Source organism: Paralichthys olivaceus, chromosome 5 (genome assembly GCF_024713975.1).
Source record: "Paralichthys olivaceus isolate ysfri-2021 chromosome 5, ASM2471397v2, whole genome shotgun sequence".
In the NCBI taxonomy this organism is placed as follows: domain Eukaryota; kingdom Metazoa; phylum Chordata; class Actinopteri; order Pleuronectiformes; family Paralichthyidae; genus Paralichthys; species Paralichthys olivaceus.
In genome coordinates, this window is record NC_091097.1 from 12991512 (window position 1) to 13063600 (window position 72089).

Consider the following 72089-nt stretch of genomic DNA (forward strand, 5'->3'; position numbering starts at 1 on the left):
CCACAGCTACTATCGCCCCTATTACCCAAAATCCCATTCGAGTCATTATCTCACCTGGCTTTGGGCCTGTGAGTTGTTGCCTGTTCCTCATGCCACCCCACCCCCCACCCCCATTAAAATACACAAGCACGTATGTGCACACTCACATCGCCACCTCTAGCCCTGAGTGTGAGCAAAAGTCTGCAGCAGGCAGCTCTGTAAAAACATGTCCCCACACATCCACTTTTTTGGAGGCCATGTTGGCTCGTTGAACTTGTCAAAGCCTGAGCAGAGGAAACAGTTCAAAGCTGTTCTGCATTTGTCTTCCAACAGGAATCCGTTTGATCTCACTTTACATCAGCGACACCATGCAATGAAATGCACAAGGAATGGTATACATGTGTATGACCTAAGATTTAAGACAAAAATTATGTCACTGTGCCAAGTTGATCCCACCCCACAGCTGCAGCTTTTGGCCTGTGTTGGAGGCAGAGACACATCAGCAGTGGAAGCTCCAAAGATGAGCAGAGGTTTGCCCCCACATCCCCTGAAAACGAATATAAACGTTTCAATGCAAGCGTCTCATTGTTAGTGGACTGCATTTGCATACTGCTTCTCCAATCTGATGATCAGCACAGTGTATCCTTCACCCATTCACACAAACTCACACAATGACACGGCACTGGGAGCAGTTCGAGGTTAAATGTTTTGCTCAAGGAAATTTCAACAGATACTCTGTAGGAGCTGAGGATCGAACCAGAAAACCAATGACTGTTACCCCCTGAGCCATAATCTCATCAAATCTCTACAAGTATCTCTACTCCAACTGATTTGTTGGAGATACCCTCCCCTCACTCTGTCTGTATCACTTCATCTTAAATGTCTTGTTTTTTTATCCCGTCAGGTTTTTGTTGCTACACAGCAGGGTCAGCCACAGGCTAACTGATGTCATCTGATTGTGAAGGTTGATTATTTTATTTTATTTTGTAGTGTCCTTATCAGCAGTCATCCTATTCAGCTACTGTCTGCTTCTCAACCCCACACAGAGACCAGATTCTTGTCAGCACTCATGCACAACAACTTGATTGAGAGGCAGTTCATGAAGGTGTGAGATGTCGAAGAGGTGGGAATGTGTTATCTGTGTCTAAGTAAGACAGTTAAAGGAGCAAAGCTATGGAGTGAAAGAATCAGGAATAGTAGGACATGAGTTATGGGGAAATGAAACAAGATCTGTTTAAAGCCACATCCTGTGGAGAGGAGCCCTACAGCGAGCTGGGTAGAATCTTTGTGAACCTCTGTCATCTCTTTGACAAAGGATCCATCCTTCCTCCTTAACAAACACAAGGATCTGTATAATCATGCAAACCACAATAAAAGGCTGCACTGCTAATTTCAAAATAAATTGGAGGGATATTAAGATAGCACCAACATGGAAGCAACATTCAGGTGTTTTCAGGCACATAGAGAACTTCACAAGGCAACTTTCATATGTTGGTAAGGTTGGTAAGCGTTTGTTTGTTAGTTAGTAGATCATACAAAAACTACTCAGGTGATATCCATGGAACTGGGGTTGGGATATGACTGAGAACCCTTTGGAGCAGACCTGGATCAGAGAACAGATACAGGATTTTTACAAACACAGTCTGAGTTGATTAGCAAGTGATGAAAGACTGTGGATGAGTAACCAAGGAAGAATAAGACCAAACGGGAAAAACTAGTATTGTACAAGTATTAGAAAAAGAACTATCAACACTTCCTGTCATGCACCTTTAGCAAACATCCATTCATGTGTTTGACTATGGAGGCTGCTTGGTAATCAGGTGATGTGTGTGTGCATGTGTGTGTGTGTGTGTGTGTGTGTGTTTGTGTGTGTGTGTGAAAGAAAGACAAACATTGCCCTCAATTTGCACTGGATCTAAAATGCTGCAAAAGCATTGATTGACCCACACACAATATGTTGATACATTTCAAGAAAATTGTCATTCCTGTGGATTAATGTGTGTGTGTGCTTGTGTGTGTGGGTGTGTGTGTTGTCCTGTGTTATGCAGGTGCAGGGTTGGAGGGAGGGAGAGAGGAGGTGAAGCACTACTTCATGGCATTGCATTACGAGGAGGCAGTGGGTGGTAGGGGTGGAAGTGCAGTGGAGATAATCCCCGGCTTTTGCCCTAAGCCCTGTGCATGCTGGGCAGATCAGGGACTGAGGGCGGAGTGGTACTACCCCGTGGCAGTCACCCAGCCCCGAGCCTTCCACCTGACCAGCCTGGCAGCCCTGCAGCCAGCAGGCCTGAAGACTCAGCGTTCAACTTTGATCAGGAGCTGCTGAACAGTTATGACCAAGTCTGGCTAAATAGACTTTGAGCCTGCCGCTGGTCTGATTGTGTCCTAAACTGCCCCCGTCCACTCAGCATTAAAATGCTTTTGATTTTCTATAACATGCATCACCTCAAACGCTTCTCTACCCCATAATTTTACGTTTCAAACTATTGTTAAGCGTCTCGGGCATATGATAAAAGCCTTTACTACTGAGTGAGGATGAAGTGTTCTGTGTATCAATAAGTAGGACAGAGGGGGTCAGTGGGTTAATGTGTTCAGTATGGCTATGTGTCTGACCCTGGGGAGACATGAAGTCAACCCAGGGGTGAAAGGGTCAGGTAACCCCAGAGCACATCTCCAGGCCAAGCCCCGATTCAGCTGGAGACCCTGAGGAGAGTCTCCTCCAACCCACACACCACCCTGCATGCAGTTGGGAGCACAAACTGCTCAGAGGAGAAACTTAGGGAAGGAAAGAGGGAGAGATAGATAGAAAGCTCAGCTGACAGGATGTGCTCCCCTCCCAAGACACTCTTTCACTCCCATCCACCATCCATCCACCCCACACTCTGTGTTTGTTAAAAATCATACTAGACTTTCCATGTTCATTCAAAGTTGTTTCCCCCAACAGCAAAGTTTGAACACTTTATAAAACAGCTGTAAATAACGCCTGCACTAGATGGTTTTTAATCACACCAATTTCTGAGGAGGTTCTGGATGCGAAACGGAAAAAAACATTGTGGTGTCACAGTTAATTGCCCCCCACTCCCCGTCAGTGGCAATAAACTGTGGCACTTTCTCAGCTGGTCATAACCTCTCAGTAACCCCGCCACTGCCGCCACCGCTGTCATTATGGCCATCACAAGAGCTCCAATCATGTGATATGCGAAGCTCGGCTCCAGCTGTGAAACCGCAGCTTCACACCCATGTCCACTGGCTCGCTGAGTGACTCCATCACGCCCGGATTGTAAACACGTAAACAAGAGAACACATCGCTACGCTGGAGGGATTCTTAGAATAGCTGAGATGACTGTTTCCCCAGTGCACACAAAAAAGTCACTGTCATGTCCTACTTACCATTATTGTGAATAATTAAATTTTACTCTTCTTCTCTCGAGGGAGTTCCCAGGTGCTATGAATGAAAACAGGAAGCAGGCGGCCTGACTTTGACTAATTTGACTAATGCAATTTAATGGTTTGATTATGTCAAACAAGAATAACATGTGAAACAACAATTGGAATCCTAGTTGATAGTGATAGGTGTAATCTGAACAAAGGTTGTGCAGCTGTGGGTGGAAAAAAACAGTGGTTTAAATTTTAAGGGTGCTGCATCCTCACAGGAAAAACTGAAAAATAAATGACCCCAGCTCGAGTTTCCTCATGCAACAATTGTGATTTGTAATTAGACCAGAAGATATTTGCATTATATCCCATGAGAAATGAGAAATGGGCTTGATCCCAACAGGTGCTGCATTACAATCACCTGCAAACATGACAATGTCATTCAAACCGCCTCAGGTGGAGATGGGACTACTCGCCGATGGCTGTTCTCAGGAAGTTTCAACATGGGAACGCTTTTCATCCACCAGTGAGCACAATGAAACTTCACATTTCATGGAAAAGAGCTGTATCCCATCATGCAGGCATTTGCTAGGAAATTGCGCTGAAACACACCTGACAGAAGCACACAAACAAAGCAACAAAGGCCCAATTAGACGGTCCTGCATTTTCTCAGGCTGAACAATACACAGAATCGACAGCCAGCGCGCCGGGCGGCATTCTGTGTCACGACCAAGATTTTTTTTTTAGAGGCGGCCGGGAAGCACACAGCCCCTGATCCTGCTCTCCAAAACACAAATACGTCCCCAGAGGGAGGACACATGGAGCCAACCGCTGGAAAATCTTGCACAGTCTTGACTTAGTCACATCATGCATCCACCCTAAAAACACCACTCATGGTCAGTGATTGATGTGTGTTAATGCAGGCCCCACAAAATCTAAACGTGCCTCAGCATACGAACATGTCACACAAAACATCCATATTCATCATGTCTGGCCTTTTGGACTGGAAAGGGGGGTTTTGCTCGATCAGGTTGTGTTATGTGACGTATGTTCGCCACAAACAGACGTTGCTTCTGCACTTAACTCCACAATTCTCACTGACTGGACACAGGCCACTGCAATTTTTTTTACATCCAAATAAAGTTTGCTCAAATGAGTGAATTAGTGTTTGTTTCTGAGCACAGTGAAAGGAAACTCTGGGGAGAAGCTCAGTTCTGTGTTGTTTTAGCGAATGTACTTGCTGACTCATGTCCAGATACCTCTATGCTGCTAAAATGTTCAAAGCTTTAAGTCTCGAAACACTGTACAGATCATTTCAAATTAACCACAACATGATACGTGATTTGAAAGAAGTTGGAATAAGCACCATCATAAGACTCCATTTACATCTGATGTTTCATATCCAGAGATATATCTAGATTTTAACATGATTCCATTTACACCAGGGGTTAACATGCCTCCTCTGTGTCTACACTGATATTTGATTTTGATCTCATCCAACATGTGAACAACAACAAACAAAAAAAGAGAGGAAGAAGAAGAGAACTAGCTGGTTTCTGAGGACTGCTTGTTTTTTTACTGACTAATTGCTGCAAACCGCCTCACTGCTGCTATTTCATTGGTTTGAAAAAGTCATGCATGTGTTACCATTTCTACTCACATAGCCATCGTAACATTAAGGCTGTAACACATTTGGGTTCAATGCGGTCAGGGTGCATTCCTGACCACCTCTGGGGGTGGTTTGGCCAATCTGATCACAATACAGCCTCAATACACATTTGGTGCATTTACAAGCACAATCAGATTGTGTTATCTGCACCATTTACTCATTAATTTCTGGAATGTATTGATATAAACTTCACATTTGGAAAGATTGTCTCTTTCTCAATAGCAGTGCAATAAAGATGCACATGTTTAAAGATTAAAAGAGAGACAGATGTCATTCTTCCCTACTTATCGTTAGATGTAATTTAATATCATTTTTTTTAAATATCTTGGCTGCAGATTGCATGACGATGTGCATGAATAGAAATGAAAATTTAGAAAAATTAACATTAATATACAAAAAAAAGAATATATCATTTATAAAATAATCTGCTCATCTTAAAATGGATCAATAACAGTTCATCAAAAACCCTAAGTAAAATGGCCTCAAGATTAATTTAGCATGAAAATAGTAATGAATGGTGTCCCCGGTACTTTCAAAAAAAGTACGAAGCGTTTTTAAATTTCTGGCGAGGACAAGAGCATTCTGGGGCTCTCTGATAAGATCGCACACCGTCAACTTTCTGGGCTACATTTCAAGTGGGATGAACAGGAAGACAAAGCCGCCTTTGAAATGCAAACACGAGTGAAGAAGAAGAAGGCTGAGTGTGCAGTGTTTTGATCATCCTCTGTTTCAAGATAAAAAGGACTAATTTTGTCTCGGATTCCTCAGATTTTGGCCTGTAGGATTCAGGGTGGATTTAGCCTTTATCCTGTTTAGTGTTATTATTAGCTTATATGTAAAATCATCAAAATCTCACTGCAGTATTATTATTTTACCGTCAAATTAAATATTTTGCCCTTACTTTTCATTTCACTGCACAAACTCTGGTTGATAAAAGCATGGTCGGTGAGAGAAGGTGGGAAAGGAGTGCATGGTGTTGATTTTCTCTGTGTGTTGTGCCCTTGGCTGTGTGCAAATCACATGTGTGTGTTGGTGCCGAGGGCCTCACTGTGTGTGTAAACAGGGCCCAACTGCGCTGCAAGCAGATCGCTATCGACCGGCCAAGCCCAGGAATGACAGGTCTTATCTGGGTTTGAGTATGTGAGATACACGTCTGTGTGTGTGAAGAATAACTAGAGTGTGTTCCAGGCTCCTCTCTGTTCAAACGAGTTAAGGCTTTGAGCAGGAGGACGTGGGAGAAAGGTCCATGTTGCGCACAATGCTGCGACATCAGTGACACACCAGCCCCATCTTGTTTGTGCGATCATTGTGATAGATGGTTGTGTGAGTTCTCGTTGTTCCTCACCCCTCTGCCAGCTCTACACATCAGTAAACGAAATTCAAGTGCTGCATGTAAAAAGGAACTTTGTGTGTGTGTGTGGGTCAAGGGTCAGTGCTTTCCCTGACCAGAGGATTCTTGCAGTGTGGGACGATGTGCACTCATCAGATTTGCTGGGATTAAATAATGAGATTATGATACTGAATACACTGTAATTACAAGGAATAGCACAGTCACCAGAGCCTTGGTTCACCAGTAATCATAATTTACCTGCTTCAACCGGTGAAAGCAAACAGACTTTAAATACCAGTGACTGGAGGCAGCATTGACACGCAGCTTTTTATCAGCAATTGTTGTAATAGAGATTTCTTGGGATGTGCATACAGAACGGTGCCAAAAACAGAAAAGGTACTTTGAAGTTTTTACTCATGTTTTTTTCTGCAGTTTATTGAGGAAAACATGATTACAGAGAAAAATATATTCATATTTAAAAAAATCAATTAAATCAGCGAAAATATACAGGTTATATATATTTAGCAAATGTGAAACAGGCTTTTCTTTAAGATGTTAAAATATGTGGACAGTATGTTGCTTTTAGATGTTTCACACATATCTTCGACTTCTGCTTTTTAGGGTGTTATTGACTGAAATATATATTTTTTTTCAAGATATTTATTTTGATATTTTACTCAGTAGATGTTTGGCCATATCCTTATTTCCAGAGCGTTTACAGCCTTATGCTTGATGCACAAATAACGTGACCAACTCACTATGACAGTTCTTTGTGACAGCTCCACATGAAGACATTTATCCGTGCGGTTGACAGGCTGACACCCTCTGTCTAAATTCACCAGAGGCATAATGAGACATCTCTATCTGACTGTTTCCCAAGGTAAACTCCAGAATATCAATAGGATTTCTAACGAAGAGGACAAGTACCGACCCGACCTTTGACTTGACCTTTCTTTCACAGAGAGAAGAAATGAGAAACACTGATGGGGAAAAATGCGCTTCTAAAAATTTTGTTTGTGTCTTGAATTTAAAACTGATCCTTCCTCTTTGCTAGTCAGTAAAGGTCAGGCCTCTGATGCTGCTGGAAAATCATCAGATTTCAAGTGAAAAGAGAGAGAGAGAAAAAAAAAAAGGCATTTGTCACAATTTCCCCCATTGGACAGATCTGGCTCAGCAGCCAGTCGGCAGAAGTTCAAACGTGGTGTTCAGCGGTCTGAGAGTGACGTTCTCACCGAGCGGGGACTACCAAGAGTGTTTGAGGTGGTCGCTCGGCAGGAATTCTGAATCAAGGAGCGAAATGGCCTGTCAGAGTGATGTATGGTGCAGAGAGGACAGCGGGCTGGCATCCTGGGTTTGTGAATGTCCGTCATGCTCCTTCATTTCACGCAGATAGGCAGGAAGCGTATTTGAATTATTTTTGCTTTCATTGAAAAAAAAAAAGGGTTTACTTCCCTATAAATGAACTTCAGCTAAAATCTAACACTATGCAAATGTGAACTTGTGCTAATCTGCTCTGACTCATTAAAAAACCTTGTGTGTGTGTGTGTGTGTGACCTAAAACATATTAATCCAAATGACAAAATCAAATATACAATGTTCAAGATTACTGGCCGTACTTTTGATGATGTATCATACAGTTCCTCTCTCTATAAAAAGATCTTTTCTTGTATTCACTTCTCCAGAGACCAGACACGTAAGAAGGGGAAATGCAGCTCTGAATCAAAATTACCCATAAGGTCAAACTCACATCATCTTTAGCCTGATTGAAAGTAAACTCGCACAGCTCTCCACCTCACAACCTCTCGCCTCATCCTGTACGCCATGGTTTCTGTCTTGGCCTAACCCATCCGACCACCCTCCTCCTCCATCCCGCCCAACCCCACCCCCCAAAAACTCTCCCACACCCCCTTGCCCCCGCCCCTCGCCTTGCCACTGCCTCTCTGCATTGATGCTGATAATTACCACTGAATGGATCCGCAGATTCCCATGGATGTCAGTGAAGCCTTTGGCCTGTTCTGCTGCTCCCCTCCTCCTCATCGTCCTCTCCTGCTTCCTGAGTCTCCCCGTCTCCTTCTCAATGGGGATTAAGAGAGAGGGAGCGCGGCGAGGGATGGAGAGGGTGACAGAGGGTGCTTGCCCAGACTGAGGGATGCTTTGCCATGCAACTGCCTCATCTATGTCACCTTGCCAATCAAGGTTGTCACACCGAATAAACCAGAAACCCTGCTTCAGGTTTTATGATTTTTGGGCAGCACCTAACCCGAATGTCACTATCAATTTGCTGTTGATGCATTGATAAAGTTCTTATATGGAGAAATACAGTCATAATAAACTCAAGGTAAATCCCATGACACATTAGAAAGTGAAAACCTATTGGAAAATAGGTTACCTCTATGAAGAACAATTGTGGAAAATAGAGAGAAAAGGGAACGGAGTGGATTCCCACAATTTCTCCAGTGCAGGCAGAGCTGAGTGGATCGACGTCATGGTCACTGGGAGCCCACGCACCCTCAGCATGCCAGAGGTAACCGATACCCCGTCAGCACTCATCCAAGCTCGAAAACCCACTAAAGCAATGCTTTCTTCCATCGAAGTCCAAGGTGGGGCCAGCCCAGCACACCACAGTTAATCATATCTCACCAAAGGGAAAGCATGGAGCCTGCAGAGAGGGGCACTTTAAAGTGGGTAGGGGACCTGGCATGATGCACAAGATAAAGATAGAAAGCTGTACGGGAAGAGCAGAAGAAGCAAGTTATCTTATTTTGTCCATTAAAACCAGTATGCACCAGTACGAGCACTACCATGTGTCATGCATTACTCTTTCGGTAACGTTTTACATGAGGCGTGGACTTTGTCCAAGACCAAGTGGTAATTGTGTCATTTTTTCTTCGGATGCAGCCCCAATTTGAGGAAATGGTTTGGAGTGTGCTTAAAGGCGTCTGTGCTGCAGGAGTGTTTGGAACCAACAAGGTTTGGCTCCGGGCTGCATGTCAACCTCACTTCAAATTATCCTCATTAACGACGATTCCAAGGGGAAACAGCTATTTGTATGTGTGTGATACTCTGGTGTACAGGGCCTATAATAGTCCTGAATGTGCACCAGCATGAAAAGTGGCATTTATTACTCAGGGTCACAGATTGTACCGAACTGAGCAAGGCAGCCAATGGCAGCTTTTCTGGCTCTGATACTGTGGGAGAACCCAGTATTTGTTACTTGACGTCATGTACTGGTGAATGGAGAAACACCCCAACTACTGCCCTAAAATGTGGGGTTGAAAGATTTATCTCTGAAATCATATCAAGGGTCTAGTTTTAGGAAAGATAAAATAAAACCTACATTTCAAAAATCAAACTGGGTTTAATAAAAAAAACTTACTTAACTAGTAGATGCAGAGAAATCTCAATTGAGGGAAGATTAAACAAGCCACACTGCCTTTAGAAAATGAATCAGGCTTGTGAGCTGTGCATGAGCCCACGTCCCTCTTCATATGCCCCCACATCTTCCATCCCATAAACACAATCACACACGAAACTTGGGTGAGAGAAAGTGAAACACAATGAAACTTGCACCAAAACTTGGCAGCGCTTCAAGTGAGGGGTAGGCAGTCGACACAAAGCTTGACATTAAAAGTTTGTGGCTTGACACCATTTGCTGAAGTACTTTTCCAATTACAGTTAGAGTTACATCAACACTCTTAATAGAGAAAAAGAAAGAAAAAAAAAAAAGAGGCCATTGTATCCAAGACAGTGTCCCTCCCCCCTCCCCTCCTTCCATCTCCCACTATCATTTCCCAAGACTGTTTACTGCAAACACAAGAGCAACGCAGCCTGAGCTCATTATGGACAGCCAAGCCACAATATACTGCCAAGTCCTGTCCCACAGCCTAGGCCTAACTCTGTCGTCTTGGCAACCCAGCATCCAAGAACACGGAGCAGTGGGGTGGGGTGGGGGGGTTGGTTGATGTGCTGGATGTGATGTGTTGGGGGGGGGGTTGCTGCATGATGTCATCCTGTAGCATGGAGTGGGCCCAATCAAACCCTGAGAAAATTATGTCACCTTTTGTTGAGCCGGTCCATTCAGCGCTATAGAAGTGCAGTGAATTGAGAGCTGCAGAGAGGTCATTTTTCCCCTGAGCTGTGTATGTGTGAAAAAAAAAGTGAGGAGGGGGTTAGGAAGGCGGGGGAGGCAAGCAAGCAGGGAAAGTGCATTGTCGACATGCTAATGTTGTTGACCGTAAGCAGGGCTATAAGGATGTCATGAAGCTCCACTTCCAAAAAACCAGCTCCGGGGCATTCACACCCCCTTTCTTTTTCAGATGGCACTGACCTCGCCCCCCCACCACAAATTTGATTCTTAATATGATCCCTATGATGCTTTGAACAACTCGTCAGGACATTGTTAAGCCTGTGCACACTGCAATGGAGACGAGACCGGCCGTCTTTATGCTATCACGGAGAAAAAGACGACAATAAGCAAACCCCTTGAGGAATAATTACCTCCTTAGCAACGCTGCTACCTCGCACTCTCACACCAGAGTCCCATCCCCCTGCAGCTTCTACCCCGCAGAGCTCAGCCAAACTTTATTGAATCCCAGCTGAATTTGACAGTGAAAGACAGTTGAATGGGAAGTCGTTGCTGAATTGTTGAACTCACAATAACAAATTGAAAACGATAATGCATTTGTAGCGTACACTGGAAAGTCTTTCTGTTGAAAACAAGGGGTTGCAGGGAATTCTTTTCATCCACTAAATGGTGAAAACTCCCTGCAGTTTGACCCAGAGACTGCCATTAAACACTTCTCCATCAACATCATACATGCAACATTTACAAAAAGAAAAGTCAGCAGACTTAATTTTCATGATGTCATTTGCTTTGTGGCAAATTTTAAATGTGTTGTTATGCTGCATCACTTTATTTGATCCTTCAATTGATCCATTATTGACTAGGCATGGATCTAGATGCTCAGATTGGGGGGGGCAATTCGAAATTTGGGGTGGGCATTTTTTCACACATGTGGACTGTACTGCATTTAAACACAGAAAGAAATTCAGAAATCAGGAAATTCTGACAGGGCGAAATAAAGCTGATTGGCAGATACAAATGACACAGAATGAAGTTGACCAACCGGGTGGGCAGAGAAGAATTTTGGGTGGGCATTGCCCATCCCTGCCCACTTCTAGATCCGGGCCCGTTATTAAAACTATTAAGTAAAAACCTCTGATTTTCATTCAACATTTCATTTTATCAACATTTAAACCACATTTGTCCATTGCCACTTTAAACATTCATTTCATTCATAGTCTTATTTACTGAGCAGAAAAGGGAAAAAAAAATAAAGAGATACGATAACAGACAGTAATTGAGACGGTAACAGATCAGCAAATACTGGCCAAACTAGTAATGAAACCAACATGACAAACAGTAAGCAGACACGCATTTCCAGGCGCATAACGAACACCATGAAATCATCTTATTAGTTGATAATAATCTTAGATCTGCAGCTGCAATAACAAAATAAACAAAAGATTGGATAAAGTTTTTTATTTCTGCAAATAACACAACACAAGAACACAATTAAAGGTTTGGTGCAATAAATCATCATGGAAATAAGCAGCCCAACAGGAATATTAACCACACACAGAGCCATTGTGTGACTGAGTGATCCTTCCGAGGAATCTCAATTACATGTGTATTAATTAGTTTTTACACCACAGGAGAAATTTATTGAGTTCTTCACTCCACAAACTTCACGTGTGCCTGCACTGGTAAAAGCATTGCCATCGGTTTGCAAAAAAAATTTCTTAAAAAATGAAAATAACATCTGATTATATTCCATTTACAGTTCCAGCGCCTGTTGATACTTGTCCCAGAATAACACAGTAAATGTCACAACTACGGTACAGCGTATGAACAACAGCATGAATAAGCGCTGGATATCAAAAGCAGATGCATATACAGGAAAATATTAATCCAGGTTCAATTTAGAAAAAGTCAAATAATATGTAGATGCATTGTGGTAACTACGGCAAATACACATTCATTGATTTGGCTTTCCTACTTGAGCATCTCTCCAGACAGGGTTGACTGATCTGTTCCATAATGTCTGAGCGGCGGAATACACGCCGCTGTCCTGCTGAGTGTATGTCAGAGCTCCTCCAAGTCCAAGCGGCTGGCGCGGATCCTGAGCAGCAAGATTGTCAGTGACGAAGCTCATGCTGTCAGCAGTCATGCCAAGAGCAAGCATCTGCTGCAGGGGATGCTGGTCCGCAGTCCAAGCTGGGATTTAGTATGATCCTAGAAACATAATACAGAAACTAATGACTGTCGGAGGCCAACAACCACTTGAAGCTTTAACATTGACACATGTTTCTCATACCCACTCGCAAGAAATTAGAGGCTTTGCTGTTTTTTTTTTTTTTTTTTTCAGAAAAGTGTCACCTCAAGTAACCAGAGATTCATAAAACATGTAAAACTGATTGACACAAGCTTCTCCTCAGCTGATTCCTTTGGTAGAACTGATTTGGCTGCTATCACAAACTTTCCGCTTTCAAACTGGCATGAAGAAGCTGCAGATGAACGACCCAGAGCCTCATCCACAGCTCAAATCATCACATTAAATGTGGTGGCAAATTCCCACGTGTTTTGCCTCCAGCAGTGAGGGTTTTTCAATCCAACAGAAGAATAAAGATGTCACTCTGGTACTGTTCCGGCCCACAGAACAGTTAAAACAAACAAACACCCTGATTGCAAAGATACATCTGATTCCAGTGTTTAAAGACATGACATATAATGTCTGTCTAGAGCATGGGTGTGTGAACAGATCAGTTGGAAGCTGGGAAAACTGATTTATATCCAGAGCAACAGCTGGATGCACATAGTGTATCAGTGCGTAACATCAGCTTCTTCACAACAATGTGAGAACAGCCCGAGGTGAGGTAATGCATGCAGGTGGCCTCTTGTCAACCTCTGCTCTGCTTTACCTGTGCTTGCGTGTAGAGCCTTCCACACAATGACATAATGTTGTCTGCCCCCACACACCATCCACTCAGCCATGGTTGTCATGGCAGCGAAGTGGCAGGACCGGCCCGTCCTGCCCGTCCTTTGCCCGGGGAAGGAACAACATGTCAAAGGATAAGTAGTCATCCATCAGTGTTTCTCATCTTCTTTCTGCCTGTCTGCACCTCTGAGCTGGTTTCCCTGCTAGAAGTCACGTTCCACCAGTGTACAGGATATGGCCTCATTCTCTTTCTTCATAGCCCTCCTCCTGCACTTGTCCCTCCTTCCCTCGGGCCTCACACATCACCGTCTATTTCCGGCTTTCTTCCCCTGGCCTAAGCTACAACCAAACACTTTCATTTATTTGATTAATGTTGTCTAAACTTATTTTTAGTTTCATTCTTCTTCAGCTTCACCTCTCAACAACCTTCATTTTACCTGATCTCTCCATTCTGGTTTTACCCTTCCCACGTTTCTCACCTATGCCTCACTGTGAAGCAGAGCCAATGGAAAAGGATCAACATAGAGAACCACGTCCCAACCTGCCTCTGAGCGTCAGCCTGCCCGTGTACGCCTGTCTGCGCCTGGGGCTGCCACCGTGGCCGTCCCCTATCTCCCTCCCTCATCAGAACATCTACTGTACCTGTCTGCTGGCTCCCTGCCATCCACACACACAGCCCCGCTTCATTTACTGAGGGAACCAGGTAGTGGAAATAAAAGAAGATAATGCAAGCATGTCTACAAAAAAAAAGACTACTCATGTTGAGGTCAAGCATGTTTGACCTCCACTGAGAACACCCACAGCTACCCCGAAAGGTGCACGTATACAGTACCACTCATTCAGCTTGCTGGCTGCTGTGCAAAATCCCGTCAACGGGTTTCTTTGAAGGCCACCGACTCTGTGGTGGGCCATCAAAGCATATCTTCATTCAGTTCCACTGAAAGGATCTGAGGCTCCTGAGAAAAGCAGTGTTTGAAGTGATATCTCTGTGCAACTGCATTCTTTTCCGTGCTGTCATGACTGGAGTTACACAATAAAAACAAGAACATGGGCATGAAGCCAGTGCCACCACCCTGATCATGTCTTTTAAACATGTGAACTACCACTGCTATCTCCGTTTGATCAGTCGACGTACCAAACTCTGGCTGCAACTGTCAGTGTCCATTAATAAAAAAGCATCATATATTCCTGAATATCAAACAAAAAGCAGAGTCATCCCTACCTGTTGAATCACTGGAGATCATGTTTCCATTACTCAGCCTCTTCTTGATGCTCATCTGAGATCATCTGTAACAGATAAAAGACCAGGAAATGAAATGATTCAGAGAGGGGCTCATTCAAGTGTAAACATAAACGTCAACCAAAAAATCAGATTTAATTTAGTCCAGCTCTGCCTAAGCTTGCATTAACACTCCAACAAATATTTATTTCTCTACAGCACAACGAGAGAAAATACCTCCGTTCTCTGTTTTCATAGGGAAGTTTACAGTTAAAAGTTTAAAACCTCCATTACTTAACAAATAACAGGAGTAAATTCTATTTTGGTGCACGAAATTGTATTTATTTATTTTTACATTCCTGTATTTTTGGTTCTTGTAAACTACTAGATGGTCACATCTTTAAACAATATTCAAATAAAACAAGGGAACAAAAACTGGCTGTGGTTGTATGCCTCCACCAACCAGGCCAGTTTCAGTCAACACTTTTTTCCAGACTCATATGAGGTCACTGTGAGCTTTACCTTAGACAACTGAACCTTAATCGGTTCATCTTTGAGTCCAAGTAAAAACGGGTCAAAATTCAAAGAAACGCACAAAAAGCAGATTTGAGATAAGAGGCAGATATAAGATATCATGTTCATGAGGCCAAAAACATGTTTTGTGAGACCACCGTGACCTTGACTGTGCCCACCTAACTGTAATAAATTAATCTGCGAGTCCAGGTGAACATTTCTGCCAAATTTGCAAGGATTCTCTCAAGGCGTTCTTAAGATAATATTTTCACAAGGCAAAAGAGTTTTGTGAGGTTGCAGTGACTTTGACCTTGAAACTTTAATGTTTGTGTTTTCAACCACCAAGATCCTCATTTTCACATATGTCCCAAATTTGAAGAAATTTCCTCAAGGCTTTCTAGAGATTTTGTGTTCAGAATGGGAAGGACAGACAACCCAGACACATAAGGTCTATGCTCTGTCTGCCTGTCGTCTGTACAGAGGCATAAACATATCCAACCCTTAAGCATAGGTCATATGTTAAACACACATTTATCGAATCATCAATTATAATTCAGTGGTTCAACATTACAATCTAGAAAAATCTCCTTTCTCTCAGGCTTAAAGGTTCAGTGTGTAGAATTTAGTGACATCTAGTGGTGAAGTTGCATGTTGCAGCTAAATAGCCGTCACCTCACCCTCCCCTTCCAAACATGAAAGAGAACCTGTTAGTATTCAGATATAAAGGGCACAGGGTAAGGGTAAAAACACAATAATTTGTACCATTTAGATGAAACACAAGTATTAATATTCAATTTCTACCGATAGATCCTTTCACCTAAATCTTACACACTGAACCTTTAAGTGACGATCAGCTGCCCTACGGTCTTGATGCATTCTTTTTCAGGCACCAGTTTCATAAGGACCACATGACTCAGACCTTCTCCAGTATCTTCACAGACCATTTAAAGAGTCAAACCAGGAGTAGCAACATAGATCAGCGGGACTCTGTTTTATGTCAATCTAAGGTTTCAGTTGAGTTCTGTAGCACCTGGCAGTTCAGAAAAACGGAAGCATTCAAACTGGCTTTTTCATTGTACCATTTTAAATGTACTTGGTGTGTTGGTTTTATTTCTTAAGGTCAACAAGTTCAGTTAGATATTGCACCAAGAAACTTGCAGGTTACTTCATTCAAGCATGTGAATGAAGCTGTGCCGTCTTCATCCAATCACAGACAAAGGTGCCCTCAGCTCCTGAGTTTCACTGTCCCAGACCTGTTACCATGGAAACAAATGCACTGTTTCCGAGTGACACAAAGCCTGAACTTAAGAACCTCCTTTCAGGTTGAAGGCTCCAAGAGTTGAGGGGAAAACAGCAATAACAGGACGGCGGGGAGAGAAACTGAATACTGGCAAATAGCTTCCCAGAGTTTCTGGAGGACATGGTAAAATAATTCTTCCTTTTAAAATACCTTTCCCTGGCACCAGGCACCATAGGTAGTTTTGTGCTGGTCCCATTTCTTTTATATCCCCTCTCATATTTCCGTTTCTTTTAGCTATCGTACTGAGCTAAGTGAGTTATCATGTACACCAGCAGGCTGTAGCTGCATGTGGCTAGGCTAAGCCTCCAGATGAGGTAATGTTTACAGGATTGGCGAGCCAGGAGAAAGGTTGGTCAGGTCTTGATTAGCTCAGGGGTAGGGGCTCTCTCTAATATTGGACACCCCTTTGTGTGGTGAGATTACTACCTTATGAAAAACTGCCCCTGCTGACACGCCTGATGGGATCAGAGCTTCCTGCCTGCTGCATCGTCCTGCTTATGAGCTCTCCACACATGGGAGAGAAAACACACAGCCAAACACCACAAACACACATCTGTACCTCTCACAGACATGTGCAGTGAGAGATCATGTGCACAACTCACAAGTACTGTGCATGCCTACTTGTAAACAAGCATGTACACACACATACACAGACACACACACACCCAACAAGCACACACATGGCTGCAAACTGTAAGTCAGGACCATAACTGATGACCCCCAGATGGAAAACAACCTGCATTTATTAGCAAGGCCAGATGCGACACAAACACACGCTCATGCACGCTCACTTGCTTTTACTGAGGTTGTCTCCTCCGGCCACTCCTCAATGAAAATCACATGATGGACCACATCCAGCTCTGAAAAAACAACTGAGAATCTCCACCCTGAAAAAACATCAACAAACAATGTTAAAAATCACAGAGGACTCGGAGGCAAAGCTTCCAGGGGATTTGATCCTTGTAGTCCTCTAAAGAAGGCTGAGGCTATAGGATGATTTCAATTATTCGATATAATTTCTGATGGTCCATTAGTTCAAAATAAAGCTCTGATTATATGTGATGTGTAAACAGAAGGTTGCAAACAAAACCTGCATCTGATGCAGGGCTGTACTTTTTTCCAGATGCGTAATCGACTCTTAATTAGCAGTGGCCTCACTTTCATGTAACCTTTCCCAAATAAATCTCATTTAAAACCAAGAACAACTGAATCATGGCAGCATTTTGGTTCCTTCAACCATACAGCAAACATCAACACCTTCCTATTTCTACTGTTTAAGGGCCTGCACTAGAAAATGATCCTCTCTCTCTCTCGGCACTGGCACAACCTTGCGCCAGTGGTCCTTTAAACCAGTCATGTGAAATGACCCGTTCCTTTCTGCAAATCAGATTACATCTCCAACCTGAGGTCTGCAAGTACACACACACATTTAAAGCTCAGGGCTCAGGTCCACGCAACTCAACACACACATTAACACACACACATCAAGACACGGCTTAATCAGATATTGCCCCACAAACCTTATCGTCTTTGTAAATGTACACAAGACCCAGAGAAAAACTGCATCTATATGGCCGATATCATGAACAGTAAATGTAAAAAAATGAGAGCCGCTCAGGCCACAGATTCCCTCAAATAAGATCAAAACAAAGCAAGGTCTTTGTTAAAGAAAATCATAGGGGGCTGTGATAAGCATCCTTTCAGCAGTGCACGACTGCTGTTTGGCAGCTCTGCTATGGAATGAGCACATGTGCTAACACGTTTATAATGCGTTTGGCAGAAATGCAAATGATAGTTGATTCGCAAATGATTCGAGTCCTTTTCATGTTACCAAGCTGCACAAAAGCAGGGATCTCTAGTAAACTAGTTGCTTCAATTATAACATTTTCCAGGGGTTCTGTTACTTAACTTAACAAGTAAGGAAATAAGTGCATGAATATTTGAATAAAACAGTATGAAGTACTGTTTGCTTCTATGGTGCTTTTGACGTCTTTTAGATTTAGTGATCAGATGTGCAGCCATCCAGTTTATTTTTTTCAGTTTTTATCTCCAACTCTTTCATTCTAACTCATAGTGCGAAAGCAGCTTGCTGGCTGGCTGATGGTGGACTGGTCCGCTTAATCATACCCAGACAGTTGGAGGAAGTACAAGTCTCTGTCCCTACAGGATCTACATTAAGTCTCCACTCTGCTAATCAGAAAGCCCTTTAAATACATCAGCATGTCCCTCTGGCCCAACCAACAAGCAAATCGCATTTGTCTTTGCAACTTTTTTAAGGAAATGTCAATTACTTCTCCATCGAGTCTGGAAAAACGACCACTGCTGTCTCAGTGTTCATTGTAATAAATAAATAAACAAAGTAGCTCATTATCTATGGTCCTTTTTTGCCCTTGATCCCCTGGAAGTCAGAGGGTGGGAAGTCGTGGGTGGCAGGAAGCTGAGATAGTTGTGGCTACAATGGGGTGTCAGGACTCTGTCAGTCATCCCAACTCAAGTTCAACTCGAGCGGGTCATTTTCTCTTCACCATGATATCTGAGAGGACCAGCGATGGACACCAGCAGTGAGGGGTACGGAGGAGTGGAGGGACTGTGCCCTGGGTTAGATTGCACTGGATGCTCAGATAAGATGACAGCAAAGGGCAGATTTAGGCAGGTCAACAGTGGAAGCTGGCTGAGGCTACTGTTACCTGCAGGAAGAGCTCACTCATCCTTCAGATCACCTCCCACACCTGTGGAGGCCAGCATCTGAAACGCGGTGCCACCAGCCAGGAGCTGGGAAGTGGTCGCCAAAGCCTCCCAATGGTTACTCTTACAGCAACTGGACAATAAATCATTGTGCTGGTAGTTTTACAAGCTCTGGCCCTCACTAACATAACTGGCAATAATTTCCTAAAGCACATCAAGGTCTTAGATTTGGAACTTTCCGGGTAGCCACTGGTTTTCAGTTAATTTAAGTACACAACCAAAATTTGGAAAGATATTTTGGCATTTTGTTGTTTTGTTGAAGTTATATTGATGTGTGGTAATTTCTTTTTTCTGCCTTCAGGGACCTCCAAATATCTGAAATTTAGTGGACAACAAGTTCTTAATCCAACAAATTTTCAATATGGTTTTTTGGATGTCCTTGATTTGATGCTGTGTGCCAAATTTTGTGACAGCTTAGTAAGTAAATGCAATTTTTGCAGCTTCTATGCGGACAGGCAAGCAACTCTCCAATCGCTGCAGGTTGAGTTTTATATAACAGTAACAGTGAATGTCAGTGCATACCCTTTACCCTTTACAGCCTTTCAAATTTGACAATTTACAGTTGATCTTTAACATTGTTAAATAAACATATTATGGACTGACAAAATGAGTGATGAGGGCTCTTGTAACTTATTTTGGTATTTGTCATAATTTTGACATTTACTGATGATGAGCAAAGCTGATTATCAAGCCACAGATCAATAAATCAATCAAAAGCCTTGCAAGGCTAAAAGGTTGGCGAAAATGGAATAAAATAACTCACAACACATAGATCAATGTTATAGCACACATTCCTGACAACGCACATACACATAACCATAAAATAAAGATAGTGTTGTCTTTTTGAGTGCATTTCCTTTCGACTGGGTTGGCATATGGCTGCTGGTTCCCCTTTTACACCCTGCCTACACAGAATAACCGTCTTATAGCTTTCTAAGGACTGTGACCTTAGACTTTTGTTTTGGGTGTTGAACATCTACAGCCACACAAATGAAGAATCCCAACATGGAGGATTATTCGGGTTTATCATTTTGACAAGTTACCGCCCCCAGGATTGCTTTTCAAGTCATCAGTGTCATATGCTGACCCAAACTTCAACTTTAAAACGGAAATTTAAGAGGATAATAAAGTTACATCAAGCAACTCCTTAATAACACAAATTAAACAGCATAACCCTCCTCCCCTACTGTGGAAAAAAACTAATTTGTGTTTTACAAGGTGAGAAGTGAGGAAACAGTTCTATTCATATGCAATAGTGGCAATGAATTATCTTGTCTTAAATGAAAATGCCACCATGTTATCTCCTATCATCTGTTTAACTCAGTAGAGGTTGTGACCAGGAGTGGTCACAGGAGCTGTGAAATGTTAGTTTTAGAGTGAAGGTAAACAGCCTCTCCCATGGTGGGCCTGTACCCTACACAGAGTAAGCACATGTTTCCCATTGTGGTTAAAAGGAAAGGGGATTAAAGTGTAGAGCAGCCGAAGTCATACCCATACACCCCACGGTGGGATCACAGTACTTTCAGGTCTTTCAGTACTGCTGATGCAGCCCAGTTGGAGATGGGTAGTGTGTATAGGGAGAGGGCATGGCCTGATTTATCAGATGGGCAAGTCAGGGTCCTCTAGAACCTGAATTTTGTCCCGTTCATACCTACATTAACATGCAATCTGGGTGATCCAATCACAAGTGGACAGCATCAGTTCACACCTGGCACAGCATGTCCACACATGCATCTCAAGTTACCACATCTCCTTTCCCTTCACTCTATACGCAAACAAACACATAGCTCATTAACAGCTGTTTGTAAAGGCACAATTCATTATTTTCCTACACAGTCTGACCGTAATGGAAGTCTGCTGTTGGCTGTACAGTGAAATAGGACTTTATCCTTTTGAAACTGCAGAAAAATAGAAAATCAATATGAGGTGGTCAATGTTAATTGCAGTGTTGGCCACAAATAAATCAATGTATGGTAAAAAGTTAAAATATTTTCAGTTCATTTTGAAACTGTGGCAAGCCAGAGGACGCCAGCAGGTCAGGCAGTCCATCACAGGCCACATTTGCATTCACGCTGCTAAAAGAATGCGGCCACATGCTTCCCAGACGCTCTATAATGTGGTTTCATATGTGTCCTCAATGTTTCTTCACACCTGCACTTAGAGCTGTCCACTTGCAATCAGATCACCTAAGATGGATGTGAATGCCACGTCTGAAGAGAGCCTTTGAGACCTCTCTCTGGTGCTGAGGAGTCAGGCCTGTTACCAAAGAACTGACTGACATTCACACAAACACAGGGCAGGTTGGGAGTATGACAAGATGTTGAAACAGAGCAGATTTTACATTTCAGAGGCCCAACGTTGTCCCTGCAAAAAGAGATGAGCTTCACAACTAATATGAACAGAAACAGAGAAAGGGGGTTAGACTAAGAACATTGTTACTGATGACTGGTTTTGGCAGCCAGATATGAGGGTTTCACCCCAGGGCTTTGGGGTCAAATAGGCCACAATCAGGTACCACAGGGGACAGTTGAAGCAGGAGACTGTGACTGTGCAGCCAATTAAAGAAAACTTTAAAGAGGCGAATCACGCAAGGGACATTGAGGAAGATATGCATAGTGGAGCATATCTGCACGTACCAAAAACTGCCAATTAACCAACACCCCATGAAGCTCAGCTGTGACTGATTCCGCAGGAGGGCTTCCATGTGCAGTGAGTAAAACTTGGGTAGGAAAGGATTTAGACAGTGGGTCAAGCATTCAGCCTGTCAAGTCTCACCAAATATTAGTGTCATCTATTGTGTGAGGGTTTCTCAGAAATCGGAACTTGAGGTTAAGAACCCCAAAGCCTTCTGTTCGTACTCATTTCATCCGTAATCCTGGACTTGTTCTGAAATCTTATAGATGTGGATTAAACAGTCAAAAATGGAGAGGTCTGAGAGGTGAAATAATTTTAAACCATTGTATCTGTAAATTCTGTTACTATTGGGCCAATTGAATAGAATTGCACTTAACTATGTAAAACCTTCAACATATATTGGAATTAAAAATGTAAAATGCTGATCAATTTACTTCCATCTTGACCTCTGACTTGACTTGGATGTGACCTAGATGACTTTAAACCACTCCACCCAGTGAAGGGATTTTCACCCAGACTAGTTTAAGTCGAGCATTCCATAAAAGTTATGAACTGTCATTCTTAACCTTTTGGCCTCAAAGCCCACACACATAAACATAGATAATTACATGCTACACGTCTGTCAGTCTAACAGAGTTGGTGTATCTGCTTCCGTCTGTCATTGTGGGAGGAACTGGGGCAGCAAGGATTGTGAGCAGGACCTAAAGTGTTTGTGTGCAGATTTGCAGGACTTTCTCACCCACAAAAACCCTGTGTGGGGAAAAAGAGCACGGCATGTTAATGAGCATGTGCGTACTCGTGTTTTGAAACTGGAAACAGATTTATGCAGTGTTCAGGATCAGCTCTTTAAAGGTCATCCTGAACAAGCGCGCTCTGCTCTGTAAACCCTGTTCCCTCTCTGATCCAGGTGACGCTCGGCCAATACTTTCATGACACACAGGACAGGCACATAAACACCACTCTGACCACTTTCTTCTTCCTTGTGACGTCAATAATTTCCGATTCCGATGACGCTACACTGACATTCAGTGTCATTGATTAATTGGTTCCTACGGGGTTCTAAGAGTTTCCGTTTGAACAACAAGAACACTTTCCGGACCTCTTAACTGTAAGACACAAACACGGCTCCGGCCACAGCACAAGATGCCCTGGAAGGGGATAAAAAACAGCCACAGTAAGTTTTCCTATTGGTACTGATCACAGTGTTACATGAGATGCAGTTAGAGGGGAAATCTGTGGAACTCCCTTGATTACAAACATTCTTCAGCAACATGTTTGAAATAATTTGACAATGCACAAGTCCAGATTCATGCCACTGCATACGTGTGTGTATGTGTGTGTGTGTGTGTGTGTGTGTGCACATATTGCCCATACACACACTTAACTCAAAAAAACTCCAAACATAAATGTCAAGGAAATGCAATGGTGGAAAAAGGTGGGATGGGGAACACATCAAGGCTAATCTGGCCAGGGATTAGGAGCAGGCAAATATCACCAATAATAAACAAATGACTAACATTCATCTGTGTGCTTTCAAGCCCCCCGGGCTCCAGCTAGAGCACAACAGGGTCTGGATCCAATCCCTGCTGTTTATCAGTGCAAGTAGAAGCGCCCACTTGTCAAACCTCCATGAAAAACGTTTGGGGGACAAACCCAGAATGGGGAACAGAGCAATCCAACAAATCAGTCCTCCCAGATTTGATTTACAGCTCAGACCTCAAAGACCAGAGCCCAATATTCTGATGGAAATGGCCATTTTGTTACCACTTCATTATTCATGCTGAGACTGTTTTCTTGTCAGCCATTTTCTGTGGAATGATAATTTGATTTTGACTGACACATATCGGCTGTGACATTTTCAGCTGTGACAGAGGCAGTGTTAAGACAGCCGAGTGACTGAATAGGTTAAAATAACAATAATAAGCTTTAGGATTTAGAGCAAAGATTAATCTAGTACTGTAACTCATTAACAATTCAATCATTTGATTTATTGATTTATTATATGTTAATAACTTTCACTTGTTCCAGTCTCTAAGATAAGATTTGTCAGCTTTTTCTGCTTTATATGTAAATTAAACTGAAACATGACTGAAACATCCTGAGTCAAACATAACAGACAATTCTGAAGTGTCACAAATTTTAATGGAAATTTTCCACTATTTGATCAACTAAAATAAATGGCAAATATACAACATAATTAGATAAATGTTGTGTCTTAGCTGTTGTTTTACATGTTCCAATTTGAATGATCATGAATTTATATGTTTTTGTCGAGAAAGTCCAATGCAGGTGGCAAATTTAAAACAAGGCCAAAGTGTCCTCATGCTCAAGGGCATAAGGGATTTTACAATGCAACAATTCAACCTGTGATGACAGCAGAGCCACACACCCGATTCACATTATTGACAAATATTGATTACTTGTCTCAGCATCACCATGGAGATTATTGCAGAAGAATGTTGGACAGATAAAGTAATGGGCCATAAATCCCCTTGGTAGTAACAGCATTGGTTAATTAGCAGTGTGATGAAACTGAGATCAAAGGTAAAGCAGTGAAAGCAGGTTGTAATTTAGCCAGTGCACTTTTCTGCAACGAGGGAATAGTGCACACTAGGAGAAAAGGCTTCTAATGGAAATGCAAACACTGCATGTTTCCTCCGTCTCCTTCCTTTTGTCCTCTGTGACATCAGATAAAAATGCTCTACTAAGTCTTAATTTAGGTGGATATTCAGAGGCCTTGATCTCACTCTGTATGTGTCTGTCTGTGTGTGTGTGTGTGTGTGTGTGTGTGTGTGTGCGTGCGTGCGTGTGTGCGCTAGTATGCTAAGAAGAAAAGTCTTCCCTTTGCACTAATCCACTTATTTTGTTTCGCTCTACTGTTCAAGGTGGAAAAGTGCCGAGACGGCAGCGCTTTGCCTTCTCTGTCTGTTTGGCCCACAGTGCTTTACCTGCTGAGCGCCGGGACTCACCAAGCCTGAGGAACTCTGTTGCGTTAACCCTGTCCCTAAGTATGTCCCTGGCCAGCACAAAAGCCATCTGGGGTGCAGCTGAGAGCTTTAGCAACAAAATAACTCTTTCAATCTGCACTCTGCATGGTTCTGACTGCAGGGCGTTGAGGTCGCCAATACCAAGACTTGTACCGGACCTCCTCCTCTTTCTCCTCCATCCTTCTAATCCTGGCCTACATGACTGACTCCATCTGAAAGCCCCACACGCCAGAGGTGGGAGCCAACAGCACAGTGAGATTCGAAAAAAGACCACCTGCTCATCAAACTAAATTGCACTCACTGAAGGCAATGGCGAATAGAATAGAGAGAATGAAAAGGAGGGGACAAAGAGAAAAAAACAAGTACTAATAAAAAGAAAGACATGTCACTGCTCTCCCTCTGTGATCTTGGCAGACAAAAGAACAAATTGCATTTATGCATCACGGCACCCTAGGGTCAAAAATCGCCAGAGTCCCACTCAATACTGTTTGTGTGCGAGCATGCTGATATAGGTTCCATCAGTTCCCAGAGCCAGAGAGGTGCACAGGCCTACCTTTCAGCCTTTCATCTTGGCTTCTTTTGTATTCCGCTGCACGTCCGTCTGTTGTTTCTCTCCTCTATTTGGTAGAATTGGCTGTTATTATTCCAAACAGCATTATCTTTATTAATGCCACAGGTCTCAGGACTGTGCACTCCCTGGGAGCCGGGTCTGGACAGAGCTGCAACCAATCTCCCTAGATAAAAGCTTAGTGGAGAGCTGTATGCAAGCCAGACAGCTTGGACAGGCCTTCATCCTCACTCCTCATTCTCACAGAGAGGTATGGTCCCTACAAAGACTAAGATATGGCTTTAATCTTAGCACTTTCAGACAGACAGAAACGTTTGAACTCAGAGCAGCTCTCTGGAAGGCTATCAGAAGTCACTTCGGGTTGTTAGCCACTAGTCAGAACAAACAAATTGTATTATTACCAAACACATTTATATAATCCATAATGAAAAATAAAGAGAGGAAGGTTTTTGAATCAGGTTTGTGAATCATGAAACTTTATCCCGGTGCTTCAGTTTATGGGGCTACCCTCCAGTTCTACTGTGGCTTATACTCATATGTACTTGGAGCTGAGGCCATTTCCCAAAGTCAGTCATGCGTGACGAGTTATTTTAAAGGTGGTGTGGAGAGCTGACGTGTGGCCAGGCCAGGGCAGGGCAACGGTTGGGGTCTCGGCTTAGTGCCTCAAGCCCCTCGCTCCAGTGGTCACACAGCCTCAGCTCCCGGCCCGAGTCCGGACACTGATTTATGGGACAGGGGGATTACCATCAAACCAGCCATGAGGACCACCCAGATGGTGGCACAGGATGACAGCCGCACAAACACACACACAGGCGCACACGCACGCAAATTCAGATGTACTTATACATCCACACATTGTGTACCTTCACACTAAGATGTCCACAGAAACCCACAGAAGTTGAGTAGCTGCATATTCAATCTGTAATGGCTCTGTTAACCACTCAAGTGCAGTGAGTGGGATTAGATCGATGAGGTTTCCTCATTATAACAAAGCAAGGGAGTCAGCTTTGCTCCTTAGTTATCATATGTATCTACTAGATGTTCCTGGTATATTCTGCTTAATCACATCACACTATTTTTTTTTTCACTTACGTTTCCGTAAAGAATGATTACATATGGATGATCCTTTCAAAGAGAGCCAGTAACAAAACAATGTAAAAAAAAACAATATCTGAAATGGGTGACATTCAACTTTCAACTTTTCCTCAAAGCAGGCCTGGACTCCTCTTATTTTCACTTCAAATGCATTTACCATCCTTCATACTTTTCCACCAAGTCACATTGTCATCCAAGAAAAGTGAACATGTGCAAATACACTGAGGAAAAGAGGAAAAGGGGAAGACAGGCACATATTTCTCACTTGCCGGGGCACAGCACAACTCAACCTCAAGGCACCAGTTGGATGAGCTGAACAATAAGAGTCAATGACAAATCGGACATAGTGCATTCCTTGGGCAAACACTCACCTAATAAAGGAAGACAGGTAGGCAAACACTCACCTGCCCTAAGCTAATAACGCATGTGGAGACAAACACACATACACACACACACACAGACTTGAACGTGTCAGTATGTTGAGATGATAATGGGAATTAGATTGTGCAAAACTGTATAAGTATAAAGATAGTACCAAATTTGATTCAAAATAAATAAATAAAACTAATATAGCATTTTTCCCAATGAATAAATCACTGTGCTGCACAAACATGCAAGAGATCTGTTTCTTTGGACTCTATCAATGTGTACATAACTTTCATGCACGGTACTTGACCTATGCACTGTGTTTAGTGTGGTGCTTGCACTGCACATCAAAAATAAACCGATATAGAATATATACAGTAGCTTTTAACCATTTTCGGATAAGTTGTACATTATAAACCACATGTGGGTCTGAGCCCACAAATGCTGCAGCCTCCTTAAAACCTCTGTCTGCATTTGCGCTTGTGCGTTTTTGTGAGCATGACAATGTTAAAAAATGACTGTGCACAAATTGTTGATGACTGTACTTGCAAACAAATCACACGCATTTTCCCCAAAGGCCTGACAGCACCGCTCCACTCAGTGGGAAGCGCCCTCAGCACTTCCTGACCATGTGACTTCCCTCCAGCTGCCTTTTGATTGGACACTCATAGGCGGAGAGGATGAAGAGGAGTGAGGAGGAGGCGGGGGCGGAGGGTGGCGGGGAGCTAGCTGGCAGCGGATGCATGAGAGAAAACAAATTCCTGCCACATCGCCATGGAGATGAGTCAACAGCAGGTCGGGGGCCGGGGGGACATGGGGCACAGGCTGACCTGCTGTAGTTAACAATTCATCCCCGTATCCGGCTCCCAAATGATTGGGCAAACACGGAGTGCTGCGGAGTCAAAAGGCCTCCAAGGGTCTGAGAGAGGGGCATCACCCTGGGGTGACACGCTGACAGGCACACACTGGTAGGTAGAGGATGGACCAGCTAGGGAAGGGATATGGGGCACTAGAGGGGAGGGCAGATTGGGAGTGGGGGGATGATTAGATGTGGGAGAGTGGCTCAGTACACTGAGTACCGCAGGCTCCAGCACAGTCACAACACATTATTGATGGCTGTGGTTTTGTAAAAGCAGTGTAATTAAATGATTTGTGTTAAGATGCCAATTTGAGGATGGGAACATTCTGTTAAGTACCCCACAACAAACACCACCCTGTTAATTCTGTTTAAATTCTTCATGTTAAGCTTAATACTTAACAACATTTGGTGGCTCGCCGTGCCAACAGTAAAATAGCAGTTGCATCAGTTTTATAAGCTTAAACCACAGTAACACTATGATTGTCTGGCATGTATCCACTCTGTTAGATAGAAGGCTAACCCAGAGATTGGCAGGAAAACACAACAGGCAAATCTTAATATTTTTCAGTGTCTGTATATACTCACCAGAAGATTCCCGGGAAGCAATTAAAGGTTCACTTCTTATTCCATGATTTGGATTCCTTCATTCTGAAAAAAAAGGAGAGAAGAAAAATCAAAGGAAGACAAACGTCACATCACACACTCATTATATCGTGTTCCATGGCTATATCTGGTTAACTCTTCACTCTCCGTTTGTACAGCTGGGTTCATTTAGGTGTTGGGGCATGTAATATGAGGTACAAATGGAAAAATGTTGAAAGCCTCAACCCACAGGACCTGGATCAAAAAACACTGACCACTTTACAGCGGAGCAGAGCGCCGTTTGACAATAATGGGTCAGAGACCGAAAAAACAGACGGGCGACGGGTGGATCTCATCAATGTCACTTCGTACAGAAGAAGAACCACAAGGCCTCAACGCTGCACTTAGGTTAGGCCAGACTTTATGCAGTGTTAGGTTTTGTCTCAGTCAGCACAAGCTGTCGTGCAACTTTATGCACCGTCACGGCTTGGTCTTCTCCCCCAGGAAAGCAAACCAAATCCCATTATCTAATTGGCCATCTAACTTTGAAAGGTTGAAATGCCACCATCACAACAGACCTTTTACTAGGCAGCTGTGTGAGGAGGGTGTGTGAGCAGAGAGGACCCGTTACTGGTTCCTCACAGCTACTCACGTCAGAGCAGTGTTTTCACCAACACCGCTGAAGCATGTTCTCCCTTCAGAGGGAATAAGGATACCGTCTACAGTCAATCTTCAGTCATCTAACCGACAAATCTTACAAATGAAAAACAGGACTGCATCTTTTATTGTGCATCTGTTGGAAGACGAGAACTAAAAACAAGGGAAAAAGCGCGATTATGATAAAAATACCAGATGTTGAGACATTTCTCGAAAGGTGTGTCATTCAGGGAGCTTGGGACGAACCTCTGGCCGCAGCCGAGCTCTAAATTTAGCATATTTACTAAAATAAAAAATGAGTTCAGTCCCTGGCACGGAAAACGTTCTCCTCCCCATTCATGATCTCAGCGGTGCCGCCAGCGTCACTCATGACGAAAAGCTGACCATATAAAACAACAAAAAAAGACCTCCTCAAATACTCAGAGTACATAAGGAAGCAACCACAGCTTAATGTTCCCTGTAAATGATCCTATTACTGCAACAGAAAAAAAGATGGTTCTGACTTTTCTATTTTTAGAGCAGCATTTGAGCATAAATTACCTTTTACATAACAACCTCAGACAGAACACAGAGTCTTATAAAGAAGTGGAATTAATGGCCAAGAAGCCTTTCACATGGCTTTGTACTCATGTACTGTGTGTACACAAAGGGAATGAAGGATGTATGACACACGTAGAAAGCTACTGTGTTTGTTGACTGTATCTGTACATGCCGGGGATCAGCCTGTGTGTGGCAGTCTAGAGAGGATGCCCCTGGGCCAGGCTGAAGAGTAAGTGAAGCAGAGGTCCCATCTAAGCTCTAAAGCATGCGAGTATCGGGCCTGTAACTAAAACACAAGCATAAACACAGGCAACGTTAGGGATTACACCCTGCAATACCGCCGCAGGAAACCACAGACAGCACAGGTGTAACCATGACACGGCGACGGACACATTCCTCCCCATCTCCATTCTGCCCGTGGAGGTCTGACTGACAACTCATCATCTGCTCTTTTTGGCTGTGTGAAACTTGTATAAACATCTGCAGGCATTTGTATGTGTGTGTATATGTGTGTGTAGGAGCCACAGGTGAGGGACACACACACACACACACAAACACAGAGGGGAATACATTGGCCTAATGTCAAAGAAAAGAAGCCTTGCAGCACAATACCACAACATCTGTCAGAGAATGAAAATCTTTCCTTTGAGAAATTGCAATCTTATATCTAACTCATGATAAGCAAAGAGCTGCACAAAACGACTTAGATTTTGTTTACACCGTCAAGATGTTTTTAAAGCTAAAGTTTGTTAGAGAGAAAAAGAAAAGTAGCAAAGAGGAAGCGAGTCATCATCCAGCACGTTTCCTCAGTGAACAGCACCCCCTAGAGCAACTCGCCAGGTCAGACCTGCACTCCTCACTCTCACTGCTGTTGATGGTCTCGACATAAACTGCAGAAAAAAATATACTCGTCAGAATCAATTACGACTCGTCAATTCAAAATGAGAAAATCTGACAAGCACACATGCCGTATGATCATTCATATTTATTTGCAAAGATACAAATATCCGGGTTGTGTCATCGTCTGGCTCATATGTGAGCCACAATACACAGAGGTGAGGCTGGACCACTCATTATGCCAGTGTGAGTTGATAATGAGGTAGGCTGTTATTAAGATGTTTGCTTTAATCGTGTGCAGGGTTATTAGGGGGCAGTTTACAGTACACACGAGAGATTAAGGCAGGCCATGCATGACAGAAAGAGCTGAGGAGGCCAGTGATAGGCCAGCTACCCACAACTGTGAAGCAGGCTGAGAAATACGAGCGCACAGTAGGACATGAAACTCGGCAAGACAAACCTTTACCTCTCTCTCTCTCTTTTTTCCCTTTCTCTTCCTTCTCGTCTCACTCTCGCCCCGTGTTCGCCTCAAATCATGTTACACAACCACAAAGAAAAGCCTTGTACATCGGAGACTTACTTAAAACAAGCGGAGAAGAAAAGAACAGTAAAGAGAGGATCACAGAGGGATCTACACAAGCAGGAGGTGTTTGGTTCCTTTATATTTGTATAAAAGGACAACATGGCGGGGAGCCTGGCACTACTGTAAAGACGCACAAGTCCAGACACTTACACCCCTAACTACTTCACACATGCTTACATAAACTAAATCAGCCCGAGAGACGCGGCTCCGTGCACCAACCAGGGAGCACTACACGTTTCCTCTATATTTTTCCATGCCATTAATAAAACTAGACATTGTACTGTTTCAATATGTTTTGTTGGAATTCAGGGAGCACTTGAAAATCCATCATTTTATGAGCTTTCAAACTTTCCCACAGAATTCCCACCATTTTTTTCCCATAGATTTAACCCAAAGTAGCACTGAATTAGGGCGGCCACACGCAGCTCGAAATGCTGCTCTCATTCTACTCAAACATGACATATCACCCAAAACCTGTTGCCTTAAGAAAAGCTGTTTTCTGACATGAAGACAATTATAATTTTTAATTTTTTGAGAAACCACAAACGCTGCCAACTAAGAGTTAACCTGGGCTGGACTGTGTCTGTAACATCAGCTGAATGTAAATGCTCACAGTATTTACACTCTAAAGCACTTTGCTATGAAACAAAAGCTTGGATTTGGTTTGCGTCAACATCATCTGTGCCTTTGTCGCTTCATTCATTCACATAAACCACAAAAATCAGAGATTAAAATGAACTTTTCACACATCCTCTTGCGCTGCATGGTGAGTAAAAGGTGAGTGTGTGTGTTTGTCTGTGTGTATCAAGTTAGCAGAAGGTCAGAATGGTGAAGTATTAGAGCACTGTTTACTCTCTTCCATGTACTCTCGGGGACAAGCCTGTTTGAGAGTTTGAACAGTGACGTGTGAAACCCGTGAAAACAGGACATAGCGCTGCTCTGTTTGCTCAAGAACACCTAAAGAATGAACTGCCATTACAAAACAAATCCCTCAGCCTGCATTCCTCCTGTCCATCAAACCCTACCTGTTCAACAACATATGACACAGGCTGGAAAAAGGTAGCTACTTCATGGGGGGGGTGACTTGCAATTTGTTAAAATGCTGTCAGCTCTCTGACCTTCATGTCTGACCTGCAGAGAAGAAAAACACATCCGCAAGTTTGGAGGAGCAAGAATTCTCCTTCCTTTTGCCAGGATGTAATACAGAGACAAGCAACTCAACGTCTCCTCTGCATCTTCTTTATTAAATCCAAATTCAGTGAAACTTGAACTTTTTATGGAGTTTGTTATAGAATTCATGATGGCAAAAAAACAAATCGATGGGCAACTATATTTTGGAGGGCATTTTCACCTGTATTGCAGGACAGTAATTGTGAAATGGGGAGAGAGAGAATGGGGGAGACATGCAGCATAAGGTAAGGTCGGAATCAAACCTGCAGCTGCTGCATTATGACTACAGCCTCTGTGAGTGTGATGCCCATAATACCAAGTGATCATCAGCAACTATCTTGATAAGAAATGAATCCTTAAATCATGCCAAATGAATCTGTTAATTCTACAAACCTTCATAAGATTGTAAAACAAAAAACATTTTTACTTTGTTGAAAGTCACCTGAGCTGTGAAAAACTGGGGAAATTGGTCTGAATTTTCTGGTATTTTTCTGGACATGTCACTCAGAAGAAACAAAACCAATTGATCCTAAAATGAATCATTAATTGCAGCTCTAGCAATTTATACTCTTGATGGTCACAATGCCTCAGAGTGACATGACGGATTATTTCCCCTATAAATTGTAACTTACATTTTGAAACACCAAAGGCAACAGACAGTTTGATAACAGCCTTTTTTCCGCCTTCTGTCCAGCATCTGTTATAAGAAACATTTTAATGATGTTTTCGGCAGCGATGCTGGACGTGCTCTTATGTAACAAGTGATTAAACCCACAAAAACAAACTGATGGACCCGCTAGTAAAGTCGAGGTGACACCGGGTGGAAATCCATCAACTGGAGAGAGGGGCACCTTCCCTCCCCTCCCCATCATCATCCGTGTATCAGAGGAGCCACTGGGAGAACTGGATGTGATTTGTATGTGTGTTTTTGAAGAGGGGTGCTCATAAACAGCCATGAAAGGGGCCCCTCTATTCAGCCCGCCAGCCGAGATGCGCTTCACTGGGCCGGCCTTTTGTTTTCCCCTCTTCACAAAAACGTAAGCGTAGAAAAAAGGGGTTGATTCCCTCGATGTGTGCAGGCCCAAATGATGCCATTAGATTGGTGCCCGCTTTGGGTGAAAAAGGCTTCAGCAGTGCTTGAAGTGATTTAAAAGATGCAGGAGAGGGCTGCCCGCAAATCCTGTTTGAGAATAACACTGGGGGAGAATAGGGAGGCGAAATGCCAGGCTAGTGATTATTCTATAGTATGCAAAATTGCTCTCAACTCCATGAGTGCCGTGGATGTTAAAACAAAAGATGCGGAACATTCCTTTGTCACGTGATGAGGGTCAATGTGCCGCGGTGGTGCGTGGGGTCAGGAAGTTCAGCAAACTTCCCACGCTGCCTTACACCAGAGGACCATGGGTAAAACCTGTAACAACCTTCGTTACTGGCAGGGGAATTTTTTTTTCTTCCAAAAAGGGCCAGTACAGGAGTACCCACCCAGGGATGAGCAATCAGAAAACATCTATATATACAGGACTTCCTCATCAGCATGACAAGGATAACACATCAATTACACACCCAGGATGAAAGACGGACTGAAAAAATAAATAGGTATCTCACAGAAAATGTGACAGGTATGGCAGCAAGAACTTAACACCACATTTATGTCATCCACCGATACTGTCATTGCATGAAGACGGAGTGCCCCTTTCTGCTACAACTACTCCAGTTGAGCAAGAGGGTGAAAATTTGACAATGACGCAGTGCAAACAAATGGTATTGTGCAGGGCATGTCATCACAGTGCCCATTCGTGGACAGCAACCTAATAGGCATGGGAAGCTGACGGTGTCGACAAAGGGGCGATGCCAAACAAAACCGCTCGTTGTTGGCCCCTGAACATACAGGTCAGGTGTGGTTCGACTGCACTCTGCTCGGCCGTTGTCACTTGCAGTTGTCTCCTGGATATTTCAGCTATCAGGAAGAACATTCAGTGTTTGTTTTTCTGTCACAGACTCTGTGCTATTTTAAGCAGACGCCCACATTTACTCTCGGACGACTTTTTCACTGTTTTAATTCTTTGCAACTTTATATAGATTGGATTTTTTTCCCCCCGTTGTTTCTGTCTCTGAACAAACTGACAAGACCAGTTTGTGCCTTTTTCCTGATTTAAACTCATATGTTGTTGGAATGATGAGCAGGTAAATAAAAGGTGCTAATTATTTTCATAAAAAAATTATGACTGACATGTAAAACATCATGTAATTACACCTGCACTCCTTTTCACCATGCCAAAAGGTGTTAATGATGTACATGATTATACGATCAGAAACAAGAGGATCATGGGAAGGGCCTTGACAGTCTCAAAGAACAAGATACCAGATTAGGTTCAAAGGTGTAGAGGGAAAACTCTAATGTGTAAAAACATCACTGGAAATCATTATTTTATGATACACACCAGGTGAGCTAACAGTGAGTCAGCTCGATAACTCAGTGACTCGTGCAAACTGATGGATTTTCCCTCTCTCTCAGCTGTCTGGCCTTCCAGCTAATATCACCTCTGGCAGCACACAACAGTCAGATGCCCTAAATACCATACTTATCAGTGCTCGTTAGTAACACAGTTTGTGAAGTTTCTGATAAAGTTTCTGCTGTAAACTGCAGTCACCTCTGGAACCATACGTATGGATAGTAACTTTATGAGGACACGCTGTTTTCTTCGTATCTATCGGCTAACTCCCAAGGTTTGTGCACAGACGCTACATTAAATGAATCAACGTCTCTATTCTGGCGCATATGATTGACCAGTGCTGACACCTGCGTTCAGGGAGGCTTAAACACTGAGCAGTGAATCACAACATGACACCACTGCAGCTGCTCCTGGAGAGATTGAGTGCATTATGTTTCCTTCAACAAACCAGGTAAAAGACAATAAAATACAAGCACAATCAACCGCAAAGCAAAATGCATATTTATGCAATGCTACATGGCAGGTCAAACTTGGGCCTACTTTGCGATAGTATATTTAACTTATATTATAGTGATCTTTAACATTCAACAAACAGAAAAAATGTAATCCTTTACCTCTTTATAGCACTTAATTTCTTTCTTTCATCCAGAGTTTTATTTCAGCTGTTAGATTTAAGAGAGCCTGTAACATTATGCAACACATGCAGATCATAACTGATGCAAGATGTCGTTTCATATCTTAATGCTTCCATGTGAAACCAAGTAGCAGGTTCCGCTATCAAAATATTTCCTGGGTAGACCTTAGAGACCATGATGTCAGTGGAAGTCTTTTCCATGTTGCTTGATACGGGTCCTGTGGGCTCCTGCTGATAAGATTGAGGAGCAGGTCCCTCAGAGCAGGAGACCCTCAGCAAACTTGCTTGTGTAACAATGCTGCCTCAGTCCTGCAGCTATCGGGCCATCTCACCACAGACCACGTGTGGGCTCACCGGACACAGGTAATCAGGGCTTTCAGAATGGGACCAGCTCCTCTTGCAGAAACCACAATCTCCACACTAAAATGCAATTCCTATTGAATTTACAGGATAGAAACTTACAAGAGTGAAAAAACAAACACGCATTCAATGAGTTTCATTCTAGACCAGGGTGAGTTGAAACTCTTTTCACACCTGGAAACCTTTGCAAGGATTCGATTTGTGCCACTTTTGGCAACGTTGAGCAAAAACTGATCCACCTCTCCACTCTTGAGTGACCCTCCTTGCACAAGCGTCACTGCAGACTCTCTGTCGAACCGGTTGGTGGCGAAATCACTGTTCATTGTTGTCATGGATACACCCAGGTGTTGCTCACCAGCCAACGATGAAGAATCAGAAAGCCAAGGCGCTCACTAATCCTTCTCCATACCAGTGTGTCAATAATCAGGAATGTACTGCTTAAACTAAACTATTGTTCCCCTGCCAACAAAATCACAAATATAAGCACTGACGCTGCCTCTGGGCACTGCCGTCTCTGGGACTGGAAAGTAAATTAACTGAAGAGAAACAACAAGAGTCAGCGATGGAAGAAGGAAGCTTTGATATCTTTCCAGACAGCTTAACACTGTCTAAATCATAAAGCATTCTCCTACATGGGGAGACATATAGTGTTGTATTGTTGGGGATTGACTAAAGCAGTTAAGTAGTAGCTTCTTTATACAGTTGGACAAAGTCAGAGCTCCTGAGAAGACCAGCTGCTGTCAACAGTTGGATGGCTTTGAACCAATTCTAAGCCCTGAGACAGCAGGAAATATCCTCTTTGCTTCTTTGAACCTGGCCCCATTAGTGTCCAATTCAGGTTATAAAATCTAATAGAAAAATAATCTCACAAGGACTTCTATGGATGCACCTGACAGTAGCGTCTGATCTTTATGGACAAAAGCTACCGAACCAAACAAGTGGTTGCCCACTGTTCATCTGTCATGGAGTAATTTTCTTATTACTTTTTTTCCCCTGAGCATGGTATGTGGCAAGTTGCCTTTCTCAGGATGACTGGATGCTCTCTAAAAGTAATTTGTCTTCTGCGTCATGGCCCTTATTACCTCTCATTATTAAGAGGTCTAATGGTGGCTGACATGTTAAAGAGTCTTCTTGACATAAAGCAGCAGCAACTCAATCGTCCTACACAAAACCGCAGCCCATACTTTAAGATCAGACATGCAGACATGAGTAGCTCTGAGTTCATCCTATGTAAGACAAGACAATGGATCGCCTGTTGTCTCTCCTGCGCCCTCTCTCTCTTGCCTTTCTGTTTGTGTGCGTGTTTTCAAATATTGCAGTATAACAGAACAGAGAAAAGCAGCGCCTGCCAAACGGATGCGGCCGGAGTGGTGAGACCATTGTGGAACACCCCGGCTCTGAGAATGTCCTCCTGAGAGCTTTATTGTGTGGGGCAGCTTGCCGCAGCCAGTTCGGTTTCCCCAAGACGCAAGGACTCACTGCAAGCCACAACAATGAGCATCTTTGTCGAGCAGCGCTATTATCCCTACACATTACTGTAAATGACAGCAGAGGGTAGTGCACTGAAGATCCCATTTAATGAGCTCCAGGTATGAGCATGTCATAAAACATAACCCGAATTTGAACATCTGTGGAACTGAGATCAGAATGTCATTGTTAATGTTTTTTTGCTCTGTGGAAAGGAAATCCACAAAATGTGATTAGTTAGAGCTTCTCTCAAAAACACCTTGGGATTTGAAACTGAATTCTGTGGATGCCTTTTTTATTATAAACTGTTTATACTGTATTTTTTGGCTCTTTTGGCCCAAACCATTGATATAATGTTTGTTCAGGTGCTCAATGCCAGAGACCAGTGAAACAGGGCTTAATACCAAAAGGTTTTATGAATATATAAGTTTATTTGACAGAGCTTTGCTTGCCATTCTGGCCGTTTATAAGTTTTAACTATGAACCTCTCTCTATGTTCACCTTCATCTCAATAAGGTTTCTTCCACTGCTTCATGTTTTTGATTTGTTTTCAGCAGTTGGTGTGTTTTCAGATAATATGACTGTACACACCACTATTTTTATGATATTTGGTGAACAATGATAGAAACTGATTGAATCATCCAACCTGGATGTAACCACACCCCAAAGAACTCAAAACACACATCACCTTGTTTAGTCAATAGGTCAGAGGTGAATCAGACGAGCAGAGGCACTTGACCCTCTCAGCCACGTCACAGCTCAACCTGAACTTGACCTCTCCACCACCTGACTTAAGCGCCTGCGTTTGTGATGAAGCTCGCTGGCTGAGGATAATCTGACCCCAGACTTGTAGAACATTGCCCTCCTCACTTGACAAGTGCTCACTTGTCCTGATGTCATGTGTCTAATTGCTCGCGCTGCGTGGGATGAGAGGTCTGGTATAAGGCACAGTGTTGACTGTGTGCACGGGCTTTTGTGTGTGTGTGAGAATGTGTATGTCATCAGGAACCAAGCTAACACTTGCCTGAAGCAACACACATGCACACACACACACACACACACACACACACACACACACACACACACACACACACACACACACACACACACACTCTCATGTCTTCACCCGCCACAACCTATCATTACTGCTGTCACGTAGCCACCTCCGCAGCGGGCCTCACAAGCCCTGACAACCACCAGCACACACACCTGGAGGGCCGAACACTTAGTTCCCAGCCCTGTGCTTCGTAAACACAGCCCTTTAACACTCACAGACACCTATTCATATCCTGCAGCCTCAGCTTCTACCTTGTCCCTCCCATTTTCTGCAAAGTATGTCTCAGTTTTTCTATCTCCCCAACCGCAAATGCTTTAGTGCTATTTAATTTATTTCTTTTGTTATCACAAAGAGCGCACACACTGCACAGGCACATTGGCAGCAACTTCCATGCTGCTCCTGTGACTACACAAACAACAGGCCACAATGTGTGTTTGAGAACAAACACACTACGGAAAATAGGATTGTGCATCGACGTGAGGTAAATGGTACAATTCCAGTTTGTAATCCAGTGTCAAGTTACAGAATATGATTCCAGGAACAAGATTTTTAACCACGATGGCCTTCTCATCCAAGTTTCTTCATCCGTGTTTGCTTGAGCCAGGGCTACTTGAGAGTGTACATGGTTGAGAGAACACACGAGTCCACTGAGTAAACATGCAGCTGACGTTGCATACCTGACCCCAGCCTGCCTGCTGCATTATCTTTACAAATGCTGCCACTGTGACAAATCAGAATAAAAACCAAACTTCTGAGGATTCCAGTGTGGCGGTTTAAGGCCGCTCAGTGCAAACAGACACTTGAAGCAGAGTTAATCGAGGGAACAATGGACGAACCTCTGGAACGTGCTACCCTGACAGAAGCCTTAAAAAGACAAGAATCATTGTCAGTGTTTGCCCTTCTTAGTCATGTTACAAGGTTGTCCTGGGCCTATGCTTGCGCTGCACCATGCTCTATTCAAAGAGGGCTTAGCGTGTAGCAGGTTTCTCTGATAGGTGTGTGAAGCCTGAAACTTACAGGCTTTAGAAGCAAACTGTGCAAATGGAGGATCCAGAAAAAAAACGGCTTGTCACACCTTGCCAGCTTCAATGCCAGGAAACCAAAAGCAGATTATGTGGGGAAAAAAAGCATACGGCCTAATGTAATGTCCTTGAACATGACAACACTTTTCAAAAAAAAAAAGACAAATTGAAGCAAGCTGTTTAATGACGCATCTCTGCATTATGGAGTGGATGGAAGAAGTAATCTGTTGAGGGTTATGACAGCAACTGATCCTAAATCAGATCAGGCATCATCTTCACAGGGAATTTAATTCTAAAGCTGCACACACACTGTACGAGATTTTCTTTTAGCTCGATTTCCTCTTTGCATGAGTCATTTTAGAGTCAGACTGAATTTCAGCTTCATCATGCATTGCTTACGGTGTCCCAAACCTCAGTGTCCCTTTTCTTACAGCTCTGTTACACTGTTGTTTATCTATATAGCTAGCTCCAATTCTCTGCAAATGGAAAAACAATGCTGCCTACGTCCTAGCCCTGTATGTGGGTGCCTGTTTTTTGGTTTCAGCACATCTGATCGAGGCAGCATGTTTCTATCTTGTTAAGCATACTTCTTTGGAAGCCTAAACAAACTTCTACCCGCCTCATAATGAATCATGAGCTTTGGGTTTACATTAGTGCCGTAAGGAGCCTGAAAACAAAACTGTGATACAAACGTCTTCAATCTCGTATCGTGAGAAAGGGCAATGGAACTGTGATACCTCAGCAACCCCCTTCTTTTTGCTCTTACCTTATTTCTCTGCCTACAATTTCATGTGTGTGTGTGTGTATGAACTGTGTGTTATGAATGACCTCATCAAACACTACAATACACAGCAGAGAGGTCTGGGCAACATCAGGTCCGAGCTACACCACAGAACACGACGGTGTCTCCCCGCTTCATTTACATACAACAATATACAGGTCCACGGCCCACTCCCAAACACACACACACAAACTACACACGGCACGCTAAACTCAATCTGAGTCAGAGCACAAGTGTGTGTGAGTGTTTGTTTGCAAGCGGGCTGAAAGAAGGGTAACGTTCCCAAAAAACATGTCATCTTCATTCAATATGGCGAGCAGGGTGTGGCGTAAAGTGGAAGGGCACAATTGTTTTATTGTTCAAAATCATTTAAACACTCCTCAATTTGATAGTTTTTTGTTTTTTTTTCAGTTAATTGTATAACACAACTCAAAGCCAGTATCCCTTTGCTCCTCCGCATGCTAAGAATGTGATTGCTGTGAGGAATAGGCTGTGCTGTCTCCAGTGAGAGAACTGGGGAAAGATCCAGCCTGAGGATAAATCTGTGTGTGTGTGTTTGTGTGTGTGTGTACGCACAGGGCTCAGGCATGATTAAACAAAGCACATCCAGGTAAAGTATGCCATCTGTACTCCCCCTCCCCTCCTCAGTCCTTGAAAAATGTACTTTCCCCTGCCCTCTCCATCTCCAGGCTGAGTCTTTGCGGTATATGGAGTGTCAGAATGAAAGAGGCCTTGTCTAAGAGCCTAATCCCTGAGCGATTAGTCAACGCATCTCGATTAAAAGCTGGCAATGCTGCCACCCCCCCATCTCTTATCCCCCCTCCTCAGTGGAAATAGAAGCCCACAGGTGTCCATACAATGTGTCTCATTGGGAAAAAATGGTGGCTTGAGGTGGCTCGGGGATGAATTTCACATGAGGAACACTACAGGAATGAGGCAGGAGCAAGAAAGTTCCTGACAGAAGCAGCAGTAGCAAGAACACCAACACAGATCGTTCACCAATCAAATGTTTCCTAGTTTGATCCAAAGTGAACAAATGCGTGTGTGAATGGGTGAGTGAGATATAAAGCACTCAGAGTGGTTGATAGACTAGACAAGCACTATAAATGCTACGCTCTCCATTTAACAGATCAATAAACTCTCGGCATACATCCGGCACATGTATTTGCTGTCCTGAAAACGCAAGAGTAAAAACAGCCTGTCAGAGAGAGGGAAAAGAGTGAGAGAAAGAGTGAAGTGACACATGTATTTTTCACAGATTATCCCTTCATCACCCTGTGTTTTCTGTAAACAGCCGTTTTGAAGTGGAAGGATTGAGCGCAGACACAGGTATTTCACCTAATCAGCCTCATACACCCTCACTTTCCATCAACATAAATACCTCGTCTTGGGGGCATTCCCATGCCAGAACATGCCACCATTGACTGAAACATTCTGACTTTGACAACACTGTACACAATCAGGCACACAAGAGCTTTACACGGCGATGATCAGAAGCTGCTTCAATAATCAAATGGTCACAATCTAGCAGCATGTTTGTGTTGAAAGAGATGACTGATGTTTATCCTGTATTCTTCATCACCGCTCATAACACAAGTGCACATAAAGGGACTGCTGCGTTTTAGGCAGGAGATGTTATGAGCACCAAAGGCCCTTTCAGGCATTTATAAAGCCTCTTTCATAAAAAAAAATAACTATAAATCATAAAATGAATGAATTTTTGTGATGATTTTTCCCACTGGTTTAATACAAGTCACATGTAGCCCCCTGGTTTATGTAATTACTGAGTAACTATCAGTGTTTTGATTCCTTCATTGTCTCTGTGAGTTAAAGCTATTTTTCTTAATCTGGTCCTAGTTAACCAGTTGGCAGCTTGAGTATCAGGAAACGACCTTTGACCCTGGGGACAGACTACTGTACTTCCCCAATCACATCCATCGTGTGTCTAACTGTGAATGAAAGCTCAAAGAGGGGAGGGGTGTGTCTTAAGAGACCGGACACAGAGAGGAATCACTTACCACTTTCCCCCAAAAGACCCCAGTGGAGTTGCACAGAGAGGGGATTCAAATAACAATGGCACGAGGGAGGGGATGAATGTTTCCTCAGATCACAAGAAGACCACAGCACTTGCCAACTAGCCAGCCAGGCAGCCAGGCCGGCTGTGTGCGGACGTCCACAGGGCGAGAACACACATGGTTTGAGTTTAGCTCCGTGTAGGATCTGCAGGAAAGAAGGGGCCTGGTAGCAGGAACCCTCCAATTCTCACTTCCTGCTTCTGCTGGAAACACGATCTGCGTGCCCGTCGCCTCCATCAACACAGAGCACAGTGTTTGGGCCGGCAGCTGAGGGGTTAGCATGTTCGTGCACAGGGCACCCCATCACACCGAATTAGCGTATCAGCGCCCTAAAACCCAGGCTGGTGTTGAGGGGATACAGCAGAGCCAAACCCATTCAGTCAAACTGTTGATCCTCATGTGCCTGAGCAGCCGATTAGGGGACATTTTGTTTTTCAACTAGACGCGCTGATAAATAAATAAAACCACTCGAAGAGGTATATGCAGGAGATTGGGAGTGTCAGTGTCAGACGTATCATTTTGTCAGCAGCTACACCATAAACAAACAGTGTCTTACAACACATGAGGTAACCTGGTTCAACTACATACAGTAGATGGATATTTACAGCTGATAAGTGAGGAAAGACAGGATATGCATGGGCGGTGTAAATACCTTTACTACCTGAAAGGCAATTCAACGTCACTTAAACTGCTCCTTGAAGAAAGAACTCCTGCTGACCTCGCCGTCCCTCCTTGACAGCGGAAGATGACTCACCTCAGAAAACCACAGGTTACATTTGGCCAAGTAAACACACCATACTAATAAAACCACTCGAAAGGGCCCACGTGTAAGCGGCGCATCTCCGACCCAGGTTTGAACTAACCTTTTTTTTTTTCTTCAACTGAGAGACGTAAAACATCCATGAGAATTCCCAGGAATATGTTGCACAATTTGCAAGAAATAAACAGCTTTGGGGTAATAACAAAAGTTGCGTGGGGCAAATGTGTGCAGTGTGTGTTGCTGCCAAGGCCCTAGCTCCATTGTTTATGCTCTGCTGTGTCTAGGTCAGCGGGGCTCTTGACGGAATTCTTGCCCCAGCATGCAGAAAGTTTTAACAGTGTTGTTGCAGGAGGAGGAATGATTACATTATAAAAATACACCACACCATATGTCCTAGTGCGAGACCAAACCACACGATGACATACAGTAGAATCCAGCAGGCCTTTAACCCTGCCTCTACACCTCACGAGCTGACGCAGCCTCACTGCGGCTTTCTGTGATCCCCTCACCTAAAGTTATTTTCAGAAAACGACAGGAGGAAGCGTCTAGGGCAGCGATTGCTTCAAAAATCTCATCTGAAACAAACTCAACAAGGGAGAATGTGTGCTCAAGAAAGCCATTGGTTTGTTCAACCTCTGATTTAGAATCATCCTTTCAGTCACATTGTGTTCCTAATGAGGTTGAAAACCTGCTCCTGAGTCTGGGTGACACTGTTCAGCTGAGGCGCTGTGGGAAAGGTGCAGACGACTATATGCATATGTAGCTTTGGCAGCAAAAGTCATCAGTGCTATTTCCCACATACGCAAATGCTGCACAACCAACTCATAGCTGTTGCATGCAAAGTTGCTTGTGTGAACCTTCCCACACAAGTTCACTCTGGTGAGGAACCAGTCAGTTTCCTCGGATCTGAATCTCACCCTCTCTCTTCCCCGTCTCCATTTCACGCTCTCTGTGCTCTCCTTGTGTCTCATAACAAGACGGAGCATGCTCACTGTAAACCTCTTGGGGGGTGAAAGGGATTGGGAGATTAAATTTATTTTGAATTCCTTCCCCTTAATGTGGCAATTACTCCCCCTTCCCTCTCGCTCACCTCTTCTCTCTTCTACCGGCAACACAGCACGGACTCTGTTCCACGGCACATCTCGTTTATGTTTTGTACACAGAAAAGTGTTTCTTTCACCCCCAGCCGAATCTCAAACTTCATAGCAGAAATGTTCTGCCACTCACTCGACTTAAGGTGGATTAGATGTACGTCTGTTGCAGAAAAAGTATGTGCTGAGTATGAATTCTTTAGTGTGAGGAGGAAAAGAAAAGCTCCAACCAAACTCTTTGCTACTTATCACTTACAGTATGAATGTCAGATAAAGATTTGTATGCTTGTGTAATAACAGCAAAAAGGTTCTAAAATCAACTTCTATCTGAGAAAAAGTAAATATACAGTAAATATACACTGTATTAAGCTATTAAGTTATATTAGTGGTTACAAAAACTCAGGGGTTCAACTAATTAATCTAGTCTTGTGAAATGTTCTTAAAAAAATAATTCTATGGATCTTAAATCACACCATTTTGCAGCGTCATAAGCCGGGTCATTCGTGTCTAATCTTGATAAGCAGATTAAGAACTTTGCATGCGTTTGTTGGCCGTGCAAGATGCTGCTGTGCCATTTATTTTTAATTTTTCTGCATCTAAGACAAAGGTCAGAAACTCTACAGTTACAAAAGCGTTTTGATACAATCCCTGATCCAAACCACTTTTGCAACAAAACCAAGCCCTGAATGGACTAGATTTTTTTTCCACTTTTCCACTTTTAAACGAATTGCCCACAAGGCTCCGTTTCCCTCTTTTCTGTTGGTTGGAGGGTCAGTCACAACACCCCCCCCCCCCCCACACACACACACACACCTTTTCACTGAGCGTCTTAATTGACCATTCTATACATGGAGGGATTAGCTGATAAGAGGGGGTAAAGAAAGAGAGAGAAAGCAAAACAAAAAGAGGAAGTGCACAGTCAGTTGGGGGGTGGCAAGACACCAAAGGATTACCCTTGTCATCTGTTCTGCAGTAAAAAAAAATACATCTTCAGATGTGTGGGGAGAAGGAGGAAAGACTTTGTGAGGAATCCAAGAAAAACATGCACTATCAGGCACCTCGGAGGCACCCTCACTCCAGGAGGGAGCAGAGGAAGGCCCTGCAGTGAGGATTCAGTATTTCCTCCACCAGTAGCTACAGTTAAGACACTCAGAGGACCTGCAACTCTTTCCATAGGTCTGTCGTCCATGCTGTCTCACAATACTTGGCCAGCATCTCTCTCTCTGCTTCTTTATGTTGCTTCACACAGCTGCCCAGGGCCCATTCGTGTACTAAATATTTTGTCATCACGTCATGCTGTAATGTTCTAATGTGCTATTTCCATTGTTTGCTGGGTTGCCAGTTGATTCTATGATTTTTAGTACAAACGGGTAAGTGGGGTCATAAAATACGGTTTCGTGCTGCTGTGAGATCTGCAAACTCTTTAGAGCAAAGCTGTACAATGACTAAGTACAACAGGGACCGATATATAGTCCATAACCTGTGAGTAAACACACACACACACACACAGAGTGCCAGCTGTGCCACTGACGTAGGTGGAGTCTGAGTATCAAGCCAACACAGACCATTATATTGTGCTAGATTTATAGGTGTGGTGCCTTGTGTTCTATATCTAATTACAGATTTCTACAATGATAGCATGTTAAGTGAAATGTAATACAAGAGTGTTAGAACCATTGCTTTGACCTAGACATAGCAGCCCATGAAGCTGTACCTTTTAATTTCGCCATATAGGGTTTCACCGAAGGAAAAAAAGGGCTGGTACGCTTCCTCCTCAGGGGTGCTGGGCTAAGGTGACTGGCAGAAAAGTTCGTTAAAGTTTTTTTTAATTTTTTTTTTTAAAGTCTGTCTTTCCCTCAATCTGTGTCTCATTTTCAGGCTTATCACTCCATTCTGTCTAAGATCTCTCTCTCCCCCTCTCTCTCTCTCTCTCAATAGAGGTGCACATTTCTTTTATCGTGTATTTGCCAAACAAAGGTGCCATTAAGTGGCATGCCTTCTGACAATATTTAATTAGGGTTAAAACAAGTCAAAAATGGCCAATGCTGACTTCAGGGAAATTCCAGCTGCGGATGACAAGGGCTGCAGGCATAGTGGGAGGGGTTTTCGGTGGGGGCGAAGCAGTGGGGCAGAAGGGGGGGGTGTCAATGAAAGTCGAGCACCATCTTGTTTTGTTTTTTTGACGGATTGGTACAGACACGCGGAAACCTAACACGCTGTTTATTTGACCATGCTTTCCGTACGCACGTATCATATTAAAAAACCACAAGTGTCAGGAGAGGAGTCAGAAGAAAGGGCTCTTTCCTCCCCTCAACAATACCCGAGCTGTTCGAGCTGATATATGCAACACAAAGGTCTCAGCGAGGGGAGAGAAACACACACTTTCATGTGTCACTCACCATCGCTCTCTCCCGCCACTGTCGATCTGCACTGATGCATTGAAGAGGTCATGTACACAGATATACATCTGCAAAGGAATTTGTCAGCAGCATTCGACGTCATGGCACATCGGACATTTCAGCTGAGCGATTGTGGGCTCCACGTGCTCTCACATATGCAAAGCTGATGTCTCGATTGGAGCATACAAATCAAATCTTCCGCTTTCCTCAACAAGACAAGGGATATAAAAATGTGACAGCTAATAAGAAACTGTATTATTCTCAACACAAAACAGTTTTCTAATAGTGACACAACATCCTGATGATCCGACACATAGGATATCCCATTGTACAATTAACGCTTCAGGAAAATGCTGGACTGATGATGATTAAAAAAATTAAGACCACCCATGTTTGCTCATATAAAACTGTGGCTCTCATGTCCTATCACGTATCATGGATCTGACTGTTTATGAGGCAACCTGTAAAGACCAGAGGCAGAGGTTCAGCCACATGTTTTACTGCTCTGTTTGAATAATCAGGTACAAGTAAAACAAACAGCTACAGAGGGGATGTTTAGCAAGGAGCTCAGGATCCAACTCGGGGTAATAAGTGTTCATTAGTTTTAATAGCCTGGCTCCTGCACCAAATGACATGAAGACCAGGAGACCACATCCAGCTAATGTAAATAAACCCAAAAATCTCTTCCAATGTCTGTCATGAAATATTTCTCTCACTTTCTTAACAGCTTGTGTAAAAGTAAAGCAGGAACTGGAAGATTATACCATCCTGACTGAAAAGTACAGTTTGCATTCTGGTAGGATTACTGATGAAAACATGTTTGGGAACTGTGTGGATGCATTCATCATGCAGAGAAGGTAGAACATCTAACAATAGAACATTTAACAACATGAATTCATTCTATGGGTCCAGATGCAGAGTCAACAACTATATTGCAACAGTGACTCAAGAAGTACAACTGGATCTAGATCATCTTTTGTGTTTTGTTTTTAAATGCTATGCTAAGACAAAATGTGTTGGACTCGAGTCAAGGATTGTTTAATCTTCAACAAAAGTTTAGAAAAATATATCTCTCGTGACCCAGTGGTTTTGTTTTAAGCCCATGTTAGTCCATTAAGCAGATGCTAGTGTTGGTGGCACATCTTGATTCCACCTGAGCTCGGAGAGCAGTTAGGCGGGCCCAGTGGTCCAGATGGCCCCCCAACACAGGCCTGAACATAAACATGGCTTGGGTCTGGTTGAGGAGAAGGAGACCCTGTTTATTTATGGACATGTCTGGGTCTGGGACACAATTACAGAAAGATAGATAGAGGAGGTGAGGGACAAAGGAAAAGGGTAGGAGAGTGGCGTGTCCAAACTTACACGTGGATGACTTGCAGTACGGTCAGACAGTCGTGTGATCCAGCCCACCTACAAAGCAATAACTGTGTGTGAGCAAAGTCAAATGTGCCTGTCCCCACCCACTGTTATTTCAAATCTACAGATTCAGTCCAATGTACAAATTATAAAGTAAAATTCATATACATAAACTGGAGGGAGGCAAAGCAACGACTCACTCATTTGAGGAAGTAATTGAACTGTCCGTGATGTCAAACGTGCCACAAACAAGCCCATCTTGCCAGGGGTATTGGCTGTAGGGCGGCAAAAGTAGAATGAGGGTGTGAGTTCGGGGAATTCAAAGAATTTCCCTGTGTGCTCACCAGTAAAAACCAAGCCCACTGTAGGTTTATGAAAGTACAACTGAGCGAGGCACTTTTTATCTTTTCTGCTCCCTCCTCAACTAAATCGGTTCATCTAGATTTTTTTTTTTTACAATGTATCTTTACAGCTTAATAGCCTGGTTACAGAAACCCAGACATCGTAAGGTGTCTTTATGGCTGTTATAGCTCCTTTATGACTGGGCCAAGTGTCATTGCTTTACTGTACGGCAAAAAAGGGCAGGTAGTTTGTCCGAGGAGGTGCCAGGCAGTTATTCTCAATTCTCAACATCGAGACCTGAGGAGCTGTGGTCAGGACCAGGGAGGCTCTATGAGTAGATCATCTGTGCCGGCACACGCATGTACACAAACAGCTCGTACTTAAAGACCACAGCTTAAACGACACTACAGCCCAGTGCCTCACGCTGCCAGCTCATGTGTTTTCTGTTACCTTTCCCCGAAATATCAGAAGACCAGCTTGTGAGGAAAGGCAGATCAATTTCATTTATTTCTCACTCCTGGCATTTTTTGGTGTTAGAGTGTAAGCACATTGTTGCACAAGGAAGAGAAGGTAAATGAATCGCTGCTTTTGCATGTTTTCTTGGCAACAGTGGGGGTAATCGATCATTAGTCAGTGACAGCGTGTCCTCTGCTCATCTCATTTCGGCATTGTTACAACATTGCATAGAGTAATAAAAGTCAGACTACGCAATTAGCGCGGTGGCCTGACACAACTTGCATACACACACACACACTGGAGTATAAACATTACACAATCACACCAAACATATGAGCTGCATCAGCTAATTAAGACCATGCTGCCTTTTAATGCCAGTTTATATGCGTCTCCTAAATTAATGCTGCCCCTGGAGCTCCTTCCAAAACAGCTCAGTCAAAGAGGAGAAGGGAGGGAAGGAGGTGATAGAGAAGGTGGGCTAAAACATTACAGTAGGAAGGGGACTGGCAAATGATTTTCCCCTGCAGTGCTCAACAGTCAAGCTTTTACCAACAAACCCAAAGAAAAAACACATGAAGTTCATTGTTGAATAAACGCCTGTTAGGAAAGCAGTTTAGCCCACAGATACTGTTTACATTATTTTAGCAAACCTGTTCTTTAAATGATTAAAGATATCTACAGTGAGGCCTAAAGATTATCAAACGTGCTGAGCTGCTCCAATTTGTTTGATCTTCATGATTTAGTGAATGAGTAATACAGTAATACCTCTCAATCAGTACCATTTGGGGCTTTATTGGTGCACCGCTGCCATTCTCACTGCCTTGGCGGGCGTGGAGGACATGGAGACCCAGGGGGCAGAGGGACTGGCCATCGCTCGCTCACATCGTTAAAGTCGATAAGCTGGCAGCTGGCAGAGGGAACGCTTGCCATCAGTAACCACCAGGTCCCTGACCACCTCACTCACTTTTTCCAGAACCTTCCCTCAATCTGCTCCTTGCCTCTCTTTGCTGGTTCGACCGGATCCGGCCCACCCGAGTGTGGGCCAGTGGGTCTGGTGTGTGGCGCCACGATTCTGGCAGGAGTGGCCCTGCCTCACCTGAGTGACTTCTGCCCTGTCCTCAAGGCCAGGCTCTTTGTCAGGCCTCTGAGAAACAGTAAGCAGCTTCCACATACCTCCCTGTCTTTACAGGCCACAAATGTCACTATATAGTCAGTGTAGGATAATCCATTTTCATATACACACGTTGTGGGACACGGTTTGGATTTCAAGTTGCAGCTTGTATCAACTCTGGGATTAACTGAGAAAGTGGCGTTGGCGCACACGTGTGTGTGTATGAGAGAGAGAGAGAGAGAGAGACAGATGTCTGGAAGAGGTTAGGTTGGCGGCGTGTATGATGGAGGAGTGCAGGCTTTGTAAAGGAACAGAGGAACACAGACAAACATATCCACACAAACGCTCCTCATATCACCATCACCACTGCTTCTCTGTATAAGTTGGTAATAATGTGCACACACACACACACACACACACACACACACACACACACACACACACACACACACACACACACACACACACACACACACACACGCCATTGCCATGCACTCCATTTTGGCTGCTGCTGATTGAGAGCTGCAGCACTGGGGGTACAAAGTAGTAATTTATTTTCATTGTGCTTGGGTTTCCCCCAGATTCTAGTTGGGGGTATTGCCGATGTTACCCATAGAGGATGAAAAAGTGTTGAGCGTTGGGGTGCAACATACACTGAGAAGGCCTGTAAAGGAGCTGCTGCCACTAACAACACCCCATTAACATCAACCACAGGGAGCAAATACACAGAGCAGTAAGAAATAGCTGCAGAGAACTGCTCACATATGTACTGCTTTATTGCACAGCTGCAAAATGTGGTTAATGCAATAGCCAGAAAATACATTAGGCGGTTTAAAATGTGAAAAAGGAGGCTAATGAACAAAGGTTTTCCTAAAGTCTTGCCTGCCTGCAAAGTACAGCGAGACAGTGAACTCCAGAATAAATTATTAACTAGACAAAGGTTTACTTGAGCCATCGACGAGACAGATATACACTCAGACTTCCTCCTCCATATCTCAACCACAGCCTCACCTTGGCCTGCTCACTCTACCTGCTTTGCCCCGCCTCGACATATCGTCTGCAATGAGCAGCATGGGGAAAAAACACAGATCTTGTCCCTTGAGGCAAGAGAGCTCCTTCAGTACCTGCCTGCCTGCCTGTCTTGGACACGTCTGGTCAGGTTCCTAGCTCAACTGGTCTGCGGTAGCTGTTGTTAGAAGCTGCTGATGGATTTAGTTGATCGATTACTATCAAGAGATGATTAAGCTTGGAGAGCTTAGAGACTTGGCAAAGATAAGCAACTAGGAGCAGTGTTGCAACCTTTCTGTTGTGGTGTTAACAATTGTCCCTCTGGAAAAGAATGAGATTTGACGCAGGTGCTAATGTCAACAAGCTCTCCACAAAGAGCTGAAAGTAAACTGTGGGCAGTGCAAGCTTGCACTTTCACTGAGAATAAATAGAAATGAAATGGAAAGAAAGAAAGAAAGTAACAGGAGCAGAAGCATTTGGCCAACAGGTCTGATAAGGCCACAGGTCGAAATTTGATTTTGGTTCTCAGCAAGGAGTAGATAAGAGGGATTCAGAGGAACTGTGCACAGTGTTTAAAATATGACAAAGGTTATGCAGAAGGCTGTGAGTCTGTGCCTTTCTATTTGTGCGTGCGCAACTTTGTAGCACGGCTCTTTAAGGTGGCTAAAGTCCCGTAAAGGAGATATCAGATTAGCTGTAGATTGGGGACAACTTGACATACACATGTACCCAGTGCAAGAGGTGTGCCCCCCCACACACAGGACTGATATACAAATGCACTTAAGTTACGCTGTGCCTTAATTTACCTTCCTGCACACGTGCAAACTTTAATGCAACATGATGAACAGTACTATTCCCATCAAAATTCACAACATGTGCAGAGGTTCACACAACACACAACTGAACAATTCACTAATGATTACAACTTCTTCTGGTGAAACTTTCCCATGATCTGCAACTGACAGGAACCTGAATAACTGCATAGTCTTACATTTGATTTGTTGAAGGCAAATTGGTCCGGGTTCAACAATTTAGTAAACACACTGAGAGAAAACGGAAGACGATCCTTCCTTAAAAGAAACTGTTGAATATGTGAAAGGAAATTCATTCAAAAATCAGGCTCAGATGAGTCAAATCATATTTTGACACAGACTGCAAGGTCAAAAACAGATCTGAAGGCAGAGAAGTTATTTTTATTTTTGGCAGATTAGTTGAGTCATGTCTGAAACAAGAAATAATTAATTATTGAGATTTAACACTTGGGCCAAGACATAATGTGCCAAACTAATACCTGATTTAGTTTGCTAAAACGTACATATACAGGACACCTACAGGAACTGGATTGCATCAGGTACGATGTTTGTGTTGTTGTCACACAAACTGCCCCACCTGTTCGTTAAACATGTCACCAGTATATTTCTTTTATTCATTCTGTCCTGAGATGTGACACTTACAGAGGAGGGGTAAAACCAACAAAGAGCTGAAGCATTTTCCAAGTCTCCTTGCCATGAGTCAAACAACAAAAACAAACTGGATGCTGAAAGTTGTTTGCTTCTTTTACACTTGCTGGAATTTAAATATCCCCAACTTCGCTGATATTATTCTGAAAGCTCTTGTGTAAGCTCTCTGTGCACAACAGTTGACTCTCCGTTCAACAGCATTTCATTTCTTAAGGCCAGAAAAAAGGGTAAGCGACAGATGTACAAAGTGAACAGTTGGCTTTATTGAAGTTCACTCTGGGTTTACAGCTGCCGGTACACACAGAGGCACACGGCTGCTTTGATCTTCAAAGGTAGATGAGTTAGAATGAGGGGCAATAAGAAGATAATAATGCCGGTCTGCATCCATTACTCCATAGATCACAGGGTTACTCACATGCAAAGTAAGTTTTACTTTCCTCAGGGAAGCCGCTTTTCTTGTGACCACATTGCCATCTAGTGGTAAAACAAAAGACTAATATTTTCTCCACCAGAAACAGAAAAACCTTGTACTAATTAGTATTAGTATATTACTATTAATTTAGAAATACGTCATACAAGTCCATTAAGCAATTTGTATAACACAATTTTAGCAAAGGAGAGATTTTCCTTGTAATACATTCCAAAAGTCTACTATTTCACTTAAATGTTTTGAACAGTGGAAAGGCATGAACACATGCTATAGAGGCATTTATAAATATCATCACTGTGGACGTCAAATAAATGAATAGTGTAAAACTCAACAGCTCTATGAATTGTAGAGGATCATTGTTCACAGTCTTATGCAAGAGAGACACCTAGTGCATAGCAAGGTGTACTTTAATAATATGACACACACTAAGAAAAGAATGAAGCTCTGTTGTAATATGGTGTCAAGCTAAGAAAAAACTAAAAGTCCAGAGAAGTAAGATAGATAGATTGTACATCAAAACAGTTAATCTAAGAAGATTTTCAATCAAATGCAGGGCTATGACTTCCTCTATTATAATGTAGGTGAAATAACACAATATCTTTCATCCCATAGAGAAATAAAAAATCATAATAACATTAAATATTAATAAACGTTATTTTATATAACACCTTTTAAAAGACACTCAGTGAGTGCTCTACCAGATACAAATTAAGAACTGAAGGTAAATAATATGAGAAAATGAAGGGGAGTATAAAGCTCACACATGAGATGACATTAGGGCAGAAAAATAAGAGTAAGAGTAATAAGAGTAGATAAAATATATATCTACCACACCAATATATTGTATTGTGCTGTAACAGGAGTTGGTGAGTAAAATGTTTCAGGACAAGGGCAGAATGCTGACCTCTAGTGGTGACATGAAGTAAAGGACATGTGATATGTCTACAATTTCCAGTGTTGTTTTAAACTAATTTTAGATATCTGCTGTTTTCTAAATTTAAAAATCTTGAATATTTAATCCACCTTAAACAACCTGATGAATTTGCATTATCAGTATAATTGGATATGCATTAAATACATTAGTCTGCCTGGTTTATCCTTCAGCTCCATCAGTTGCACTTAAGATGCTGAGAATCATGGTGTACGCAACCTGTTCAGATATGTTGTGCTGGATGTTTCTTGGATTTTAATGCATCTGTATTTGTTTATCAGAATAAAATCTGCGTTACATATTTCAAGGTTGGATAGACAGCACACATCGGAGATGTAACTGAGAGGAGTACACTGTTCCCAATGGTGGCCCTATGCATTGTAGACATACACTAAGATTCTGTTGAATTTTAGAATTTGTTTAGGGTTAGTTTGAAGTTTTAAAAGAGATGATACGTCACTATAATATTCAAGGAGTGTAGTTTTAGTGCAGTTTAGTAAAAGCATCTCTTTGTACATTGGATTTAATGTTCCATATTGATAGAAAATCGAATGTATATTTTGTAGGAGAATAGCTACCTCATCTTCTTAATAGATGATAATTATCAGAAACTTTAACATATCCCAACTAAGGATCATAGTTAGCACCACAAATCTTAAGTGGACAAAGGAGGGACTGCAGTACAGCAAACTATTATTCTGTTATTGCACACGCTGTCCACAAGGGCGAAGCAGAGTGTTAGAAATAAGCAAAGTCATTTTCAAATTTCGACCACAGGCTGCACTGCAACATCAACTGTTTCCCACTGCCACAATAAATCTTTTCAGACGAAGAAAAAAAAAAAAAAATCCAATCAGCAACAGCAGGGAGACGTGGATGCATGTCTCTCTTCTGCAGTGTGAGATGAGTGATGACAGCCTGATGTCTGGACAGCCCCCGGTCATTTAAGCTGTCGTTACAGCACTTTGGCACTGAATGCTTATCTGAGCGTCTGGACACTGACGGACACTTCTGAGGACAGCCTTTACCCAGGAGCATTACCCGTCCAGTCATCACCCGCCCAGTCCCCCAGACTGAAGCTTTTATATGACGCGATCATTTATCTGCGCCTTCTAAATGTCAGGACTCCTAACAATCCACCTTAATTGGACTTTTTAATGTGAAAAGCAGAGCAGCTCTGCCTCATTCAGTCCCCTTTAAACAAGCCAAATAAAAGAAGACACGCACTAAAAAGCAGTCAGCGTCACACAGATCTCCCACACAAGCACAGGATTGGACACACACATATACACACACACACAGTCAACTGAGGAGCCTGGTGGTCTTGCTGTGTCCCTGTGAGGTCACACAGGAAAATTTCACGCTCCTCTTCACACTGAAAATGTGTCCTTTATTCTGATAGGAAGAAAAGAAAAGGGAAGAGGAGTGAAACAGTGGATCGAATGAGGAAAAAATAGAATAAAAAGGAAAGCCCCAACTCCTGAATGAGGATGGCTTACTTGTGTAGGTGTGACAATGGTGACCCACACCCAGCAGAAGTAAAGGGCCCAGTGTTGTCACAGGTTCGGTGGAATGTGACATTTGTGAGACCTGTGCACAAAGGGAGGAATTTTCCCTCCAAAATGGGAGCGTGAAAAGAACAAGTGAGGTCAGTTGGAGACAGAGAACCGAGGGAGGAATGTCTGGTATTTAAAACATTGCAGATTATTTAGTTTTGTATGCGTGCAAGGCAGGTGAAGAATACACCTGAAGATCCACCCTCAACAGACACATGACTTCTACTTGTGCACACATACTGAAAATATTTTTAAAGAAAGCATCTCTCAAACCTAGGGTTGGTTGCAAAGGTTTGCTTAAATCTCATGCACCTTCTTTGTATTGTGCGTGTGAAGAAACCCTGAGCTCCAGTCTCACGTTCGGACTATTCTCAGCATCTCTTATTTGCCACTGTTCTGCAGATCCATAGTGTCCTTGCAGTGAGGTGGGTGGTGCATGCAGCCTTCCTACAGCGGTGGCATGAATGAAGTGCTGTCTCTCTCTCTCTCTCTCTCTCCGTCTGTTGGCGTCCGGGTCGACAGAGATGCTCCTGTGCTGCGTTGTGTGTCTGCGCTGTTTACTCTCTCTGTGTTGACGAGGGCATGTTGAGGACAAGACCCTCTCCTCTCCACTCGTCCTTCTCTCACTTCTCTGTGCTCTCCATCGCTCCTGTGCACTCTTTCCACTGGCTACGCTCACACAGGAGGTCAGGGGCAGAGAGGATAGCAGGATTTAAATGAAAGTCAGAGTACATGTGCCGTATTCAAACTCCAAACAGGGGCAGGGTAATAGTTTAAAAGGTGTAAGCACCAGGTGCAGAGGGGAGGACTGTGGCTTTTGAGTGTAATAACCCAGAGGCGTCACTCTGAAGAATCCCCCTCTCATGTTCAGCGACCTCTTTATAGCACCCTGTCATGCTCTCACTCAGGCACAGGCCGTCCATCTCCCTCAACTTCCCACTTCCTGATAACTCCCAAAGCAGACTAACACCCCCAAACACACACACACACTCGCCCACTAAGCTGCGGTTTCCCTGTAGGAAATCAGCAATCTGCTGCTATTACCCACCAGCATTTACTCCTCCTCTCTCCTCCCGTCAGTTTCTCTCCCTCATGAGCATCATTAGAGGGCAGACAATTGTTTACATGCTGCACAGACTGGGGCAACGAGCAAGAGGAAAAATGCAAAATGGCTAATTATAATCTGAAGAGGGGGTCATTGAGAACTACAGCATAGACACACTAATAGAGCAAATCGATTTGAGTAAATGGTGTAAAAACTACTGCATGGAAATTGACCATCAACAAAGACTTGGACCACTCTGGCAATATCTTATTAATTCGCCCATATGTCTCACCCTTATCTACTTTCTTTCTTTTTCCTAAGAGCCGAATACCCTAAGGATCTATCACCAAAACTTCAAACTAAGACAAAATAACCAAAGTGCTGAGAGAGAGAGGAAAAAAACACTTTACACTGCGCTCCCAGCTTTTCAAAACCTCTCTCCTTCTCGCACACATAAACACATAGGCACAAACACATACACCTCGGAACAAAGGTGCCATTTTACTCAGGAAGGGTCAGCAGTTCTCTCCATCAGACAGGGGCTTGTTCTTGGTCGGAGGCTGCTGCCCAATCTCAGGCCACCCTCCCATGGCTCCACCGGCCCCCTCTGGCCCCCACCACCCCCGGAGACAAGCTCCCCATTGTTCCTGTACTACTAATAAATGACAGTTCTCCTGTTCAGACAAACTTTAGAGCCCATTCTAAACACACACACACACACACACACAACCTGGGTGTAAATGCTGCTCTATATGAATGGATACACAACAGCATTCTATTTTCAACATTTCACATGGAGCTCATTAAAAGGTTATCTGACACTAACGATCGGGGGGATATTTTCGCACGATTTGAGCTTTGTGCCCCGCGGACCTGATGAGGTAATGCTGACGGCATATATGCTACAAAAATAAGGTGTAATTAATGCACAATAAATGTTTCTCTCACTTTCCATTTCCCCCCTTGGTTCGGAAACGGTCGTGACATCGAGACACAGTTCACCAGGAGGTCACGCTGCTCAGACGGTGTTGTCACCTGCGTGCAATGTCACTTAAACACACACACACGTACACACTCACTCACATGCACACACCAGATACTGAGCTCCATCAAGGCCAAGGACCAGAGGTGAGCGTTGAGTTTAGACATGATAAATCACCACTCAACTTAAGCCCATAAACACACCATTAACACGCTCGACCACAGCAACTTGATCTGTTTACCTTAACCACTGTGCTGGGGACTATTGCTCTCTGGGCAGGCGTGTGTTAGCATACCTGGGGGCCTGATGCACACGTCCATCACTGGGGCCAGCCAGCTCGGGCTCTGGGCCACAAAATCGTCTCGGCGGTGTAGCTCTGATGCCTCAACACTGTATGAGGTCATTTTTCCAGCACTTTGGGGGCACTTTCATCCAGTCTGGGTTTTTATAACTCAAGGGCCACATTATAGAGCTCAATAGAATCACTGAATTAGCACCTCAAGTGAGGAAAAAGTGCAACTGTGTTTAGTCTGAAGTGTGAGTTACCAGATTCATCCAGGCGACATTGCAAGAGACTGGAAACTGGCTTTAAATCTCAAAATGTCTGCAACCACTGCATACGGAATTAGTATGAGGCAGATGACAATACAGCAGAACCTGAACTCTAAAGTTCCTTGGAAATGTTGAGTGGAGTAAATACAGGGTTGTTAAGTGAGTCTGACCCTGGTGTGTGTATGGCTCTCTACTGTGGTTCACCACAAGGATATCATATGACAGCAGCGCCAGCACATTCAGCCCTGTGAGAAATTCCTGCTCTACTATTCTCAGCTGTGGACCGAGACGTAAACACAAAGTATCAAAAAGCAATTACATCCACTGAAATGTTATGGCTGCTTTGATGTCCGACAGAGGAGTCGGCAAGTGGGTGTGTTTGGGTGCATCTGCGTCCGTGTGGAGCTTACGCGGCACAGGGGTGATGTCGGCCATGTGCAGGACAGATGCCGGGCGAGCGGGGGTCACGTCAACAGACATGCTCCCGCTCAGCCGTTCGAAATGACAAAAGGAGGAGGAGGAAGAAGAGGCAGAAGTTGTGAGAAGAGGAGTTAAGAAAAAAAAAAAAGCCCAGTCTTTAGTCAAGGCCTGGTCACTGACACAAAGTCCGTCTTTGTCTGCCTCCCAGGGTGCCAGATAAAGGAATTCTTGTGTGTCGGGGGCTCTGACCAAGTTTATTTGACACTTCAGCTCCTTTTGTGAAGCAAGTGTCCCACCGTCAATGCTGGCCATGAGAGTCACTTGGCATTAGACAGAGGGTCCCTCTTCAGTGGAGAAAGGGGGTCTTGTTTGGAGAAGATTTTTAATGGAGGGGGTGTGTGGGGGGTTGCCTGGCTGGAGCGGGGGTGCTCGGTCTGTGCTCTGCCCTGTGCACAGACACATAGTGGGGCTCTGTCCCCCTGCCCCAACAATAGCTGGAATTCTTTTAGCGGAGGAAGTGGATGGGGTTGAGTGAAGGAAGAGGAAGGTGCTCAAAGAAGAGGGAAGCTTCATCAGATAACTTGCATGAACACACGCCTACTATGAATGCAATGCCATTATGTCACAGTGTGCTCATTAAATATGGATGTGCCACTCTGCAGAACAGGTACAAACCCTTCTCTGATAAAATCCTCACCGTATAAAGTTCACCAATGAATACGGTGGCGTGCACCTGGAGCTTCCACTAGCACTGGGCATCTAAAAGAGAAAATCTAAAGCTTCCACTGTATCAACCACAGCCCAGATCTGATCTCTGAGTGTGCCGAGTAAGAGCAGCTTGCACTAATGACAGGTCTCCCTGAGCCCAAACAGATTTACCCTCACCTGAATGGAGTCACTGTAAGAGAGGTGGCTGGAGTACAGGTTGCTTTCTATGGACACTGTATCCACACTGTTCATTTATTTTCTTGCACCTGGACTTTCACGGCTCAGGACAGGTCATGTCTCTGTGAACAGGGCTGTGGACACTTTGCGCTGCAGGTGTTGTAAAAAGTGTTAAATGGGTGGATTAGGCTGCAGAGGTCAGGCAGTGACACTGTTGTCAAGTCATGCGACTAAAATAGAAGTGAGACAGTTTGAGTCAGTGCATGAGCCTAATGAACCCAGAGAGTAACGGAGCAGTGAACAGGTGAACCTGAATATGTGGCAGCAGAGGACAAAGACTTCCATACCAAACATCACCTCAGACACAGGTTCTACACAGAACCCCAAATATAGATACAAGTTTCACTCTATTCTCATGGCAGAAGTTTGATTGTAATTAAATAGTGAAGCAGCCAAATGGATGTGTTGGGAGATCAAAACAGCCCCTGGTAAACCAACTAACAAATAATCCTAGCTGATGAAATAAACTTATTCCTCACTGGAAAAAAACAGCACTGACTATGTGCTGCACATTGTGACAACTCTTCATAACAGGAATTCATTTCTAACATAACCTGAGTCAGTTCTTAAAATGTCACTGTCATGACGTAGAAGTATGACATTTAGTTCTCTCACATACCTGCTGGATGAGTTGATGCGTCCCGTCATTATCCAAATTTGCTGCACATCTGCTGAGCATCACTTCCAAAAATATATATATATACTCCAGGATATTGTACCTGAAATCCACCATAAGGAATTTCCCGAAAAAATATCATGGTATTGGCCATCTATGACACTGGCTCCCCTCGAACACGCGTGAAGTATCCCAAGAGACTCGTGTGTCCGACAAACAGCTTGTCCAGCAGCAGGGACCGGGCAGCAGGAGGAACAGACACCGCTTGATTTCCTTACATCCAACAAGACGACCCTCAGCTGGACTGTAGAATCCATCATCTGTTTCCATTGTGATGAAGTTTCACTTATACAAATAATAATATTAACTCCACGCGGGTCAGTGCTGTAATGTCAGCGTTTAATCCTCTTGATGCGTCCAGAGAATCCGTGCGTAAAATGATTTGCGCACGGGTAAATCAAGCAGACAGCTCGGTGCGGTTATTTCCGAGCAGGAATTTAAAAACAAGAAGAAACCGCTCCCCCTTGATGTTCCAGTGCACTGATGTTCTCAGCTCCAACTCCTCTGGCGATGGCACGACGCGCTCCCGTGGAGAGCCCGAGCAACACTGAGCCATAGTTGGAGCAGAGCGCTGCAGCACATGCTGCGCTCAGCCCAACGTAGACGCGCAAGGCATGACGGTACGTGGAGTTTATTAAGTTGCTACCGAATAGTTTTGAACTGGAGTATCAGAAACTAAAAAATAAAATATCTTATGTGTTATATGGAATTATATATAAATCTAGACAATAAAGTTTACTATATATAATGACATGAAAAAACAATAAAGTGTAATTAAAATAATCGTTGAAAGTTGTGTTTAACTTTTGCCATCAAAGAGTAAGTATTATTATTATTATTGTTATTATTATTGTTATTATTATTAGTAGTAGTCGTAGTAGTAGTAGTAGTAGTATTAACAGCTAAGTAAGTTCTAATAAATCAAAGCTGGTATCATCTTGGTTCAGTCACTTGTCATCTGTCAGTTTGATCCCATGGTTGCGTGTGAGCCCTGTGTGAGCGCTGTGAGTGAGTAATAATGATCATCTGTCGCTGTGCACAGATACAGGGATGTCGGTGCCTTGAATCACCTTCCCATGAATGAATCTCTTGTCTTTCTTACCTCACTTTCATGTTCTAACCACCTCCAGGCTTGCTTGTATTTCTGGGATCATAGCTCTGCTGAAACCACAAAACCAGGCCCGGGTTCCCAGGAATGGAGTGCAGATCCAAAAGAATGGACTGAGAACGAAACCTTGGGTAAATGATCATTGAATGCATTAGAACAATCATTTGCTATTACATGTGGTTATGTTTATTAAAATCTGTACTCTTCTTATTTGAATGACATTTTAACATGTTTTTATTTGTATCTATAGTGTATGTATTTGAGCTGCATTTCTGGAATACAAAAGGTGCTGTACAAATATAGTTTTATTTATTATTAATATTATTATTATTATTATTACATCATTGATGGATTTACCATGTGTTAGGACAGTTTTAAAAGAATATCTGTATTTCATAATATTTTGGAAAAACTACTCTTAAAACAATTTTCTTAGCTTTGTATGTACAATATGTAATACAGTATTAAAGTAATGACAGAGCTGATATAATATGTAGGTAAACTCTGTCTTAAGTAATGATATTATAATAACTTGTATTTATACAGCATTGGTCAAGCTTGTGTACAAACTGCTTTCTGAGTGGAAAAAAAGTGTAGAAATTGAAATTAGAAATCCATGAAACCCCCTTGTAGGACATACAGATTTTGGAACATGGCAGCATATATATCAAACACAACAGAGCCTACATATTGATAAATTGATAATAAAGTACAATACTGTTACACATTAAATGAAACCAAATTGTGTGACTAAACCAAAAAGAAATCTAGTAGCCTATATCTTCAGAAAACACCTTACATAAAATGATACAGCTTTTATGTTACTGTTTATGGGTTTATCTGTTTTGGGTGTATTCACAAAATATTAGATTATCCAAATTGAAGTGGCCTTTTTTTTATTTTTTTTACCTTCCAGGCCACTATGACTGCTCTGCATTTCATCTCAGGCAGGTGAAGCTCCACGCCGCCTTTTCCTTCACTCCCCATTTGGCAGAGTTCCAGCACAATCCAGGAGTACCTGAATTGCACGCGATTCTGTCAATTGCAGGTACTTGATGGCTTTCTTGTGTGTTGGGGTTGAGCAGTTGCTGGAGGTTTGCGCACACAGCATTGCGTGACTAGAGCTGGGGATGAAAACACAAAGACATTGTTTTCAGTGATCAAACCCCCTTTATAGTAACTGAACAGCATTCCTGTCTCACATTCCTAAGCCACCGCTGCTGTGTGAAGGATTTTTTTTTCTTTTTAAGGAAAAAAGGGGGAATGGAAGAAAAGGAAGGTTATACATTTATATCTGGTTCACTGTGTTGACCTCTTCTTGCACAAAAGTTCTCTCGAGGCTCATTATTCATTAATCTAGGATGATTTAAAGAATTAGTGGAGGTAATTATCTCTTAATTAAGAGGTAATTATCTCTTATCTTAACTATGCAATGAATTAAAACAACAGACCCAGCGGTTGCTCATGCTTCCCTATTCGACAATGAGTCAGCATCACAACACAATGAAAAGAAAATACAAATTTGTGTGCGTGTGTGTATCCTCCTCCACTGTGTCTCCACCAACGCTGAAGACACAACGCTGTGTGTGTGTGTGTGGGTATGCATGCACTAACGTGCACACAAATGTTTTCCAGACTGGTGTGACAGGGATAATCATATCCAGAGAGCACAAAACGCTGCTCACACAGATGGGGGACAAAAGGAGGAATGCATCAGAGAATTCAAGAGAAATGACGCCGCCTCAGTGAGGAGAAAATATGTTTAAGCAGCACAAACAGATTGTTTCAGAGTGCACCCCCACGTCAGCAGACAACCACACAATCTGTGATACATGAGATCTACTCTGCACAAGCAGACGGCAGAGCGATCACCTGGACGTGGTGGAACAAATCTAATATTTACTGGAAGTGATGACCTGTGCGACTTCAGCTTTCAACATACAAAACACAGCGCAGAGGACAATGGAGTCAGTCATATCTCCAGTGTGTGCTCTGAGAGTGATTAAGACTAGAGGACATTCATTACTGGCCCGGCTCAGACAGAGAGGGGCTTCAGAGCAGAGCTCTTGTGTTGGACTGTTTGGATGTCCTCTCCCCTTGTATCTCTTTGACTAGCTCCAACACAAGGCTCTATTCAACTGCACTGGGAACAAATGTTTCCTTATGTGGCTCTGAGTGCCCAAACTCAGGCGACAGGATAGACGGGATGGAGCAAAAAAGACAGAGAAGGTTACAATGACGCAGGCCATGTTGCTGCTATTTAACAACTCAACCCATCTTGTAGTATGATGTGGGCTCCATTATTAGGAGTGGGAGGAGGGGGGGGTCATGGAAACCAAGGGGTACATGAGAAAATGACAAGTATTTCCCAACAACAACATGCACTCTCACTGGCATGGCCCCCGCCCCTAGCTCGCTCAGCCTGCCACACTTGGTTTCCTCTCCTTGTTTTCCCACCCCTCCACTTTTCATGGGTGTTATTACTTCCACATCCACCTGGGAATTAATTTGGTAAATATCAGCCAGGAAACACGAAGTTGGATTTAAAGTTGGCTGCTTATCTAAGTTCATATATGGGGGGGGCCATCTGCGTGGGAACGGGTAAAGTGAAGCCGAGCAGGGGTCACAGCCAGGTTTTCAGTGTGACGTGGTCCAAGATTACTCATGTGAAAAGTGGTTAAAAAAATGGCTTGTGCCTGCTCTATATAATAAGACATAATGTGGCGTGTACTTCTTTTCTTTAGAATCATCCGGGATAAAGGGCTAATCCTCTTGTGCTATGAGACTGATAGTACTGGACTCCCTCCAGCACCTCAGGGAGTCAGCTCAGTGGAGGGGAGGCTCTTTCAAAGGAAACCATGTAATCAATGACCACCAACAACAACAACACCCTTCCTACCATGTTATTTTTTACATTTGATTGGCGTTAACTGTTTTGGTACAAAATCCATCTGTCCATCCATTAGCTATACGGCTTATCCTTTTGAGGGTCTCACAGGGGGCTGGAGCCTGTTTCAGTAAAATCATTCTGAGCGTATCACCGTCTTCCTTCATCCCTCGCTCCCTTCAGGCCTTTTCCCATCTCACCCTGCATTAAGATGTCAAGCTGTAACAGGGGTTCTGATGCTCACTCAAACAGATTTTCCCACTTGAGGAGAAAATGAATGAACTTTTGGCCCAGACTGGCAGTGCCGTACAACTGACATGATTCACGACTCATTTCCTCTCCCGACTCTTGCACTGGGCAAAAAAAGGGGAAAATTTCCTTGGACAAACACATCCTTGCTGGAGCCTCACAAAAGTGTCACCAATGAGAATTTACCTGCAGGTGCCTTGGCTTATTGGGTTTCTCTGTCAAAAGCGAGCCTTGTAAACATCACGTATGAAAGCACCAATTATCAACAGCAAACACTGGAATTTCCTGCAGGAAAACACCATGCAGCGAATGTGCAGCTGTACAGCCAGGCATGCAAATTTAGTCTGTGTACCTGTGCTTTTTTTTTTTTAACTGCTTTGTAACTTGCAAAAAAAGCCCATAATAAGTTTAAAATTGTAATTAGGGAAGGAGGAAGTTAAGTGTTCAAGGAGAAAAATGGTATCTGTAATCAGCACATATTTCTTGTCTGCAGATGCTTTTCTAGGTGTGTGTGTGTGTGATCTCAGTGGCAGTGTGTAGGCAGCTGGGAGTGTGGCAGGGCTATGCGTGACTAGGAGAAATACACCTGTCTCTGTGCTCAGGTACGGAGGGGGAGCCGGCACGCAGGGGCCTGCCAGCTGAACAATGCTCTCCATTGTACCTGCGCTCCGTCTGCAGACGCTTGCAGGAGAGGAAACCCTGAGCCCAGTGTGTGTGTAGCTCTCTCTCTCTCTCTCTCTCTCTCTCTCTCTCTCTCTCTCTCTCCTCGCTCACACGACACACAGTCAAATTATTTATAGTACACATATTGTGCTGACCGCAGGCGCCCTGGGCTAAATCCCAGTAACTCTGGCTTTTACACGCAAGCCTGCCAATCAGGGCTGTGATGGACAGATGGTATTTACAGTCGCAGAGAAGAGCTGATGACATGAGAATGGATGATTGGTTAAATGTGTAATTGTTCCCAGAGCGCCTTGTGTGCACATTGAGTTTCTACATTTAAAAGTTTATTTTGGCGGATAATATAAAAAGAGATGATTCAGATGTGTTACCGTCAAAAAGCATCGTCATTGAAAGTCCCCACTCTGAATATTAAACCCATGATTTGACCATTATCAAGTAATCTATTATAATTCCTACACCAGCCCAGGTTTTTCAAAGCTTTTTGTTCTCAGTAGAGATAAGGTAAGATACTGTAGATGTAGAGACAGACAGGCAGACAGAGACCCGGAGAGTAAGCATGTAAGGGGCCACCTGTCCGTAGATCACAGGGGGCTCTCTACGGTTTCCACAACAAAGGCTGACTTTCATTTTGTCTTGATTTGTTGGCCAATTATGATGAAAAATGAACAGGGCGACCGCAGAGAGGGCCGGGGACGAGAGGGAATGCTGAACATCTGCTTTCAGAGGTTGTGGTTCTGGGTTGAGCTTAGGTGGGCACAAGTACCCCTTCTGTCAAACAGAAAGTCCAGCTGTTACACAGATGGGGTCAGTTACTCTGTCCCGTTTGGCGCATGAAACCCGAGCCCCTTTTGATCCCATCATCTAAAAGTCACAGATTATTTCTTCACCTCTTCTCATTGTTCTTTTCCACGGGAATCCACAGTGCGAGCGCCATCACGCAGTTATCTATTCCTGTGTGTGGGTGAGAGTGCATGTCAAACACCAGTGGTATCTTAGACGAGCATGAGTGTGTGTGCTCACTGACTAACGCAATACAGTGTTCATAAAGGTAGTATTGTTAAGTTGCGTGCGAAGCTCATGCTTTAGGCTTTGGGTCCCCGCCCACCCCTGTAAACCACGGCCTTTTTTTTCCTCTCCTTTTTTTCCCTTCTACACCTTCCCCTTTCTTTTTGTTACAGGTAAACATTTGATGTCCGCACGCAATCCCCAGAGAGTCTCCTCCCCTTGTTCTCTCCTCAGCTCCCTGGTTTCCACTCAGCGTTACTCACACCCTCTCTCTCACACACACGTACACACACATTTCTCTCTCTCTCTCTCTCTCTCATGCACACTCAGACACGCTACCCTTCCCTCCCCATACTTCTGACATTCCTCTCCTCACTGACTCAGCACCTGTTTCCTGTAGAGGTTATGAAGTTACTCTCAGTATCTGAGTAACTGGCTGAATGAATCTCCCCAATCCCCACTATCAAGCTCTTACACACATCCTGCTCTTTTGGCGTTAATTACACATTTTATTTATGTTCTGGATCATTGTTGCATCTCAAAATGTGTTGGATGTATCACTAATATAGTTTGTCTTTCAAGAGATCGGACACTCTGTTTGCATTAAAATACATAACAAAATTTGGCTGTGGCTCAGGGGTTAAAGTGGTCGACCACTAACCAGAAGGTCTGCAGCTCGATCCCAGTCTTCCCTAGTCTGCATGGAGGGCAAGATACTGAACCCCTGGATCCGCCTCCTGATCCGAATCAGCACCAGAATTTTATTCCTTGGGTCATAAAAATAAAAAAATTGGTTGAGTAATTTTTGCATAATCGTGTTAACTAACAAACAAGCAAAACCAAACAGAAACATAGCCCCCTATGTGAAGTTAATAAAACCATAAAACTGGCAATAAACAACAGATATATGCAATAAAAGACAGTGAAAAAAATATGCAACATACAAATGCATGTTTTCAAATGCTACAATGCACAAGAGTGAGACAACAGAATACATAACCTTTGTATTCATATGTAATGTCACTTCATTTGTCTGTTAAAGGCTTTAAGATGCTGCTGACCATAAAGCTAATGCTGGAGCCACAACGACCAGGTAGCCCCAGTCAGAGGACCTGACCTACTTCACATATATGGATGGACCAGGTCAGAAAACACACAACAACCAAAACCTGAACTTTATAATAGAACCAATAAAAAAGCAGCAAAATCACAAATTCACACCAGACTTGAGACATCACTGGTCCCAACGTCTGAATCTGCTGTTTCTAGTTGCTATGGGACTACCTTTGTGTAACCAATAACTTCACAAGCAATCTATATCTCCAAACCTAAGGAAAACAAACCTCAGCAAGACCATTTTAAGTTAGAACTTTAAAAGAGGTGCCATTATATGCAATGCAAACATCTTTGCAGGGACAACAGGCCATAGATAATGCCCATTAAATTGAGCTTTTTTTAATTGATTCATACCACACAACAATACAAAACACCTACAGATCACTCTAGACCTTGTAAACTTTATGTGTTGTTGCCTCAAAGTGCAGCTGATGTAAAGTCAATATGTGTGAATAACATCCAAAATATTTATTGGTGCGTGTGAATGATTGTGATCTAACAGTTGTTGAACACTGGGGGAAGGTAATAAAACAAGTCCAATTCTGGTGAGTGGACTTCGGAGCTCTGTTGAAAATGCCAATCTCAGTCACGTACATCCCTTGAGCTGCACTCAAGAGCAAACTCCAGAGACTGCAGGGAAGCTCGGACTGGTTCTGATGCATCGTGGGCGACCATCATGTTGGAGCAGAGAGGAACACAAACCGCTCTGCCAGGGTTACCAGCGGCACACATATGACTTCACTCAGCAGTAATGAATGTACGGGCAGGGAGAAATCTTTTTTAGCTTGTTAGCAATGTCAAACACACCCACTCACACGTGCATGTCTGCACACATATTCACGTGCTGCTTATTGACAAACCCCTACATGAGGGCTAACTTAGTGCGTGGAGATTTCAGACGAAGTCAAGCTGCATGGTTACCAAACAAATTGCATCGGCCCTTTATCCAGATTTGGTCACACACGAGGATAGATTTAGAGAGCCGAGTCATCCGGGGTCATTTTATTTGGGAAAGTCAAGCGGTCAGAGAGGAAAAGAGAGTGCCATACAGGCATAAAAGAAATTATTTCAATCCCTACATTGTTGTGTCTCCTATGATAATTGTGGCTGCTGCTCTCTGTCATCGAGGGGCTTTTGGCTCCATCCAACCAGCCCAATTAGTAGCTCTGCTGAGGTGCAGCGTATTATGCAAATACAAACAGTTACTGTACCAGCATGAGGAGCCCCCATGGGTAGCCTGCAACAAGGCTATGTTAAATGAATATTAGATTTGTTGTGCCTACAACAAGTTACCTATTGTTGTGCCGGCCTTGCTGCTGCTCTGGAAAAGCCATTCAAACAAGATAATCTGTCTGCGTCTCGTCAATGCAGCACACTGTTTCCCCCTGCTCGGACGAAACACTCAGACAAAGAGGCCGTTTGATTGGGAATATGAAGCAATTGGTGTGGGAGAATAAAGGGATTCTTCTTATAGGCTCTGCGGTTTTGCCATTGGAGCCCTGGACGCAGGCTCAAACACTGCGTTCCGAATAAAGATGACAGATATGTTGCACCAACACTGATGACAGCCCACAAATGTAGGTTCTGTAATTTCAATTTTGCCACATTTTTCCATTTGCTCATCTCAACCTGGCATGTGTCTTATTGTGTAATGCCCGGTTCGCCTCTGCCTCTCTGCTCTCATAGAGAACAAAGGCTTTTGTCCATGGAGCCAGTGGATGTCCTGGATATAAGGTGTGACGGTTGGGCGAGAGCTATGAAAAGAGCTGCATTGTCCTTCCTCCACACCACAAGGTGTGCTTGGAGACAGACCAACCACATGGCAATGTAACAATGAAACAGATTCTCTATTAATTTGTACCACATGGCTAAAGGATCCATTGTTCCCATTCATTCCTGATATCACATGGGTAGTGATGTATTTAAGTATGTATCCATAAAAAAGGGTGATGCCTTTTGGAAGTTGGAGGACTGGTGTAATGCTGTCTGACGTCTTCATGCTTTACTATGAAGACGTCAGACCTTTTTATGACGACTACAGATGTTATTTCTTACACGTGTTTTAAATGGGTAATCATTAAATTCTTTAGGACATAGATTTAAGTGGTGCACTCAAATATTCCTACACAAGAGCTTTGTTTTGACACTTTTACCATAATGTATTATGTGTAAAAAAAATGCAACGCCGTCACACAGGCCGAGACAGACAAGTTTGGGGTATGCAGTAATACATAGCATGTGTCACTTTCTCTCTGGTCATGTCAGGCAGCTGTTTGTAAACAGTACTCCCCACACCCCAGCCAGCTAATGACAGGGTTGAGCTGGAATACAATGGTTTGCTGGCACGCTCTCGCAGAGAAAAGAACAGCACTGACAAAGCAGCTTTGAAATGAATACAAGAGGTTCATCAACCAAGGCAAAAAAAAATAAAAGCCATTTCTTTCTCATTACTAGATTTGTTAGATGTATTAGTTCTTTTTGCAAATGTATGTTAGAGCACTGTGTGTGTTTAATGTGTGGATCTGTGAGTTTTTGATTTACTTTATATGAAAAACATAAACTATTGTTTTTTCAAAAGGGATTAGGCTGAACCTCCTTTACGTATTGAATATATTCATAGTAACTGAGCCGTGACACGTAGAATGCAGTGACATTTCTGGAGGAACAAGTGCATCATGAGTATCATCGACAGGAAACACTCGGAACGCAACATTTCCCAGAATGCCAGTCAACACAAAGTTCAGTCACAGATGAGTAATTCGCTGACCTTTGGGCTGATGTACATCCTTCAGAAATCAATTATTCCACCAAACTATAAACTATAAACACCAGGTATTGGCTTTGGAAGCACGTTGAGCACATTGTGCCCACAAGCACATCCAAAAGACTCCAACTCTTTTTTATCCCTCATGTTCTTAAACTGCCTTATAAATGATTTGATTATCTTTGGTACTTATCCTTTGAGGGGCAACATACAGAGAACAAACAAACATTTATACCTTCAGTCAATTTAGAGTCTCCAATTAACCACAGTCCAATCTGCATGTCTTTGGACTGTGGGAGGAAGCTGCAGTACTCGGAAAAAATCTATGCAAACAAGACCACAGCCAAACTGGGATCTGCTCCCCTTATAGTCTCTATTATTATCATAACTATTATCATCATTAGTATCATTCTTTGTTGTATAGGGTGTTTCCTTTATTGTTAAGCATGAGAATCTGTCAGCTTTAAAACATTTCAGGATTCACAGCTCAAATCTTTTCAAGCTGTCTGTCAAATTGTAATACATGAAACCTGAAACCTACCCACCAGATCCAAGTGCTGGCATCTGATTTGCAGTTTGTTTGTGTGCATCACACACCGTACAGTTGTGCTCAACTTTGCATGCATCAAACATCAGTTTTCACTGTGCAGCTGCACGGCGGCTGAATAAAGGACTCTCTTATGTTTTTGTGTGTGTTTCCATGCAATGAGGGAACACCCACAGGTAACACATCCAACAAGCGCTTCAAAAGAACAATTGTGTTTCCTGACTGGCAAATCCAGTAGGATTACTACTAACTCTTTATTTTTTTTGCCATTATTGCCCTTTTGGTTACCAGGCAACAGAGCAACGTCATGCTTTCATCAAGATTTTTGTTGGAACCAGCGACCCACTCAAAAACAAACTGGCCAGGAATCAGTGAATGCCACGCCACGTATGGACTCACTTTAGCCCAGCTTTGATGTGAGAGCGCAGTATGCTGAGGTCCTACTCCTCTCTCTGACTCACTCAACTGTGAGATAGCGTGACAGCTGAGGCAGGTTAATGTGTCCCCCCCCCTCAGGACAAACACAATGAAATATGACTGACAGACTTTGGCCTTAAGGACATGAAGCACAGTGGAAAAAAAAATGTTGAGCGTTAACCTTTGCAACAAGTCTTTTCTTTATGTGACCTCATGTGGATCATCTCATCTTTGTATTTAAGAAGTCAGAGCGATTAGTGGGACACATTTGTGAAAGGATTTGAAAAGGAATAATTGCCGTCTCATCTGAATCCACAAGTGGATGTAAATCCATCCTGCCCCTGGGCGGATCGAGAGCACTCTCAGCTGTGTTTAAAACCCTTAACATTTATGTCACTGCTAACGCTACATGATACATGAGTATTCAGCTCCTCACCTGACACAATAGAAATCCTTTAATGTCAATCTTTTTGTGCTGCAGAGTTCATCTTTAAAAGACAAGCTAAGAGCAGTGTCAAACTCCAAGGACAAAGATTTTTAAAGATAAAGCTGAGGGGTACAAGTGATACTATTGTTAATTGATGATAGATTGTAAAAACAATGACAGAACAGCACAGGACAGCTGTCTAATGGATCTGTACACACAAACACAGATATACTCTGAGTGTGTGTTTCTTCCTTCACTCCTGACTCTATACGTCTTTCTGATGGTTGTCAAAGCCAAGGAGAGAAACAACTTAAGACAAATATTGTCTCAAGCCAGAAGCAGTGCACTTAAAGGCAAATTGTCATGCACGTGACGAAATTGATATATCTATGATTTTTGATATGTATATGCATCTAAAAGACATATAAAAGCCAGCAATTGACTGTAACTTCATCTTCACACCCTCTGCAACACACCCTCAGCCCGTTACCGTGCACCCGTACAGCACGATAATGTGGCTTTGAGCAAAAGCAAACCCGTGAAGAAGTGGAAACCATATCGACATTATAATCAAGTTATGTTTGTTTAGTTACAAGTGCAAACCAAGCGTGGTTCCTGCTGTTGGATCACTCAAGAGGTGGGGAGACCATGTTGAAGCTGTAAAGGATCTGAGGGCAAAAGGAAGTGGGCGAGTTAAGTAGTATGTGGTGGCGGTTTGTTGAGGTTGGATGGTGTGTTCTGAGGGGGGCAAAGTATGTGTGTGTTTTGGAGTGGTTGATGGGGGCTGAATGGGGCACTTGTTAAGAGGAGACGTTGTACTACACCCACTGATGGTGGCCCCTTTGCTTTCTTTATTTCGCTCCTCTCTCAGGAGAGCAGAAACCAGGGGGACCTGCTATAGAAAACTGTTTGTGATAAGATAACAAAGAAAGATCCAGCCCATTCATAAGAAATACAAAGCCCCTGAGACCCACACAGACACACACACGTAAAGGCAACAAGCTCACTACAAAAGGTGAATTTCCACTCTCCTGCTCTCTCCCTCTCATCTCATTCTGTTGACTGACGTTTATAGCACCAACAATGGACTGTTAACCTCACAGTAGCTCTTTACGATGGCGATTGAGCTGCATTTTTATTAGGGGCAACTGTTGAAATTACTTCTCATTCTTCTCCGCCCAGGGCTGTGATATGTTATTTCTGCCTGCGACACAAAGTCCAGAGTCTGCTGCCAACACACTGAGGATGACACGTAAGACCAGTGCACCAACTGAACAGCTGTCACAGCAGGTCAGCCATCCAGGCGACTGACAAATGCACAATAACCAGCGGGTCCAACGATCTTGACCTTAAATATAAATGCAATCAAGTTTATATAAAAATCTAATAGAATACACGACACAAACAAAATATATCTAAACTAGAATGGCATCGAGCAGTGTGCACACATCAGCCAAGGCTCATTAAGATCCATAAATTATTCCCTGGGAGAACAGTGAAAAGGTTGAAAAAT

The 72089-nt window shown here is 43.2% G+C and overlaps 1 long non-coding RNA gene across 1 annotated transcript; it reads right to left on the bottom strand.

Annotated features, from left to right (window-relative positions):
- Nucleotides 1–11877: 11877 nt before the first annotated feature.
- On the bottom strand, nucleotides 11878–60449 carry LOC109638673 (uncharacterized). The gene is made up of 4 exons (XR_002203354.2): nucleotides 59316–60449; nucleotides 28220–28282; nucleotides 14571–14635; nucleotides 11878–12645 (listed from the first exon to the last, which is right to left on the bottom strand). It is a non-coding gene; the product is annotated as an uncharacterized lncRNA (long non-coding RNA).
- Between the last annotated feature and the right edge of the window lie 11640 nt (nucleotides 60450–72089).